The sequence below is a fragment of the Solanum pennellii genome, chromosome 8 (assembly GCF_001406875.1).
Source record: "Solanum pennellii chromosome 8, SPENNV200".
NCBI classification, from domain to species: domain Eukaryota; kingdom Viridiplantae; phylum Streptophyta; class Magnoliopsida; order Solanales; family Solanaceae; genus Solanum; species Solanum pennellii.
This window is the reverse complement of record NC_028644.1, coordinates 64299117-64361814: the sequence shown is the minus strand read 5'-3', so window position 1 is coordinate 64361814 and position 62698 is coordinate 64299117. Positions and strand designations below refer to the sequence as shown.

Sequence of the window (62698 nt, the reverse complement as noted above, 5' to 3'; positions counted from 1 at the left end):
CACCCCCCGCCACACACACACACCAAAAAGGAAAAAAGAGAACCTAAGATAGGTCTATGTTGAAGAGTCTCGTATCGATTCTTTGATGGATGATCTTTTAAATATGACTTGGGCATTCTTCACTTCTGACGTAATTTTTTCAACATGATATCAAAGATAGATTCATTAATTCAATTTTTATAACATGATATAATATATCCTGGGCGTGAGGTGGGGTTGAAGAGTCCCGCGGGCGGTCTCTTTAATATGACTTGGACATTTGTCACCTTTGATATCATTTTTTACATGATATCAAAGCAAAACCCATCCTACTTCTCATTTCCGATGTTGGGCTTTCATATTTTGCACATCAGATGTCATTGGCGTTAGATGGGTTTGAAGAGTTCCCACAATCCTCACCTCTTGAATTAGATTTTAAAATTGAGTTAACTCAAGATCCATTACTTTTTTAACAGTTCACCTCCTATTGATGTCCAATGATCTTTTACTATGTTTCTTTATTCTTTTCTAGTGCATGTATTAATTTTGACAAATTAAACTTTTTGATGTGATTTTTAGTGAAAAAATCTTGTAGTTTCTAGATACTGCATGTTATTTTTGTTACACGAAGAACTTTCTTTTTGATGAAATTAATTACACGATTTTATAAATCAACTCTTGAAAATATCTACATTTTTATTATTAGTGAAAGAAAGATGAATATATATAATTTTAGTCACGCTAGTACTAATAAAAACGTAAGTAGATGTTATAACAATAACAACTATGCAAACACTCTCTTTGTAGTTTCACCAATGAAGAGAGTTTGAAAGATTATTTCACTTAGTTTGGCACAAACATATGATAATTAATACTCTTAGTGGGTGTTTGGTGTGGGATATACGAATAAATAGTCATGAGATTAAATTTTGGTGTCTTGTTTGGTTATTACATTTAGGATAACTTATCTACCATTTATACCATAGTGATAAGATAAGTTATTTCATATATACATGATACGATAATTATCGCAGAATAATTAATCATGAAATAACTTATTCCCAACCAAACAATCATTTTTAACTTCTTAATAATAGAGTTATTTTTCAAGTTAAATCATAATTAAAAGGCATAGCAAGTTGGCAAGACATATATATGTCAGAATTTATTAGGTCCCATTTCCAGAAGGCAAAGAGTTTAATTTGTACAACTATATAATAACAGAGAACTGTGTTTTTAACTTTGCTTTAGGCAAAAATCTGCAAATTGCTATAAGAGGACAGTATAAAAAAAAGAATGTGAAGGTGATAATTGTAGAAAAAGTTTTATCTCTTACTATTCAAAAGTGTTGGATTAATTTTAAACTTAAAAAGAGAAATAAAAAAAGAAGATAAAAAAATATGCCAGTTAACTAATACACCAAATAGGAAAAATGGACACTATGAAGATCACTTTGGCTGATAAAGAATTTGAAGAACAAATTGAAAGGAAGAAACTTTGACTATACCTTTTTTTTTTTTTTATAATTTTATATCTTCTATAACAAGATCTTGTAACGACCCTTTCTCTTTAGAACAATTATTAAAAGCTCATTCTTCCATTCACTGCCACGTGTTAAAATCTCATTTGTAGAAAGAAAACTTGCCAAAAATACACACTCATATATTAATGTGAAATTCAACTTTTTTCCATTTCAAAATTATTGGTCAAAATTTAGTTACTCGCTCAGTTCATTATATTAAAAATAGATTTTATTTAATTATTCATTTTAATATTTCATGGTAATTTGTTATTATTGAATAACTACATAAAATATTAGGTAGGAAGTAAACCTAATTTTTTTCATAGCATATTTGAAAGAAAAGTTAAATTTAGGAAAATAGACAAATATTAAAGGTATATATGAATCGAGTGAGTAAAATTGAGAGAAAGTTATATAACTTGTTGTCTTTGGATAATCTAGTTATACAGTATATACACATTATACAGTATTATATATATATATATATATATATATATTTATACCATATATATAATGTACATACATATGCATAATCATATATTATTATAAGAGAGAACAAAAAAAGTTAAAAGTTGAATTACAATTTTACCCTTACTATAAATTAAATGTTATAAAAACATTTAATTATTTAGTTTAAATGTTAAATTGTATCATTTTAATAAAAATGTAGATGACTTTTGCATTTCCTTAAATCAATTCTTAATTAAAATATAAACAAATAATTAAATGTTTGGAATGTGAAGATATATTTTAATTGTACATGTATATCCTAGAATAATTACTGGCATATGAAAAGATGACTCCTCATTTATCCGATTAGTGCCACTGATTTTATTTATTTGATTTATTATTACTAAGATATTAAAAGTGTGTTATTATATATGAATGAATTAGTAATAAATTATTGAGATGACTTGTAATTGCCTCATTTATTACTAATTACAATAATTTGTGTTTTTCATCTTTTTAGTTATTCATTCAAACTAGACTAAATTTCAAGTTCAAAGCAATTATTATTAGTGGTAATGTTAATTCTCTTATTAAGTCTAACTATGATTTGTATTTTTCATCTTTCCATCTATCTATATATTAAAGACTATTATTTAAAACAAAAAATATAGAATTTAAACAGACATTTTTACTACTATTAAGAACTAGGTGATAACCATTGAAAAATGAAAGAAATTGTCATTCAATTGCTAATCAAAAAAGTGTTCCATCTATGATAGGCAAAAAAGCCATGAAAAAATAGAATACATAAGGTGGGGAGAAGAACTTGAAGACTTCTTTTCAGACATGCCTAAGTCCTCATATCTCTTTCGATATATATTCTCCATCAAGAAGATTATTGTTGTTTCTAATTTCTTTTGCATTTCTAATAAACTCATTGTGGTGTTGTAATCTTTTAGCTATTATTATGAGCTTTTGAAATAGATGTATGTATGAAGTTCAGCGTTTAAATTATATATCTGTCAGTTTTATATTTTAAATGTAATTGCTTTTAAATCTTGTATAATTTTGATAGTACTGTCTTTTAATTTTAGAACCTTACTTAAATAATGTAAATATTTCACTCTATCGTTTCTCATTAAAATAAAATAGGCAATCTTATTAATAAGTGTGCATGTATTTTTAATATCCATTTATGGCTATAAAAGGTTATCACTGATATTTAGATAATAAAAAAGACTTATACAAAGTTAAAGAAGACTATATTATATTAGTTAATATCACATACTTTTTGCTTGATGCCAAATGCGCAATCCTTTTTTATTTATTTATGTTGATACATGAAATATAATTGATAAAATTAATATTGTTGATTTAAACATTTTCTATTTGATAGCACAATTTTAAATTATATAACAATAGTAAAAATTAAACGTGCAACGCACGTTGTCAGAAACTAGTATATATATAAAAGTGCAAACTTCAACCATATAAAAAATTAATAGATCGAAGAGTACATTTATACTTAATTAACATGATAATTTTGGAACCATTTGAGTTATTTTTCTTGTAGTTCAAGTCTAATTAATGGTTGTAAGTTGTAACTACATTATGATCCATTTATAATCTTAGGGTTATGATCTATAAAAAGTTATTATCTCTCTTTTACTTTTCTATCCTTTTCCCAGCATTCACGGATCTAATCCATCATCTAAAAATAATTCAAAAATTATGGGAACGATTTCTGACTAAAAATAGTAAAGTTCATTGGCACATAATGCACGAATGTCTACAACTATGGATTTTTGTCTAGCGGACTTGTTGGTTACAATCAGACATATTCAAGATTTAAAGTTAATATATATTTTTGAGATGATAGCTATTGAATTCACGTGAATAAATATACTGTAAATTCATCTGAAGTTTTGCCTTGGCATAATTGATATAAATTAATTTAACTTGTCCATTTTGACACCTCTGATTTATCATATATGCCAAAAACATCTAAATCTGAAGTGTAGTACTTTTTGGGACCAATGAAGGGTTCGTTCCCTTTCTCATCTAAGGATGTTTCTTGGCTTACTATATAGATGGCAATTCAATAAAACCAATTGTTTATTCTTTCAAAGATTCTTTTTTTCAGTAATACTTATATTTTAGTCTATTATTTAAGTTCGATGAGTTTTGAAATGAGAATTTTCACTAAGAATATTTAAAATATAATGAAGCAAGTGTGGGGCCGAAATAACATCAAGATATAGGTTTTCTTTTGTCGAATCTTCTTGGACAAAAAATTATATCGTTTTATACATAGGTAATATTACTTCTTTTTGTATATATTATAAATATTATGACACATGAGCCTAACTTAACCCGAAAAATTAGCATATGAGAGGAGAAATGTTCAAGTTTACATAAAGAGATCACACAGTCCATTCCCTAACGTATGTGGGACTTTTTACCCACTCTAACAACCCCTCCATGTTCAGGTCCAACTGGAGTGTGGACCGTGAGTCCAAACGGGGATGAACCTGACTCTGATACCACGTAAAGATATGACACCTTAACTCAATCCTAAAAACTAGCTCATGAGGAGAGGATTACCCAAGTTCATATAAAGAAACCACCAGTCTGTTCCCAACCAATGTAGGAGTAGTTTTTACCCACTCTAACATATACAATAGATAAATGTTGAACCTCCTTAACTTTTTTTGTGTATTTACTTTTTCATATTTGAATTTTCTCAATAAAAAGAATCCAAATTACCAATTATATATTACATACAAAATTTTCAAATGAAAGAAATTTAAATGAACCCTCTTACGCCCCTAGCTTCGCCCCGGGAGGGTGTTGTTGCTTGTTAAGGTATGAAAATAGACTGGCATTGAGTTGTCTGGTTATTCATTCATTGCTTAAGCCACACAAATAGGAATAAATAAAGCAGAATTGGGATTTATGATTTCTGCAATAAAATTAGTCTAAAAAAATATTTAAACCTGAAATGCCAAAACAGAAGCAGCAAAATATATAGAAGCAGCATTGCTGACAACCGACAATAGCAGGTTACACGTCTGAATGAAATTTGTATACTCTGCCCAAAATATGGCATTGCAGTGAATGGTCACAGCCGGTAAATTACCTTTTGTTTTATGCTCTAATATGTACGGTACTTTGACTAATCTAACAATATACACGTTAAGTTTTTAGATGAGATAGTAACACATTCCAACATGATATCAGAACAGACTATACGAGTTAGTCTGGATGGGATGGGCTAGCCTATATTGACAGCTCTATTAAGTAAATATGTTCTTGCTTAACTAGGCAAACTTGTCAACACTAAAAAAGTGTTAAATTAAAATTAGAATTTGGGATTGCTTAGTGGTAAGGTAAGACAAAAATATGATGGAATCAAGAATAAGTATGAAGAATCTCTTTGCCTTTTTTTTTCTTCTTTCTTTCTTTAATTTGTTGTTGTAATTGCATGGAACTTGACGAGATGGGAAAGAACTTTGCTATATTCTTCTTATTAGAGGATTTTATAAATGTAAATATGTGTACTTTTTATAACTATTGGGTGTGATAAAGTGTAGCTACTCTCATATTTGTATCTTGATTTGACCTTTCATTTTACACGGGTGCATTTCTTTTTCTCTTTCCTTCCACTTATGCCACCCACCCACCCCAACATTATTTGCTGGGAAAAGGGTCTGATATGCCCCTCAACTTTGTCATTTAGAGCTGATATACCCCTTGTTATGAAAGTGGCTCATATATACCCCTACTTGTAAACAAATGGCTCACATATACCTCTTTCCCCTAAAGAAAATGAAAAAAAAAATAATTTTAATCTAAAATTTTTATTATTTTTTTCTAAAAAATATAATCCCATATGAATAAATTTAATCCTCGTCAAACATATTTTTTTTGACTTTTTTTTGTTTCAATGACTAATTTATCATTATTATTTTGATAATCAAATTTATTAATGTTTCATTAATATTCTTGTAAAACATATTGTAGATGATCAAATTTTTTCTTCGAATACGAAATTAAATTACAATACACACAAAAAAATAGTTTAATTTTTTATTCTTTAAACTAAGGAATGAAAGAAAAAAATAAAATAAGAATAAGAAATTCAAATAATTATAATAAAAGAAGTCAAAAAATAATTTATGTATGAAAAAATTGAAATATACCTTGAACTTTGATAGAAGAATCATATATACCCCTAAATAATTTTTTAAAAAAAATTAGAAGTAATAAATATAAATTTAAAACTAATTTTTTAACTTCCGTTAAATGAAGGGTATATGTGAGCCATTTTGTAACGGCAGTGGTATATGTGAGCCGTTTGTATAACGGTAAGGGCATATATGAGCCACTTTTATAACGAGGGGTATATTAGCTCCAAATGACAAAGTTGAGGGGTATATTAGAGCTTTTTCCCTTATTTGCTTGAATTTTTTTATTTTTATTTTTTTAAAAAAAAATATTCTACTGAGCTAGTGTTTGATTATAAATTAATAATATCGAACCAACATATTTGATAATGTCGAAGCTTCATTGACGATATTCCTTAATATTGAATAATATATATGTAAATGTGAGTCAATTGTAAAATGAAAATATCAAGAACCTAGAAAACTTTCATTATAAGCTTTTAAAGATAAAGAATTTAAAGAAATCACTTCAAAAGATTTGGATAATACTTGTTTTTTTATTTTCCGCAAAGATATTACAGTAACATCTTTGTATGTTGTATAGAAAAATAACCAACAAAATCATAATAATTAGCTAAGTTCTTTTGCACAATTATTTTTAATTACGTGACCGATTTCAGGAAAAGCGATAATTAACAAGGAATCGCTCATTATTTTCAAAGCTAAGAAGTGAATAGAATATTGAACCGGATTTTAGGTTTAGAGTTGACGATAGTACTTTGTAAATCTAGGGTTAACAATATAAATTTTAATCTTTAGCGGGTTAGTTATATACTACTTGATTAAAAAATTGAGTTATCTACTCCCGTATTGGTAAATTCTTTTTTTTAAAGTACTCCTTTTATGTTCACTTTTACTCGTCAAATTTGAATTATATACACCCCTCATAAGAATTATTTTACCATACTATTCTTATTAATTAATATTTAATAAAATTGATAGATTATTTTTGCGATTGAATTTTCGAAATTAATTTTGAACGGAACTTATCTTAGGTGACTGAGAAATCACTTCCAGTTCACTTTTACTTTTTCCTCTATTAAATAAATATGCTCAGAAAAGCAGTAAAATAAGTGGAATCAAGCATGTAATAAAAGTAATTCATTTTTAAAATTAACGTTAAATTAAATCGCAATTAACAACACGAAAATAAATTACTTTTTTTTATGACAAAAATTAAAAAGACACACTGATTTGGTTGTTCTTTGATCCAATAAAATTAATTTCCTAATTCCCCAACCAAAATATTTATTAAAATTTTTCGAGGGTTGACCCACTCTTTAATAATACTTCTAATCAAATCAAATAACGCCACGTGTACAAACCTCGACATATGGGCCCATCATGTCTTCCCCAATCAAGACCACATTTGATCCATTTGTCTAAATGACAAAACCCTTAATAAAGTCCAAACCTTAAAGAACAATGTACAACCAAACATTGCATTGTACCCCCTTTATATCCATTATATAAATACACGGTTTCCGTTATATAACAACGACAAAATTTGACGGCGTCAGTTCCTCCTATAAATACCTCTGCAAATTTTCCAATGTTGTTTTCTCTTACTTTGTCTTCACTCTATTTTTGTGCTTTTTTCATTACATTTACATATATTCTCCATCTTCTTTGTTCTTTCTCCCTTCAATTTTTGTTTGTATTAGAAAATTTATCAAATTAAAAAATTGTCGCCGGAGACTCGCCGTCTCCGGTGAATATTTTTCTGGTGATTTGATTATATATTTCTTCAAGATTTGCAAAAGGGTATCCAAAAATAGCAAAAAGGAAGAATTTTGTTGAAGACATTTTGAATATTTACTGAAGGATTTAGCTCAGTTTCTGCATATTTTGTTGTCCATTTCGAGGTATGAATACACTCACAAAAATTGCGTTTCAATTTGCTTATCTTACTTTTCGTTTTAATTCCTTTTTTAATTTTTTAACAACTTTTTATTTAAAACGTACGTCTTAACAGTGGCGTAACCACATATAATGAAAAATGGAAAAATGGTGAATTAAACACCCTACAACGGAGACTTATATTATATATATATAAAAAAAATTTATACAAAATATATTGGTCACTAATTACTTTTGTTCACACACATATATTAATTCTTGAATGCTTACCGTGAAACACATTTTACAAATCTTTAGAGCTTGTTTGGATTGATTTTTCATTTTAAAATTATAAGTAAAGAAAAAAGCTATAAGTTAAAATTATGATTTTGTCTGATTTTAGTTTAAAAACCAAATGTTTATAAGCATTTTTTACTAACTTACTCAAATGCTCTAACAATGTTTGAATCTATTACCTCGAAAACATATAAAATAAGTCAATATAAACAGGTTTTTATTCAAAAACTATGAGATTCAAAAATATTTTTTAAATCTCATAAATATTATTTCGAGTTAAAATCAGATAAACAAATTAAAATCGACATATGAAACTAATTTTTTTTTTTTGGGGTGGGTCACTATCAAGAGTGTTTTTTTTGTTAAATGTGGTTTGTCTGTATTTAGAATCAGTGGCCGCTTTCAAAACTCGACAATGTCTATTAATTTCTACAGCGATTTATCATTCATACTATACTCCTACTACTACTCCTATTTTTTTCCACTTTTTTTGTTTTTTTACCTTTTTTTTAAAATTTTAAAATATGTTATAATTGATTAATAATGATGAATATCTGTCAGAAAATTCGGCTCTGGTCATTGATAAATTTTTTTTTTTTTGAATTAACCTCTGTTTTTTTTTTCTCTCTCTTTTAATTATGAAGTTTCTTTATTTATCTATACATTAAAGCAATGTTACAGAATGAGTTTTTTTTTCTCTCTTTAATATATAAACAAACACATACTCTTTTCCCTTTTTGTTTTAAGTACTTATTCTGATCCTCAGAGTTTTGTGTCTCTCTTTTCTTTCTTTGTCTATTTTAACTTCTTTTCTTTTTGTCTTTTGGTAGATAAATTACAACATTCATGTATTTATTTTTTCATTAACTTCATTTTTCAAAACAACTTCTTTTATCTATAAGGTAAAAGCTAAGATATACGTATATTTTAGATCATACTTTGTAAGACTACATTTGGTATATGTTAAGAGTTTTCTTCTAATATTTGAGTTATTTTTCATTTAGAAAATGTGATTATGTCAAATGAACAGTGTCTTCAAGTAACTGTTTGAGTGTGTATAAGTGTATATATATAGGTAACACAGACCCTGCTTTTTATTTTTGTTTCAGTCGGAGATCTATCGAAAATAATCTTTTTATGTATCTCTAAAGTGCGGAGAAGATTGATGTATATTCAAAATTTTCTATTTTATGATATCATTCTAAATTCGTTATTGTTGTTGTAGAATTAGTATTAAGATTTTCTGGTTTTTATGTGACTAAAAATTGTCAATATTTTACATTATTTTCCAAGAAGGAAAACAAAAAATGTATACTAAATTGTTTCTCTCACTTTTTATTTTAATTTTGTTTCAAACAAAGTTTGCTTTTTATATTTAGTAATCTTTTTAAAATTCAACATCTCATCTAACATACATAACTTAGATAATAAGATTCAACTTGCAACTTCTGTTAAATTATGCAAAAATTATAATATTCGAAATTCTTTCTCACAAACATAACGAAATATCTATTTTTGTTATAAATATATGTTTAGTGAATTTCTTTTTGGCATAATACATATATTGGACCCTAAATTTGGCTTCAAATTTTAATTTTGACCTTCAACTTTCATGATGCACAAACAGACACTTTAACTATTCAACTTTTAAATAAATAAACACATGAGTCCTACATGACACAATACATGTAGGACAAAGAATTACATGTTGGATAACATGTAGGACATGTGTGTCTATTTGTTCAACTTTATACAAGTTTAAGTGTGTACTTGTGCGCACCCAAAGTTGAAGGGCATAAATGTGATTCGAATCCAAGTTAAATGATACATTTATGTATTATACCTTTCCTTTTTTTACTCATCTCATTTTAATTATTTTTGGTAGGAGAAAAGATATAGTAAGGGAGAGTGTAGGAGAAGGATGTTGACATGTATAACGTGTAAGCAAAAGATAGAAGATGATGGAGGTGAAGAAGGACCTCGTGGCCGTGCTCCTACTCCCCATACTAAAGATTCCATCAAAAGCCTCACAGCACAGGTACTATTTTTCTACTTTTTCAAATTCATTATAATAATCTATTTCGAATATCATATTTCATTATTATTAAGACGTTTGTAATTGAAGACGTGACTTCTAGCTCCACGAGATAGTGATACGATTGATATAAATTCTCTCTTTCTCAGACCCTACTTTTACTGAATATGTTTCTGTTAGTGGTAGTGAAGGCACGAGTGAAACTCTTCAGTATTCAATCAAACCCTTCATTCGAGTTTTGACCCTCATTTGTATGGTTTAGAGAGGCTTATTTATCTTATAATTTCAGATGTTGTTCGATTTAATAATACCGTTGATTATATTGAATTTCATTGTAGTTTAATTTAAATATTTTTTTGTCAAAAATGTTTAAACTTTTTTTTCTTCTTCTTTGTTCAAAGCAAAGCTAACTCTTAGTACGAGACCTGTCTCTTTAGCCCCTATATCTTTAATAGGGCCCCACATTTCATCCTTTTGGGCCCACATTTCCTAGCTGGATTTTGGGCTATATTTGGACATTGGGTTAACAAGAGTAACATGAAATAAACAATTTTGTTGGTCACGCGGGGGTGGGGTGAGGACCATAGAATGTTACTTTTATTTTCTTAATTATCACCGTGGTGTTCAGACTAGCTTTCGCGCATCTCAATTAATTCCTCGAGATACCTGCTACTATCCACCGACGATGTGTATTAGGTAAAATTAGAGTTTTTATCTTCGATGAGTTTTGAATATGAGATTATCAAAACGTGTATATGTAAAATTAGATCACCATTTGTAGTTATCCCATATGAAAATCCATTGAGTCCATTTGTATTTGTGGGCACTATGGTACTTATAATATGACTTTTAAATTATTTGACCCCACTCTTTTATGTTTAGCATGTAGATTGGGTCATGTTCACGTTATTTCTTGGATCATGTGTCTAAGTTCTTGGTCCCATAATGTTTTTCTTTACTTTAGTTTGCTTTCATCTAGTGGTCCTTATTTTAGATCATCTTGCAATTATGATTTTAGTACTTTTCTATCTTACTTCTTCATTTCCATCCCAAAGTTGTTGAAACTAACAATATTTTAAGTTTGTAAGGCTGACCAATTGGACCACTAAGAAAGCTTAGAACAATAATAATAATAAAGTGTAATGTATAGGAAGGCCTATAATGATAAGCTATGTTGTTTGGACGCGTCAAAAGTGTTATTGTACTAGTCAGATCTTTAAGAAATGTGCAACTTGTGGAGGATTCGACAGACACCTTGAACGATGCATAAGCAAAAGACAAATTTCATGACGCGGTTATGTGAGTTCAACTGAAGTGATCTTTGTGATTATGTTTTGGTCAAGTCTACTTAGAAGTTGCAAAACCAATAAAAAGATCTAAAATGTAGACTAGTCTGGGCAAAGACTTGTCTGAATTATCTTTGACATGACCAGCCATTGATATTTCTGTTCATTCACTGTAGTCCAGACTCCAATTTACTCAATCCTTCACAAATTCAACTGTTGAATTCATCACTATCCCCAGAAAGTTAAACTTCTGAAATTAAGTGACTTTCAAACAGTAAGTTTTGCTTTTGGACCTATAAAGAGATCTTCTGCTTTGATGTTCTTTGTTTGATAGTACAAGAAAGATACCATTTCTAGCAGCAGTAATAGGTGGAATCACTTCCTACTGTCTGAAATAGGCAGAACAGTTAATCTGTCATTAATTTGTTAAACTAGTATTGACTTATCGTTAAAGCGCGCTTAAGCCCTGAAGATAAGGGTAAAACATGTTGAGCATTTCACTTCATGAAACATACTTTTCCTTGCCAATGAGAGTAACATTTAATCTGTTAAACTCATATTGTCAAACTCGCGCTTAAGCCCTGAAGCTAGAGGCAGAAACATGTTGAGCATTTCGCTTCATAATCCTAAAGAGTGGATCCTAAACCATTTACTCTTCATTCTATTGTAATTTCTTTGATCATATATTTGTCATTTATGCATATATTCATTAGTATTGAACTACACATATTAACTGTTTTAACTTATGCTAGTACTGTAGTTAATCTTTTAATCAAGAATCCATCTTCTTGATGTTGTACTAAGTTGCTATGAACTTATAATTTTTAAACATTTGCAGATCAAGGATATTGCTTTAAAGGTCTCTGGTGCATATAAATGCAAGTCATCAACACCAACTGGTACTTACAGGAAAGGTCATAGACCTTATCCTGATTTTGATACAATATCAGAGGGAGTTCCATATCCTTTTCAACCAGCAAGTTCAAGCTCTACTCCAGCTTGGGATTTTACTAGTGCTGGTAATCTAAGGACTCCGCGGCCTGATTCAAGATTTGCTAGAGGATTTAGTGGTGGTGGTGGTGTAGAATCTATTTCTCAGTCTGGTGAGGTAGTGGCGGAAGATGATGGACAAAAAGAGTGGACTGCACATGTTGAACCTGGTGTTCAGATCACTTTTGTTTCTCTCCCTAATGGTGGAAATGATCTTAAACGAATCCGATTTAGGTATCTATCAAAAGTCTCTCTTCATTTCTACCGCAAAACTTTATCATAGTATATAATATTGGACTAAGATGAGCTTAAATGGAGTGACATAGACAATAAGGATTCATGTAACTGATCCTAACTTCGGATAGAGTCGTCGTCTAGAATGAAATTATGGGAATTATGATAATGATAACTTCTTGCCTATGAATACAATAAGAAACAGCCTCTTTTGTACTGAAAGCTTCTTTGCCTAATCTTATCCTAGGCCAATGTTTAGTCCCTTTCATTCATTCATGAATTCTTATTGAGTTTCCCCTTTCTTTATTCCCTCAAGAGTCATGTCTACTAAAATATTTCACTTGTTTAGTACTGAGCCTTTAATTATCTTACTTACTACCTGTGCCATTCTTATTACTTAGTTGATGTGTTTTGCATGCCATCTGAAATGATGACCTATTTTATTGAAAGTATCCGTGTTATGTAGCTTTCTAGGTGGCCCGATAAGCTATCAAATTGTCCACTTGCTATCTGTATTATTCCTATCCTTATTGAAAATATCAGTGTTATGTGTATCTTATTGAAACACCCTTTGATGGTCCTGACAATAAATATCCCTGGGTTCTTTTGAAGTCGGGATATGTTCAACAAATGGCAAGCTCAAAGATGGTGGGGTGAGAATTATGACCGAATTATGGAGCTCTACAATGTTCAGAGATTCAACAAACAAGCTCTTAACACACCTGGAAGGTCTGAGGACGGAGTAAGTCAGTTAGATTTGATTTGTCTAAGCACAACAATTTTCTTTCTCCTTTGATTTACATTAACTCAGTTATCTGCTAAATTTACCGAAATACTTAGTATTTAGCTAACAGGTTTCCCCTTCATGAGCTTGTTACCCTGATCAAGTAATTAGCCAGCTCTGCTCATCAAGTCATCTACCAGCAAGAAGTTATACTTCTGTGCCCTAAAAATCAATAACAACACTAAATTTACTTGATTCAAACGACTCTAAACTCATCAAGTTCGATAAAGGATCAATTATAATAGCTTAAAGATCTAAAGGAAATAATAGATGGAGATTGATATACCTGAGATTCTTTTCTGCAGAGAGATTCCAATTATTCGAGGCTTGGATCCGCGATAGAAAGCCCTATGATGACCCCTGCAACAAATAAGGACTGGCCACCAAGCAATTACCATAAACCATCTGGATCAACTGGTTTACCAAAGGGGGATATGTCATATATGGATGCGTCAAGGACAACTACAGACTCTAGGGATGAAGCTTCACTTTCCGTAAGTAATGCCAGTGAAATGGAGTCAGAATGGATAGAACAAGATGAGCCTGGTGTGTATATAACCATCAGACAACTAGTTGATGGCACTAGAGAGCTACGACGTGTAAGATTCAGGTATTTCAAAATCTCAACTGTGTAGATGAACTCAAGACATGATTGAAAAGGCTGAACACTATTTTGCTGAAATTTGTATCCATTTTGGACATTTTCTTACAACTTTCTCTACATTCATACAGTCGGGAGAAGTTTGGGGAGGTGCACGCAAAGCTGTGGTGGGAACAGAACAGAGAGAGAATACAATCTCAATACCTTTAAATCAACAAATTTCTATCCACAGAACAAAAGAATTATTCCATGGAAAAGGGAAAATTTTTGCCTCTTGGATGTGATGAAGCTGAAACAGAGATCATTACAAGATACTTATATTAAAAGTATTTATATTACTTCAGATAGAATGGCTCCATTCTACCGAACAAAATCACTTTGGCCATTAGCAATTTTCATGGCATTTCTTGATCTCTAGTTATACATGATCTTGCAAATTCTCTCATGAATTTCTTTAAAGGTTTCAAGTTGTTTTCCTTGTAACATAATCTTTCTAAAAATTTAGTTGAACCAAATGCTAGATGATGCAAGACATACTGCTTTTTTGCATTACTATTGTCAATATCTATAGCTCACTGGCATTTATCGACTCTCAAATGATAATAATGTGGTCCATTGTCTATCTTTTATGCAATGAATTCCAAACTAGAGAAAGACTAAAGGACAGAATGGAAGTTCAAGGCCCATGTCTCAAGGCTTATCCTTGCCCAGTATTAAGTAGAAAGCCCCGCCTTTTAAAGCACTGGTTTAAACAAGTATCCCAACCTTTTAGTTAAGGGATTTATTATGTTTAAATTGCTCACGAAAGGATCATTGAGGTTTAAGCTTAGTATATTAGAAAGAATTCTTTATGTTTGGTAAGAGCCAAGCAATAGAATAGATCTACTTCATTAGTGAAGGGGGACTTGGTATACTTATCAAACGTTTACGCAATAGGGGCAAAGACCCATCTTAGAGTTGAAATTCCATGTTTTATTGATGAAAAGTAAACTACCAAGACATGATTCTATTCCCCAAGCAAAGGCTTTTTCCTCGAGAGAGTCGAGACTACTACATATGAAAACAGTATAGTAACAATGTAAATGGAAAGTAAAGATAATGAAGGCCAGATATGTACTACCTACTTATCAGAAAGGTACAAATGTTAAATCACACTTAGGAAACCAAATATAATTCAGTCATCAGAAACACATGAAAAGCTTCAAATGTACATTACAAAAGCAAGTAAACACATGGGGGGGGGGGGGTTCTCAACCATGAGAAGTTCAACCAGAGGTAGAACATTATGATCATGAAGAATTAGAAAAAAGAAAACAGGTTACATTTAGAGAAACCTTGCTATTCAAAGGGCCAGTTGGAGTACTCAGAGTAATTATTGTGTTGATGGCTGGTCTCTGAGCTGGTTTCAGCAGCTGGAGTACTTCGGGAACTAGAACGAGATGAGCCAAAGTTCCAGAGGGAAGACCATGGTCTCCGCCTTTCTTGGTTCTGAGAAATGTTCTCCCTAGCACTAACTCGCCTACTGCTGCTTCTGCTTTCACTCCTTGAGTTTCGAGAAGAATGGTCATTGCCAGATTTTTCAGGTATCAGCTCCTTTCTACAAACAGGACATGAATTCTTCTGTTGTAGCCATGGCGTGATACAATCCGAGTGATATAAGTGCTTGCAAGGTAATTTTGTTGCCTTAGTCCCCAGAGCAAATTTCTCCTTACAAACAGGGCAGTGCGAATCCGATCTAACATCCTTTTTTGATATCTTGACTGTTGGTAGGGAATCAATTGAACATCTCGAGACAGGAGGAGGAGCACCACGCTGATTTCTATTTACAATTTCTTCAAAAAATTCCTCCACTCCTGGACCAACAAAATAATCACCACCATTTTCTTGTCGGAATCCAAGTGCCTCATTAAGAAACTCCAAAACTCCACCATCCCCAGGCATACGAACAGGCGTATCACCACTGAAAATCAGCAACGGATTCCACAAATTTCCTCTTTCAGCACCCCCATCAGATCTCCCTCTCTCAGAAGTATTACTTGTAGCTGAGATTTGTCGTCTTAAAAAGTTTGAGACGGATTCCATGAATCTCGGCCTCTGGGTCTGATTATCTACACTACTACTCGTTATGTCTTCAAGCTCTTGAACAAATCCACCACCGCAATTGGGGCAAACATCATTTTGTCTCCTGAGATTCACGGGTTGTCTACAACTATAACACCAGTGGCTGCAACTATCACTTGACATGCTTACTCTTCCTGGCTCTTCTGCCCAACTTTATGCCACTTCTAAACTACAATGCTGACACAAAACTAAACAACATAAACTTGTAGCTCATTAAACTCCTTGAAGAGGCACTTTGGAACAATTAATAGAAGGTATCATCACGCCAAATTTTTACTATTCAATAGGAACCATAAAAACCTTGAACGATGCCATTCCATTTACGACAACCAATATAAGAATCAAATGAAAGTTCATCACAAATCCAAAATTAAATGCTAATAAACTTGACACACAAAAAAAACATAGATATGTAATGCAATAAAGAAAATCTTTAGCTTTTTAAAGCAGATCAGGCAAGTAAAAGAAGATAAATCATACTCCCTCCGTCCCAAATTACGTGTAGCTTTAGCTCATTTCCAGCCTATTAAGAAAAACAATAGACGTACAGCATAATTTACTAAGTTAACCCTATGTATTCGATGTTTCTGGAGAATTGAGCACGGTTATAAAGTAGATTAATTCTTTAACATATGGTATAATTGGAAACAATTTCCTGAATCCCTAAAACACCACTTATTTAGGGATTATTAGCTCCAAAAAAACGAATCACGAGCCGATTCAAGGGTGACGCTCCCGATAGGATTTTCTCCCAACCCACTTCAACCCGAAACATATGGTTAAGGGTGAAGCAGTCCCACCACATTTGGTTAAAGTGGCACTTATGTTGTAATTCAGCTCACAGGTCAAGAACAAAAGGGGAATTAGCTAAAATTTGCAACTAATTAGACGAAAAAGATCCAAATTTTCCAATTTCATTCACTATTTGTCATCCATAAGAAGATATCTATCTAACAATCTAATACCCATATAAAAAAACACCATTTACAAACACCATTTGCTCAAAATCCAATTAAATGAACCACAAACGCACAAAAAACACTAAAACAGAGCAAATCTAGGTACTAAAAACAAGAAATTGAAAATCAAAAGAATGAAGAAAAGGGGTTAAGGGATTACCCTAGATAAAAATGTCGACCGACCCAGATTGAGGAAAACACAGAATGTAACTGCTACATATATAGAGAGAGAAGGGAAATGGAAGATAAAGACCAAAAAGATGAAGTTGAGTAGTGAGTGTTGTAATAATGATGATGAATCATTATTTTATTATTTTTACACTCAATTTTATAAAAACTATAGAATATAATTATATTTGGTGTATAATGGAATGGGAATATACACATTGGCCTGCACGTGCTTGCCTGCATTTATCCACCTCCATTAAATTATTAATTCATTACCTGTAAAATTTTACATCTCGAGTTTCAAAAGTTTTTCTCGTTTTTAAATTACTTATCTAATCAAATATATTTATGGATTGTCTTTCGAAAAGAGTTTTTCTATTTTAGAGAGATAATGATAAAAATGGCCTACACTCCATCTTTTCAAGCCCTCACTATGGATGGTTACGCTTAAAAGTGTTCAAAATTGAATCGAAATTAATAACTCAAATCGAAAACAAGCTATTGATTTACCAATTTTGATAACGTATATTAATTTTTTATTATCGAGTTATTATGTGTATTGATTATTTAATTTGTATGTGACCTTGTTTCAAAGTGTTTTTCAATGATTTTTCTATGTCAAGTATTAATGGTTAAACTAATAATAAAATCGATATCGATCAATGACCAATAAATCAATAATCAAATAAGTTAATATACTAATGACTCTAGGATAATTTTACATGTCTACATATCGATAGATCAAATTAATAAATTTTCAAACAAGCCGAATCAACTGATACACAATCCTAATTTCACTAGATATGTTATTGTTATTGTGCTCGATCAAAAACATTTCAATAAATTAAGACACATTAAGTGTTACTTAATATAACTTTTAGTCAAGAACCAAAACAGTTTTAAGGGAAACAATTGAACAAATTTCTTAGTTGTAAAGTTAATGTTGATAATAAAACTTTATGTATTTCGTTGTGTTTTTTACTTATCTGTAAAATTACATAAACTATGTTATTAATAATTAAACTTTAAATAATATTTATTATTGAAATTATGTAAAATTATTATTTTAAATAGTCAAATAAGCTCACAATTTTCAATATTAAATTTTGCTAAGTTTTTACAGTTAAAATCACTTGTCTTGAGCTTTAAATGGAGGACGTAACCAAAATTACTACTTACCTAATTAATTGGAGGGGCTATTCTAGAACAAATAATACGTATTATTTATTGCTCAATTTTATTTTTTTTATTATTTTACTTCAGTATTTGCCTAAAAATAATTTTACGCTACTAACCTAATTAGGGGGGATTCTTGAACAAATAATACGTATTAAAAATTTAATTGTTTTTTTAAAGACTATGTACCAAGTCCATAGATAGCCAATAACATGAACTCATTAAATTATTATCTATTTTTGAATTGACACACCTATTAAGAAAATAATTATTAACATAGTAAATTTATCATTTTATTTACAACTACTGATTATTAAGTGGGTAAATTAAAAACTTACTATAATATTCTAGAAGTTCTACCTTTGGTAATATTTAGAAGTGAACAAACTTTTAAGTTAAATAATTATTACCAAAAACAGAATTTAGAAATGGTGTTCCCTTACCTTTTCTAATACGGAAAATAGAAAAGATTAAACAGAGTTCCCATTTTGATCATAAATGGGAGAGTCTCACAAATCTATAAAAGGGACTCAATACACAGCCTTTCTTCTTCGTTCCTAAATTTTTACTATTCATATTCTTTTATTGCAATGGAAAATAATGATCGATTTTTCGACGATTTTCTAACGTTATCTCTGTTTCCGCCATTGTCAGAAGACAATGTTATTGATGCTGAACCAATTCGCTATCATCAATCGTCTTCTAGTAGTACTACTCTTCCATCATCGGCGGCAGCGTCAAGTAGTACTACTTATGATTTCTCTTCCATAGATGGCGGCAAAGACGATCCTAATTCACCTTTTTTGACTCTCTTTACCGGAGTTTCTAAAAACTTTGCTGCTTCGAAACCAATTGTAAACACTACTCCTCCGTCATCAACTGATCTCTGTCTTTCTCTATCATCTTCGACTGCCCAATCTTCCATTGATAGTCAACATTCATCAAGTCGGGAGGTCAATGCATTGGGTAACTCTGCTCCTAAAAGATCACTGGGGGAACAGAAATTCATCCCCCGCAAGAAGACCAAGCTGACAAGCGGAGAGGAAGGTCATTGGATAACAAAAAAGCTAACTAGAAGCGATGTGAATGGAGCTTCAAGGCTATTACTATCTCGACAAGACGTGAATAATTACATATTACCCTTTATGAACGAGCAAGAACGGAGCATGATTTGCCAACAATTGTGTGGAGTTGATGTTACCGTATTTGATATGGATACACAGACAAGCCATATTTTGACTCTAAAAAAATGGGCAACTAATAGCTTTCACCTTGTCAAAGCATGGACAAAGGATTTTGTCAAAAGGAGGAATCTCAAAGAAAATGACGAGATCTCGATACGTTGGGAGAAAACCAATTCAAGATTTTGCTTTCGAGTTGTCAACTAGATCTTTAAGATGTTCAATATTTTTTACCTTTTAGTTACTTATGTTTGGCTTTAGCTCAATGATCAATTTTGTGAGTATGGAAACAAAGTTTTGTAGTGTTTGCTTCATTTATATATTCGTTCTTTTTTCTGAATTGGTCTTGCGTCATTCTTTTTATGGTTGTTACTTATTATTTCATAATGTATCGTGTTGTATCGTTTCTTGTGGCTACGCAAAGTCGAACATCAACAATGTGAAAACATAGTTTATTCACTGGCAACAGCAGTAGTAAACATACGTTGCTTGTTCCATGTTTACATCCACTTTTAGCAGCTTATACTTAATGGAGTTGCATGATATCTCCACAAAAAATGAAAGTGAACCTTAGAAAGCAAGTAGCTCTAAAGAGTCAAACAGATCCTGTCTCGAAAAACAGGGGATCAGATTCACTATATCAAAAATGATCTTTAGCGTAGACGTAGTCATAGTTAGACTAAATAATCATTCGATTAAGCAATTGGACATCAAGTTGCGCTTAACTATTTTTCTAACCAATTCTAAATGTGACCATACATCATAGTAATTCATAAGCTTTGGAATGATTACCATTGGTCAAAGAGTTATATGTATAGAAACCTACTTCCAATTCTGACATCTTTCTCATTAATCTCTTGTGATTGTTTATATCCGTACTTTGATCGAAGCATCGTTATAAATAGTAACTTGTCCAATCAACTGAGCTACTAAGATTCCCCTAAAACTTGTTGAGGCTATAGCTCGAACTCAGGAGCTTGCAAAGGAGGACTTGATACTTTACCATTAGACTGCAAGTTCACTTCTAAAATGCAAAGAAATATATTATAAGAGATATACCAAGCTCTGCCATTGCTCCATTTTCATATTTATATATATACCAAGCTCTGCCATTGCTCCATTTTCATATTTATACTTCTTTTTATGTTTCCAAAAAATTGTTTATGTATTGGTTAAACAAGTAGAAATAGAATTACATGAGTTCATGAGCTTCTACCCTCTAGATATGACAGTAGAAGTTTTTATTTTTTGAAGCATAGTTAGAAGATCAAAATGATTTTCACCCTTCCATAAATTAATTTTTATTGAATTTATTTTCTTATACTCACTCCATTTCATATTACTTTTGCCCATATTAAAAAGGGAAATTTTTCAAAATGTCAATATTTTAATATTTAAGAAGGCTTATTAGCAACACTTTTAATATTTAATAAAAATATCAAAATTTTAATTTAATATATATCTTATTTATGTTTTTATTATTTGTTTTTATTTAAAGAATAGAATTATTTAATAACAAAAGGGAGAAAATCAAGGGAGAAAATATTTCAAAAAAAGGTAAAGATCACTTAGTTTTCTCATCAGTTATATTTTCAAATAAAACTCAAACTTTGTTCTTTTTTTTCCCTCCATAATCTTAATCTTTTTTTTATTAGTCATTCCAATAGGTATATCAAATGAATTTATAGTTATTTAAGAAACATATTTGTATTCATATATTTTTTTCATGTGTATTTATTTGTTTCTTCGAAAATTTTGTATTTCGTATTTATTTCAATATTTATTTTATTCGTATTTCTATTTATTCTAGTTTTTATTTAGAATATTGTATAATAATATATAAAATACAAAAAGTAGTATGATGAAAAGTGAGATAATAGTTTTTAGAAAAATTCTCATCATTAACAATTTCAAAAAAAACTCCTTTTTCATTCTATTAGATCAACTTTCCTTTGTTATGTTTTCATTTTAATTGTATACCAATATTTTTACATCTTATGTGCTCACTTTACCATTCAAATTAAAATTAATTTTTTTCTTTCAAACTGCAAATTGTATTCCAGTGATCAAAATTGTATTACTTTATTACCATATATATTTATACACGTATCTCAATATTTATGAATATGATTTATGAAAGGTACAAGCTTTTGGGGGAAAATAGCATACTTGGTGGAAAAAATAAATTTGTTGAGGAATGATATAATATTCTAAAAATATAAATACAAATTGACTATGAAAGAAATAAGAATACAAGATTCTGGAAAACATATAGCATACATAGTAAAATAATATAATCAATATACCATATTCTAAAAAAAATACAAATTAACTGTTGAAAAACAGGATACATATATGTTTAAGAAATATAAATTCATATGAGATAACATACATAGTGAAAATGATATAATCAGAATACAATATTCTAAAAAAAAATATAAACTGACTGTTAAAAAATAGGATACATCTATTCTTAAGAAATACAAATTCATATAAGATACGTATTTAAATGACTACAAATAAAAAAAAATACAATATTCTTAATAAAAGTACAAATGATGAGTAAAAGAAAAATAATTGACAAATAAAAATTAATATGAATATTATTCTGATATGAATACAATTTCGCAACTTTCTTCTTTGACTCTCTCTTTCTTCTTTCTTCTTCGTTTGCTATGTATCTTTTTTTCAATTCTTTTCACCAAATTCAAATCTGAATCTGTGTTTATTTGTGAATTAATAACCTCATAAGCAAAATTCGAAATTATTAGATATGAATATATAAAAAAAAAATCAAACTATATATTATGTATGAATGCTTATATGGCTTACTACAAATTACAATCTACTAAATTTCAAATATGAAAACAAAATCATAAAAATAGTGTTTTAAATACTAAAATTCTGAAATGCATAAATATTTGATGAGTATGTTAACAAACTCATATAAAAATTGAAAAAATGACGAAAAAATTGTAATACATACAATCCAAAATTCAACATAATTTTTATTTCGAAAACAAAATCTTATGAAATCTCGCTGAATAAAATATGATTATGAAAATACCTTTATGTATTAAGAGATTTCTTGAATTAATCGATAGATCTGAACAAATTGATATAAACTTGAATAATTAGTTCTTCTTCAACAATGAGAGACAATAATGGTGAAAATGGTAAAAGAGAAAAAAATTGAAAATCTAAAAGATAGAAATAAATTTAATGGTATTAAAGTCTAAAATAAGTCTAAATGGATAGTGAATACATTTAATGTTGGACTGTTTTGAGAAATAAAAACAAAGAAAAATAATAATATTTACAAATTATTTTTAAAATATTGACATTGACATTTTGACTAAATATTTTAAAGTGCAAATTTTTTACTAATTAAGTTAGGAATTATGACTACTTTACTGATTTTTCCTATTAAAAATAGTTAGAGAAAAGACATAATGTTACCACTAAAGTTGTTCCGAATTTTTAAAAAGACATCTTAACTTTACAATCGTCCTATTACCCCACTGAACAATTTTGAATGGATATAATTACATCATTTTTCGTCCATCTGACATAGAGAGTGGTGTGCACTCTCTCAAAGAGAATAAGCAACTTAAAATAACAAATATAATTTTATCTTTACAAGAATTTTACTATAAAATATATTTTCTTATTTTTCTTATTATTTTAACTATTTTTCCTTTTTATTTTTTCTCTTTCTTTCTTCTTTCTTTTCAAAAATTCATTTGTCATCTCCATTCATTGAAGCAATGTCATCATTTTTATCACAACTTTACCTTCCTTTTTTTTTTATTTATTATTATTAGTTTTACTCTCTTTAGTTTTAATATATTATCTAAATATTTTCTTACATTTCGAACAATTCGATAAACTCATTAGATTTCAAGATAATTAGAAAGTATCATATAGTTTTTTTATTCGATTTTAATTAAGTTTTTTTCATTTTCGAGAAATTAATTAATTCTTTTAAAATTATCATTTCTAATTTTAAATTTATATGAAAATGAATAGTTGATGATACCTTCAAAATTTTAAATTTTCTTAAAAAATAATCAATTTTGTTATCAATAATTCAATAAAAGTTTAAATAATAGTATGAATTTTATAAAAAATTTGACCGGAGAAGAAGAAAAAAAAATGAAAGTGAGTTTCAATTTGACATGGGGGATGAGAGTTGAAGAAAAAAAAATGAAGTGATAAGTGGGAGGTGGAAGATGAAATGAAATTTAAGATAGATCAAAATTAAAATTCAAAAGTAAGAGATAGAGAGTAATAAAGAAAGAAAAAAGATAAAGGAAAAATTTTAAATGAAAAAAATTATATTTTTAATTAAATTAACACGTGTAATGTAATGATTAGGGTGTGAACTCACTTATTTCTTAAAATTTGGGGCTGATCGAAAAATGGTATAATAATATCGGTTCAAAATTGTTTAGTGGGGTAATAGGACAATCGCAAAGTCTTTATGAAAATTCGAGACAACTTCAATAATGACTTTACGTCTTTTCTAAAATAGTTATTTCAATTTACTTGTTTAATTTATGAAATCAAGAGAACTTTAGTATATTTCCTCCTTATATTTTTAGAATTAAATAACAACACATAGTAATAGTCAAAAATTTTAGAGCATCAACCATCATTAATAAGATTAAATTGATAAAATACATGTTTAATCAAAATTTTCTTAAAGAGTCTTTCAAGTCGATAGGTATCCAATAATATGAAATGGATAACAAATAACTTAATTGGGGTACAACATGAAACTAACAGAGTACCCTCTCCGTCTCATATTCATTGATCACTTTTTTTTATTCGTATTGTAAAAGATTATGAATAAAAATATAACTTTACTAGATCACTCATTAAAACACTTTTTGAGAATTTTCCTAGTAATCATGAACACTTTTAAAAAGAAGTTAACATAGGAAAATTTTAATTAACACATTCTTGATTTAGTAAAGTAATTAACTAATATGGACAATTATTTTTAATAAAATGATTAACAAATATGAGATGGAGAAATTTAAATAACTTAACAGCAAAATTATTTAGCATCTGAACAAAATTTAATCTCTTTAACCCAAATAATTATACCAAAAATAGAAGTAGAAACTGCATTTTTTTTCCTTTTCTTGTACGGAATAAAAAATAGTAAGCTCATTCCAGTTTGATCATATACGGGAGAAGATAATATTATACATACAAAACTATAAAAAGGGGAAGTTGTAAATAACTAATTACTTGATTTTAAACAGTAATATAGAACATTCTAGATTTATATATTTTAGATCAATATTGGAATAATTAAATTGTGAAATATTTCCTTTTTTAACACAGAAATCAGAATCCGATTATGAAATGGATCCAAAATGGGTAAACTATACAAATCTATAAAAGGATCGTTCCAAAATATTACTACTATTCTCGTTCCTTTATTTCTCTTAGTTACAGCTATGGAAAATAGTGATCAAGTTTTCGACGATTTTCTAACGTCATTGCCATTTTCGGAAGACAGTGTTATTGATGCCGAACCAATTAGCTATTCTCTTCGTCGTCACGATTCGTCTTCTGATACTACTTTGTCTCTGTTTCCCCAAATTTCTGAAACTCTTGGTGCTTCGAAACCGATTACTACTACCGTTAATTTCTCTTCCATAGATGGCGGCAAGGACGATCCTAGTTCACCTTTTTTGACTCTCTTAACACCTGTTTATGAAAACACAAAACCAACTGCAAACAATACTCCTCTGCCATCCCTACCCAACACCTCTTCGACAGCCCAATCTTCCATTGATAGTCAACATTCTTCTAGGTCATTGGGGGAACAGAAATTCATCCCCCGCAAGCTGACAAACGGAGAGGAAGGTCATTGGATAACAAAAAAGCTAACTAGAAGCGATGTGAATGGAGCTTCAAGGCTATTACTATCTCGACAAGATATGAATAATTACGTATTACCTTTTATGAAGAGAGTATAATTGTGTGGAGTTGATGTTACTGTATTTGATATGGATACACAAACAAGTCATGTTTTGACCCTCAAGAAATGGTCTACTAATAGCTTTCACCTTGTCAAAAGGAGGAATCTCAAAGAAAATGACCTAATCTCGATACGTTGGGAGAAAACCAATTCAAGATTTTGTTTTCGAGTTCTAATGAGTGATCAAGTACAACTTTAAGATCTTTATTTTTTTTGTTTCCATATTTTCTTAGTTAGTTATATTGAGCTTTCGCTCACAAAACTCTTTAGTGTTGCTTCATTCATATAATCATTCTTTGTTCTGAATTTGATCTTTATATCTTGTTTTGATGGTTGTTATTCCATAATATACTGTATCGTTACATTATGTCAAACGTCTAACAATGTGAAAAACTTATTTTTGTTCAGAGCAACTTAACTTATGTACAAAAGATGCAATGCATACATATCATATTCAAAACTCTAAACGATGCTATCAGTGAGAGTTTAGAAAAACCATTTATTCAAGGAAATACATTATTCAAAACATTGTTGATGCAAAAGTATCACCAGAAACTAAACGAAAATATTGAAAGCACAAAGACTGCTGGCTTCACCATCAAATTTAGCCATGCACATAAAGACTACTATCGCGAATAGAACACTAGAACAAAGTCGGGGCACTCTCAGCTTTGACATTTATTCATCCAGCAACTTTCCTCGAAAAGCTTCTTCCCGGAAGAAACTCTTTAGACCGTCCATGGAACAAGTCGTGCTGTCCATGCCATCCTCCTGCCTTCATTGGCTTAAGTACTGGCTGCATTGTAGGAACTCTGCCAGAGCCAATATTCATGTTCCCCAGCTTGTCAGCTGCATCAGAAACGGCAAAATTCTGCACTCTGGAACCAACCACTGCCAAGATCAAAAGAATAACTAGCTTTAGGGGCACAACAATACAAGTGTTCCAATAGGGGGTAAAAGTTTGAATGACTCACTTGGATCGCTCGGAATGTTCCTTCCAGGAGGTCGATATTTTGGTTGTTGGTTGACAGAGCCTTGCAGGAATTTATCATTCCTCGTCGGATCCTGAGCAATTGTTTGCAGAAATCAGATTCAGGTTAGAATGGACGCCTAGCCGCAACATTTGTCTTGTCTATCAGATGGGAAAAATAAGAAAAGGTTGTTTCCAAGGAAAACATACCTGATAATTCATATCCAGCTTCCTTTGTACACCTGTTACACAGTTTCAGTGGGAAACAATTGAATAAGAATCAGAACAAAGAAGCTAAAATCCTTTAAATTCTTATAGTCACCTGCGTTAAACGGCAGCTGTGACTTGACAGTTGAGAAGTTGCTGCTAGGTTTGGGATTGTGCGACAACCCAGATGACCACTTGTACTTCTGCTCCACTGCACCCCGCACAACAGCTACGATTAAGAAGTCCTTTTAAGTTCATTGTAACAACATAAAACCCAGGTTTCCTTACTAGTAATATAGAAGACAGTACAAACCAGAAGGAGGGGTCTTAGCAACAGCAGCCTTGGTGCGTAGTGATGGAGGTACGTAAAAGCAACTCTGCCACATCACAAATGATATCATCTAATCTAATAGAGAGACAGACACTGACTTATGTACATTAAGTTAAAAGGGGAAGAAGTTGTCCACCTGGAAAAAAGGATGCTGAAGAGCATCGATTGCCGTTGGCCTCTTACGAGGATCCCATGAACAAAGAGACTGCAGCAAGTTACAGAAAAAGACGAAATGACAGGCTATCAGATATTCCATTCCCTTTTAGAAGGGTATTCAGAAAGGTTGCATATATGTCAATGTTGCGAACAATTAAGAAAGTGATACGAATGTATTTAGCCACTTCTTACTGTGATTAGACTAATGGCATTTTCACTGGCAGACGGAACTAGCAAAGAGAGATCTACACCAGCAACCTGCCAAAAAAACCAGGGAAGGTGTCAACCCACATTCAAAAGAAATCACTTTGCTAGTTAATATCATTTTTTCCCGTTAGGGTAACTAATAGGACCTCCTTTTCAATAGTTGAAAGGCTAAGAACTGAACAAAAGCAAAAAAGAAGGAAGTCGGGGGGGAGGTAATCTGAAAATCCTTTAAGAATAGCAATTCAATTAAAGAATTCCGAAACAACTGATAGCTTCATATCAAGGAAGAGTTATGTTACCTGCGGAAATTGGTAGTTGATAGCACTAGCAAGTTCAAGTCCCTGAGCCCAGTCCCTCTTCGTTGGGGTCCCTATAACACTGCATATTTTGTAGATCTCATCTGCTTCACTGCACCCAAACAAGAGAAGCATACAGCCGACTGTCATCAGAATGTAAAGGGATTGCAAATGACATTTCAATCCACCATCCCTCCCTCTCCTCTTCTATATACATTTCAATGCAGGTCGGAGAGAAATCAATATTATAACCAAATATGCATACCTTGAACCCGGAAACAGAGGACGAAGACTAAACAACTCAGCCATTATAGCACCCATTGCCCACATATCTGCAGAGTATTGAAAGATAATCAATATACATCCAGAAAGAAATAGCTGAAAAAGATAGTGTATCTTTTACATACCGACAGCAGGACCATAAATGGGTGACTGGAGAAGAATTTCAGGAGCACGATACCTGCAGTGGCACATAACTGATATCAGGAAAAATACACTAACCATTTAGACGAATGAACATATAGAAGAGCAAGCACACTAACCAACGTGTTGATACATATTCCGTATATGGAGGCTGAGAATTGATCTCCCGAGCAAGACCAAAATCAGCAACTTTAATTATATCTTTCGAAACCAACAAGTTCTCTGCACAACCATCATATCACATGTTAAAATGGGTCAGATCACGAAGGAATGAACTATGATGTCATAAACATAAGCGACAAATTCAACTGCTATAACATGCAGATCGTCAAGACAAAATGCATATTTACACAACAAACACAAATAAAATATATCAGCTCTTCTAGATTTTCTTGGTGCCTTGTAGACTGTAGTATGTCTCGTAAATCCTGAATGCATATTTATCTCAGTGAACCTAACTCAAAAAGCAGTAAACAAAGAAAACTAAAATGACAGCTGCAAGTAAGAGCCAGACTAAATAAAGAGTTTGAGCTTAAGCTGTTGGAGGGAAGGGAGCAGGGATGCTGGTAACCATAAATATATTAGTCTTCAAGACTAAGGATTCCCCCAGGAAAACAAGGATAGTATAGTACATATCGTACAATAAGATAGTCATGTTAAGTCCAACTCTCCATCATCATCCACAGCATTTATAAACAAAAAATGAGGAAAGGTCAAAACACCTGGCTTAAGGTCACGATGAAAATATCCTTGTCGATGCATGTAAGCAAGACCTTGAAATACTTGGAAGCACCAATTTCTCACTTCGGATTCTGAGAAAAGCTTTGCTCTGTCCTTCATAAGTTGGTATAGATTGCACTCCTGCAAAAGATCGTTCAAACTTAGACATTCAGTCAACTGACTGGTCGCAAATATACATTACAGATGTAAACCATGAAATACCATGTATTCAAACACGAAGTACAAAATGTCGTTCTCCCTGACCACTTCCTTGAGCTTCACGATATTTGAATGGTTCATTTTTCTCAGAGACTGAAAAAGATTCACGGTTATTGGATTCTCAGCAGAGAAAAAAACAAATATGGCCAAAGGGAAGGAAATCATCTAACCTTGACCTCTCTCAAGTTTATGCATTCTTCCCACAAATAATAATTCTTCTTCATCTTTTTAATCGCAACCTGTGTTAGACAAATGAATATTATTAGAGGACTTCGAAAATTCAGCAATATCAGTAGGTTCTAAGTTGTTCCTAACACATATGCACCTACCACTTCACCAGTCTGCTTATTAAGTGCACGCCAAACATTTCCAAATGTACCATTACCAACTTCTCTAATTATCTGGTACCTGCACCATTAAGAAAGATCAGATAAGCATACAGGAGTCGGGACAATAAAAACAAAAAATAATGAGCAAAATGAGACCAGAACCTTTCCATTTCAGCAGCTTCAATAGCACGTAGGACTCTTATTAAATGGAGTATAGGGACGACACACACATAAACAAAGTGGATTTCTGTCTCGGGATGACTGTAAAAGAAAAAAAAAATACTAAAAGGAACTATGGCCTGGCTGATTCAGCAAAATCCCCCTTAATTTCCTTCTGCAAAACTGATGAGGGCAGAATCAGCAATGATAGGACGGATGGGCTTCACAGCCTTATTTGTAAGATATATGGCAGAAGAAAGACCAAAACTATAACAGGGGAGAGAAAGCAAGCAAAGGCAAGTGCTGCAGTGCATCATGATACCACTTCAAAGCTAACTGAGATCCAAATAGCTCAATTCACATATCAAATTATATGTCCAAGTCACAGAATCTTTCTTCTCAAAAACACATTAGCTCCTTGCCTCCAAATAACACTTCTGTCTGATACCAAGTCTTCAGTCAAACGAATTGCGAAGAAGAGGTCTCTAGAAACTACCAAATCCGAAGCAAGTGTGAAAAGAGCTAACTAATTCTCAACAATGCATAAAAACGTCATACATATGTCTTCTGAATTTAGCCCTGTAATGAATAGAAACAGAGGAGATAATGTAAGACTGCTAAATTATATAAGCACTATAACAAGGTGAAGTACAACCCACAGCAATACCTCAGAGGATGGTTTCCAAAGGGTCCTGAATGGGTGTCTTATCGGCGATGCGCTAGAAATAAAAAACTTGCATGAGGTAGTTAACAGTACAGTCACAATTGACATCATAAGGTGAGCTGCTTACTAGTTGAACTGCACTAAACATCCAACACTTAGCTTATGTGGAAATGGCATATGGTCTCCTGTACTGATCACTCAAGAGCAGATGTTCACTATGTGCAATTGACAAAGGAAACAACAAGGAAATCTCCACAGATGAGGAACCGCCAATCGAGGACTTCCTGAAATGAGAAAGCTTGATACCCAAAGCTATCTGAGAAAAGGCAGACTTGATCCATGTCCTAAACAATATTATTCTTTTGGAATTGAAGTCTACTTCACCCTGAAAAAATAATAACCAAGAGAAAAAGGTCAGTATGTCCAAGGTCAGTACTGAATAAAAGGAGAACACCCATAGAAACCAACTAAGAAAAATCAAGCTTGAGAAAGACAACGACAGCAACATCTTGACAAGTTCAGTGATGCATTATGCTAAAATGCAAACAAACTAATCAAGGATCCCAATCAACATCCTTGCCTAGATAAGCACAACAAAAACCAGCTTGTTCATGGTTGTCCAAGACTTCATGTTTATCATTAGGACATTTAGCAGGTAACAATAACCTTTACTACGAATCTGTATGTATGCCTGTCTTCCAAATCATATTGTGACTATCTCATATTCCATCTAGCAATCCAAGAGTAGGAACAAGCACTAAATAGTTGGATTAAGAATTAACAACAAACCAATGTCAAATTCATTGCTCAACGCTCATACGGTCATACAATCCTTTCATTACATAGTGGTACAAGATTATATAAGTAAAAAGGTACACTATTAATTACAATTACAAGACTACTCATTTAAAATACTCTTAAATTCAAAGAACTTCAGAACAATCAATGTTCTTCAAGACAGAATACTCATTTTTTCCAAGCCTCAACAGAACCATTAAACTTCAACATACAGTTATGCTCAAACCATAACTTAACCTCATCCTAAATCCTAAGCCACCACCATGGTTCCCAGAAATTCATCACAAAATAGCCACACAAAAATCCAATTATATAACCTAAACCAATCTCCCACCTTCCATTACAAAATTACCATCAATAACCAAACCCTTATTACCAATAGTCTTAGCACTAGTTCCAATTAACAAAAAGATTCCCAAACAGCATATACACACAACAAACACTCGAATAAATCAAAAAAATTGGTTTCCAACTCATACCCAAAACAACAATATGCCAAGATTCAAACCCCCAAACAATAAAGAATCAATCTTTAGCCTCAGACTCAAACCCAAATCAATAAAGAATCAAACTTTAGCCTCAGATTCAAACCCAAAACAATAAAGAATCAAACTTTACAGCCTAAATATTCATATCTAATCATAAACAGTAAAAAAAAAAACAATCATTTTATCAGATCTAATCAAAAACTCAATACCCCACCTCAACATATCAAGAATATCCACACCCAAATACCAAAATCACATAAAAATAAAGAAAAAGGGGTAGATATATCACCTGAAATTGAAACGGCATAAACAAGAAAAAGCCACAAGAAGAAAGGAAAAGGAAATGTAATACCAAACCCTATAAAAAAAATAGTATATTTATTATTCTTCTGACTTTTCCTCTTTCACAAAAAGAGCCACCCTATAATAATGATGAAGGTATCATAACTATTATGATAATGATAATAATGATGTGAAATCTTGGCTTTATTTGTGAAAAAAAAAAAGCAAAAAAAATCTACTACATAATTATATTATTTATTCCTTTCAACAATTTTTGATTTAATTTCCATGTTTTGTTCTTCTGTAACCAAAAAAAAAAAAAGATAAAAAAGGTAGGAGAAGAAACTAAAGATTGATACTTTCTTTGGTAGTGATTTGGTGCCACGCATGACTCACGTGGTCGTTAGGATTTTCTCAATATTCCAACAAGAATTAAAGATATTTTTTATAAAATAAAAATTAGATTTTGAAAAATTAATTAAGATTTTTGTGGCCACAAAATAATAAGAAGGTTCTTTTTTTTTTGACAATTTTTATATAGCACCCAACTGGTACTAAATTACATGGTGCAGATAAAATAATCGTGACCCTTCTAATATAATTTTCTTTGATATTATTGTTGGAATATAAATATTAATAATATAATCAATTTAAAATAAAAAACAATTGAATTATTAAATAAAAAAATTGAAAATAATTGAAATTTCTTTTATCCCTGAATCACATCTTTTGATCAATATTTCTCAAATTTTATTAAGAGAAAGTAATTTAAAGTGTTATCTTTCAAATGAAAAGAAAAAAGAAATAAGAGAACTATTTATGGGATAAAATGTTCTTTTAACATATGAGTGTTAATCAAATAACACTTATTAATAGGTTTATAAATTTTATAAGATAAACGTATTTCTCAAACGAATCTAAAATGTATTAACTAAATGAAGTGAAACTTATAAATTCATATTATGTAATCAGAACTATTATCAATTGTATTATTCCAACATGTAGTTCATGAGTAAAAACTATCTAAATTTAGGAGAATAATAGTGAGTTTAACATGTTTAATTGAGTAATTTTGATTGGTCAAATACATAAATAAATTTTTAAACTTGTTCAGTTTTTTCCTTTAGGTACCTCAACTATGTTATTTTCCTGTTAAATCATTGAACCACTCATAATTTGTTCTTTTTAAACACCGTTGGTTGATGTAGAACCAAATTTTGTGAGGAGTATTGATAGAGAATCGATATATTGTTCCAGAACTCATTAGTCCGATTGATAGTGAAAACATTCGAGAATAATTGTGTTTTTACTTCAAGTCATTTGAACATATATAGAAAACAAATGAGACTATTTGTCTTCATTCCTTCAATCAAAGTCATTATAATACGAACACAATTGAAGACATTTGCAATGAAAAAAAACTATCAAAATAAGTCGACGGTGTTTAAAAGGAACAGATTGTGGGTGGTTCAATGATTCAACTAAAAAATGATTTAGTTGAGGTACATAAAGAGAAAAACCCAACAAGTTTAGAATTTTGTTTATGAATTCGGTATTTTGATTTAGATATTATATTTATCCTTTTAAAAAATATTTAATAATTATAAATTATTAATTTATAACTCTATATTTAATACGATTAAAATTTTAAATTCATAAGCTTTGAATTTTAATTTACCTCTAAAACATAATTAAAACTAAAAATTGCTCCAATGTGCATGATAAACAATGTCACATCCAAAACAAATTAGGTATCATACCTAATTTAATTTGTAAGAGATTTTTTCAATGCTATAATAGCGAACCAATGAGTCTACCTATAAGTTTATGGCTGACACTAATTTTTTTTTTTTGAGAATTATATCGATAAAGCTTTTGATAGAAAATATTTTCTTTTAAATAAATAATATATTTCGTAAATTATATAATTAGAGAGAGTTACTAAAATTATTATTATTTTTAAAAAAGTAGTGGTCCTAGGACAAGCTACCACCATTGACCAAATTTTTCATCACCATAGTAGGGTGAATCTTAAATAATCATAATTATCAAGTGGTACATGTCCACACAATTTAGTAATGCTAAAATAGAAATCTGGTCAAATGTTTATGTCTATTAGTATAATATAATATATATATATAAAAAAGTTTGTGGCTTAAAATATCAAAAGAATATACCTATAAAATTGAATTAATTACGGGAATCTCATTTTTTAGTTTATTTTATAACTATTATTTTTTACATGTTTTATAAATTTTCAAAATTCCTTATTTTCGCGTATTACATTAATATATCTCGCGCATCACATTAGTGTATCTCTCACATCAAATTAGTGTATCATGTATAAAATATATATCAGATTAATGTATCATGTATAAATATAATCTATCTTACTGAACGATTAATGTATCTCGCATATTAAATTAATGTATTAACGCTTATATAGTTGTATCCATTTTAAGAAATTTTTGAAATTATAAACTTTTAAGAAATAATTTATAATTTTACCTTTAAAATATGTGATTTCTGTAATTTAACCTATAAAAATTAAGAAAATCATATATATAAAAAATGTTAAAACTAATTTTTCACTAAAGAGGTTTGGGTGTATCTCATCCGCCTACTTGACTAGATATAGGGTGGATGTGGGTTGGCACTTGGCAAGAAAATAAGAAAAGGCTTTCTAAGTACTTCACTAACGTATATTACTCTATTATTTATCGTCTTAAAATATTATATATTTTATTATTAATTAAGATTTTCTTTATTTTATATTTAAGAAGATGCATGTATTTTTAGCTAGATGATGCACTAAAATAAGAAAAATAGTGAGGAAGATAGGAAGGGAGGTGAACGAGATTCGTTATGTATTTTGAATACATGTGAATTACTATATATATATATGGTGTGATTTATGTGTATTTATTATGTATTTCAAATACATGTGAATCCATTTGTTACGATGTATCTAGAAGAAATTACACTTAATTGTGACCTATGTATCTTGACGTATCTGAACGCATTATAAAATAATAAGATATATAATATTACAAATTAAAGTATATTTAAGTAATTAGATCTTAAACTAATGAAATTTATATAAGTCTTCGAAAAAGATTTAGTGATATTATTATTTTCATCCACTTTTTTTCTAATATTTAAAAATCAAGTGACTTGAATTAAATTATTTATAGCTTCATGCTTTCGTTGTATATACAATTCATTTAAATTTGTTTCAGAAACTATACAATTACCAAACTATAACTTAGTCAATTACTGATAATGTATTTATTTTTATTTTAGCCAAACCAAGACTAATTAATGCAAACAAAAACAATATTAAGAAATAATATCCACAAACTATCCAACGTAATTATAAAAATTTCAAATCAACCGGCCATTACATATATATTTTCATTATAATTTTGAGGTTTTTGAGAGTTTTGTTCGTCTTAAAAATTTCTAATCAACCATTACATTATTATTATTATTATTATTATTATTATTAAGACATATGTATCTTGACGTATCGTTATCAGGTTAGTCATGAAAAGTCGGCGGGAAAACAGAATATGCCAAATCTAATCTAATTATTCTGTTTTTTTTTTTCCTTTTTTATTGCACTAATATAATAAATAATATAATAGTATCAAATAAGTTAGCCAATTGCAAAAGTCAAATATTGGTGGGTGGATAGTGAGGTGTATGAGTTTGGTCTTGAATCTATAGGTGTTAGTAAGTCCACGATTACTGGGGAGCTTTTGTGATAAAAGAATCGAATTTTAACGTGGATATTGAATATTAGATGAAAAATTAAAATAGAAAATTTATGATTATTAATTTTGTGTTGCATATTTATATTGAGACTTCGATTAGTTTAAATGAGCTTATTTGCACAAATATACTTATTTTAGAGTGGTATTTAATCTTTGTTCTTCAAATTTAATGATTTTCATCTTTTGTCTTCTAACATAAGTAAAAAATAAGTGATTGAAAATCCTCCTAACATTGAAATAATAAACATGTAGTAACACAAATAGATATTTTTATATCATAATATATCAAAAATTATGTCGCTTAATTACTATAAATTTTTTGTCGCATAAGGCATAACTTAGTTCCTATAAAATTTATATCGATAGAGATAAAATGTTTCTAAACTTATACCTGGTGAAATTAGGTCATCAAAATAGTATGTGACCTTACTCAATTACTACAATATTCATGTCGAACAAGATAAATTGTTCTCTAAATTTATGTGTTGTAAAATTAGGTTATAGATAAGTATACTTTGATATATTTCATTATTAAAGAGCAATAGAGACAAAAATTAATAATTATCAAGTGTAAGGACAAAAATTAAAAATCACTTCAAATATGATCCCATCAATTCAAAAACTTCATCCAAGTTCGAATTGCATAAAATTTATTAAAAAAAAACACTCCTTATAATTTATTATTCTTATATTCAAGTGTTAGAACCTAAAAATTCTAATATAATATTAACACTAATTTTTGGTGATTAACTAGTAGTTTTTGTTTCTTTTTAATCATCTATACAATGAAAATATGGAGGAAGAAAAGTAGTGACATTATTAATTAATTCTCTTATTCTAATAAATTATAAATAATGACCCCACTAATAAAGTCCTTTTCATGATATGCTTTCATTTTTTTTCCCCACTTATATGCTTAGGACATGTCTCATAGGAGTATTAAAGTTACAAAAATATTTTCCATCATTAAAATCACTTTTTTGTTAACTACAATTATGTTTGCTCTCTTGATTCAATAAAATAGTCTCACAGTTTTTATGAAACGTTTTTCTCATATAATTTTTTTTTAAAAAAAAAAACATTATGTTATGACATTATGTAACATGATTAAAAAAAAATCGTATTCGATTAAAGATAATTTGGACATACTTATGAGTTATGACTCCGTATTAAACTATGAAAAATTTCACATTGAAAAACTTGTCTCATTCAGAATGGGTATATTTGTTGGGCCTGGAGTCCTTTTTATGGGCTTTTCAAATCTTTGATCCAATTCCAAAATTGGACTCCAACGTGACTAGTCCTTTATGAACTTTCCATTTTTGAAAGGAGAAAGTACATAATTAGATATACTTGGCTCCCAAGTATACTATTATTATTATTATTTATACTTTTAAAATATTACATATTTTATCACGAATTAAGAGTTTTTCTATCACATATTGAAGAAGATACACTTAGATACATATATCTTTATCATCAGATACACTAAAATAAAGAGTGAGGGGAGTGAGGTTTGTTATGTATACGTAGGAGAGTGATCAATGAGGTGGGAGAGAGGCGAGAGAGACAAGCGATATTTGTTATGCTCTCAGATACATTCGAATTCACTTCGCATGGATGGTTCACCTCTCTTGTGCAATTCATGAGGTATTACACTAAACTCTAAAGTGAGTTTAACCATATTATACAGACTCGATGAATAACGACATAGTTTCTTTGTCATAAAAAGGTAAATATAATAATAATATTTTTGGTGATCGATAATGTCAGATGAAATATCCCCTATTTAATATCTAGCACTGAAAAAAAAATCGTCATTATGTGACAACTAAAAGACTCATTTTGTGTTATCGCGTCGTTATCTTAATATTTTTCTTTTCATTTTAACTTTATTTATTATTTAATATTTATTTTATCATTTTCCTACCTTTTATAGTAGCTCTATTCCGTACCCTAGTTTTCTTGTAAGTTAATCATTCAACCTATGAATACATGACATTATGTACTGACCGAGAATGATATACAATCTGTCCAAATATTATATTCGTTAAAACAATACAATACAATATAATATAACAGAATAGGATATATTATAAAATAATACGTAATAACCATAGCCAAAGAAAGTGTAAGTGAATTGAGAATTGATTCCCTTAGTTTGTTATTGGTGTTTGTTCATAGGTTTTATTCGTGTTTTCATGTTTTTGAGCATAAAAAAGGGATAAACATGACTAACTCTCCACTTAAGAATCTTATCTTGTCTTTGAAATACAAAGCAAAAAATGGGAGAATATATTACAATATTCATTCAATCAAGTATTTAATATTCCTACTACTGCAAAATCCTAAAACACTGCTAACACACGGCAAAAGCATATATACATTCTTCAATAATTAAAAAAAAATATCATATTGGCCCTATCCAGAGATTCTTTTGCCCCAATATTCGCTTTTCGATCCGATTAATATTTTCGATTCGATTATTGAAATGCATAACTTATTTTATTATATTTTTTAAGAAATTACCATTTTAAAATAATTATAAAAAAAATTCCTACTTTACGCGATGTATTGATTGAATTCATCATTTTACGATGTATCGGAGCGTACACAATGTATTAGAACGTTATTTCACGCGATGTATCAGTTTGATACATCACTTACGTGATGTGTCACTTTACGAGGTGTACCGGTCGAATACATATATTATGTGATGTATCGGAACCGTAATGTATAGGGACGTTGAATGATATATCTGAAATCGAGATGCGATGTATCAAGACGTTGTGGAATGTATCCAAATCGAAACACGATTTATCAGAATGTTTTGAGATTTATTTGGATTCCACCAAATTTAAGGAATTTTTGTAATTTAAAAAAGAATAGAAATAAAATAATATAATTAGCTCAGTAACTTTATGAAATTTGCATAAAATTTACAAAAATAGATAAAATTTGTCACCTCAAATTTAAAGATCATTAAAATATTCGTCTAAAAGATGCATGCAATAGGTTAATTAGAAATACTATGATGCTTTGCAGAAAATGGGCATACAAATGTGGTCGAATCTTTATAAAATCTGTACTATGATTTTTCAAAATCAGGTTACTCTTTTAAAATTACTTAAAAAAATAAAATTAACGATTGATAAATTTTGTGGCTAAATAAAACAATTCTTTTACTAATCTTATTTAGCAATAATTATCTATTTTTTAAAATTAATTACGAGCAATTTAGAAACAAATTAAGTTTGTAGCTAAATATAATTATTTATTTATAGTAAAACTTATTCACCTGATCTACAACGTGGAGAAAGTTAATTAATTCCTTAGCCTAATGGTAGAAACTAGAAATATTAGGTCCTTCCATAGTGATACTTCAAAACATGTTTGATGATGGAAATAATGTATGTATATATTTGGTTAGGGCGGAGTTAGAAAATTGCACTATATATATAAAGTTAAAAAAAAATTATAAAGGAAAAATGTACGAGTACACCCTAGACTATATATGATCGAAATCTTTGAGACAAATTTTAACTAAATTAAGTTTTTACTACCTAACTCTTTTTTTTTGGTAATCTTGTGCACCTTTTTAGCTCACGTGGTATTTAAATATCTCTTACGCGCCTTAATTGCGTGGAGTCACAGTGTGTGCCACGTAAAATAAAAGATGTACAAAATAACAAAAAAATAAGTTCAGATGGATAATAGGAACCTTATATAGTTAAGATATGTCTCTGAAACTTCAATCATAGTCTATAAGATACTTGTACCTTATCACTTTCATAAATACATAATAAATATTAAATTATCTTTTCATATTTTTAACTTCTGAGTGAAAATCATAATTTTCGTACCGAGTTTTATTAAAAGAAGATGGTGACAGAGAGTTCCTTTCTCCACCCCCTAAGAAAGGAGATATTTAGAGAATATTTGGTTATGCTTTGCATCAAAACATGTCAATTTGTGTTTGTTTAAGCCCATCCATCTCCTTATATTCCTTCATCTAGGCTTAATCCACTTTTCGGTTTTCATCCACCTCAATTAATCATATTTCATCAAAATATATATAGTCTGACATTTTTCCAATAACATCGTTTGTTTTAATAATGTTTTAATTACTGTAGCAAAATATTATTATAAATAACATATAATATAACTATAACACGAAAGATCGTTTCCAGAAAAACATGAATGTTATAATGAAATACTGTTATAAAGAAATCTGAGTGTAGTCTAATCGATAGTATTATTCCTTCCTAATGGAATTTATACTTTTACTATTTTATTTTTATTCTTTTTCTAAAAGGAAAAAAAAACAGATAATGTATTTATAATCTATGCATGAATGAGAAAGTGGAGGCAATTAAATTAAGTAATTATATTTGAAAGATTATTGTATTACAAACTAGGAGTTTAATTTGTTGGTTTACTAGAATCTATTTGCCATGAGATTGGAACTTAAGAGAAAAAAAATATGCCTTGCTGTGTTGGAGGAATATTTTTATATTATAAATGGTGATATACCAAGCTTCCTAATAACTATATTTTCTTCATCTCCCTTCTCCTTATAAGTTTGTATAATTTTGCTACCTAGATATTATATATATATTCAATCTATATACATACATATACATATTCATAAATGGCTAACTTACTAGAGAAATTATTTGGCTCTTTTTTCTCAGCCATAACTAGTTTTTGTGTTTTTCAATATCATCATCCTCATCATCAACAAGGCACCAACAAACACAAAATGACTAAGGCTAGACCACTTTCTTTACAGGTTTTAAATCAATTTTTTTAAGAAAAAAATTTAGCTTTAATTTCTTATAAATCATAATATATAGATGTTTTACTTATGTATCCTTGATTTTTGTTAATTTTGTTATGTACAGACTGTGGAACTCAAAGTAAGGATGTGTTGTAGTGGGTGTGAGAGAGTTATTAAAGATGCTGTCTACAAGCTTAGAGGTACAATTAAAATAAAATGATCATCGATGGATAGATGGATGTAGTTCATGATAACTAAATCTCGCTCCGTTTCAATTTGATTGTTTGATTTTGATTGAATATGAAGTTTAAGAAAGCAAAGAAAACGTACGTTGAAGTTTATGGCCTTAAACTTAAGACATGTAGTATATACCAAATGTCCTTCAAGTTAGGAGTCTTACACATATGTCAAATGAAGAAAAAATTAAAATTAAAGAATTGTCAAATAAGGAAAGGGACATCTTTTTAAAGGGACAAAAAAGGTACGATAAACGGTTGAGACGGAAAGGGTAATTAGTTATAGCGAAACATTTCTATAATCCTCTTTCTGGTCACATTTATATGATGACATAATAAAGTTTAAGAAATAAACAAAATAGTTTTGAATTTATGGTCTAAAACAAATTTAGATATTTGTTTAATTCATTCCATTAAGAATAAAATAGAAATTTTAAAGTTACGTTATTTTCAATTAGAAAGGTGTGACATTCTTTTTGACATCGACTAAAAAGCTAAGTGCATCATATAAATTGAGACAAAGAAAATAACATGGTGTATCTCGATATTCTTTTTAACAACTCCAACAAAATATAATTGTAGAGACCAGAGAATAATATAGAATGACATAAAAGATTCCGCGATTTCACAAAAAAAAATGATTGTTATGGCTAGAAAATGACTGTTACATAGAGATTTGACTACATATACATACATACAGGAGTAGAATCGGTATCGGTTGAGCTAGAGATGGAAAAAGTAACGATAGTGGGATATGTGGATCGAAATAGGGTGCTAAAAGCAGTGAGGAGGCACGGGAAGCGGGCGGAGTTTTGGCCATACCCAAATCCCCCATTATATTTCACATCATCAAATAACTATTTCAAAGACATGACAAGTGAGTATAGAGATAGTTATAATTATTGGCGCCATGGTTATAATGTTGCGGACAAACATGGTAATCTTCATGTTACTCATCGAGGGGATGACAAAGTTAGTAACCTCTTTAACGATGATAATGTCAATGCATGTTGTCTCATGTAATCGATCGATCGATTTAATGAAGTATAATATATGATGTGTATTGTGTAACGTAAGAGAATATGTATGTATACCTACTATATATGTAAGGCAACTAGCTGTTAATTTATGTGATATATTTCTCCTTTTAGTTAGTTTTAAAGAGAATGATATTTTTTTTTTGGGCAAAGGATAGAAATCACTTACTTTTGAGATAAAATTATCATTCGTTCCTTATAAGTACAAAAATCCCTTAAACTGATAAAATAATATAAGCGCTGATACATTAATCTAATGCTTGAGTACATTAATCGTTAAGTAAGATACATTACATTTTATACATGATACAGTAATCTGATCTGATGTACATTTTATACATGATACATTAATCTGATGCGCGAGATACATTAATTTAATACGTTGATACATTAATCTGATGTGCGAAAATGAGGAAGATTTGTAGAATTAATAAGAGATAATGGTAATAAAAGAACTTAAAAGTGTACTTTCTATCAGTCATTTTTCCTTTTTTTATTTGATATATATATAATGATACATCAATATCTTTAACTTCATGTTCATATTATAAATTAAAATGGAGGGAGTATAGTTTATTCACGTGCTTTCCCTTTCAACCTTTCACTTGATAAGCTGACGCAAAAATCAACAATGACTGGACATTATTTCAATAAGAGCATCTTGTCTTCGATTTGATTTTTAATAAATGTTTAACTTAATTTTTTGGTTTTTTTAAAAATATATGTGTCAAAGATCAAACTAAATTAGTTTTTTAGTTCAAACATTTTCAACTTCAATTCGATATATTCAGAACAATTTTTTTTAATAAGAATCAAAGTATAAAAAAAAATCTTTTATTTTAAGACCAAACTATTTATTTATTAGTTTTTTTTTTTTGTTAAAAAAAAGTGAACAATTTCCTTGAAAACATACATTTTTATAGACCAAACTTACATTAATTAGATAATGGTTCACTAAACATACATTAATGATCACATGCAGCCATTTTCATATCAAATGCAATTTCGTTTTCTCATTAAAAATTATGAATTAATTTATGGCAACTAAAGAGTAAAGAGAGTAACAAAAGTGGACCTAAAAGTTCAAGGCCAAAGTTAAAAATATTTAGATTTTGAAAAAATTAAAAAATTATATTAGTAAAAAAATATATACAAAAATCTGTTTTTTGTTTCACCGAAGAACCGTGAACCTTTGATGAGATATAAGTGCGAGGTAGTTGAAAGTTAGTTCAGTCACAAAATAATCAAGGGTAGTATAGGCCTTTTGTATTGTTTGTCGTAACTAATTTCTTTCAAGTTAGTTAGATTGTTAGAAGCAAGATTCTATAAATGATATTTTGCAGCATTGTAATAGTTAGTCTTTAAGCTCAAACAATGAGAGATTCTCTCCTTCTTTCTTAGCTTCTTGTTAATGGAGTTTTGGGTTAATTTCATCTATTGATTTTTTGTTCAACCTTACTCTAAACACCGAATCAAAAAGTTGAAAGTCGGAAAAAAATGCCAAAATCAAATTGAAGAATCGAATAAGTTCGATGCGATCCATGTCCACCCTTACCTGTTAGCCTACAACTGCCTTCTTTGAGTGGGCTAGCCCAATAAACAAAGAGCTAACCCAAAACTAGGGGTGTCTCACAAATATGTAGTCTTTAATTTTGTTCTACATAATTTAAAACAATAAATAAATTATCAAAAATATTACTAACATTAAATAATAAATAATTTTTCATAAGGTATAAGTTTATTTTTTGTGTCATAATATTCACAAGTTATATTATAAAAGGAATAACAAGTTATATTACTTGGGGGTCTCAAGTCTCATCCAACTAAGGTGATTTGCAAAACATGAATACAATTGAATTAGGAGTACAATTTAATATTGTTCTTTAGATTTAGTATTTGTACAAAAATAGTTTTTTAAAAATGTAATAAGAAATTCCAAAATAATAATTTTTAAGCTGCGAGATAGAGTAGTAGAGCGACATTGGGCACTATTACATGCAAGTCATGACAGATCGATATGATTTTCAATTTTCAATAAAGTTAGTCATGACAGATCGATATGACTTTCAATTTTCAATAAAGTTATCTTGTTAAATTATTCACAAATCATACTGGATGGTCGTAATTTGGAAGTTGCGAATAAAATGAAAAAAAAAATACACTATGTTACAAAATATTAACATGCAAGTCATGACAAATCTATCGTTTGATAAATCATAAACTTTTATTATATTGTCATGATATCAATATTTCATCCATAGTAACTCATCCTATCTTTATACCTTTTTTTTTTCCTTTAATTTATCAGTCATTTATTTATTTATGAAAATCTATGATACCTTACTTACATGATTTCAAAGCTACATAAGAATAGTACATCATAGAACGATGATACGCAAATCATAATAAATCGATTGAACTTCCCGTCATATATGGATTCATCTCATGTAATCATTTACTCTAAAAGCTTAAGCTGCTAGAGAGTGCACACTTTAAATAGGTATTAATGATCTCAACACACTCGTCACATACAGGCCTGATTCTTTTTCAAGATTCAAGCACGTGCAATTTTTTTTTAAAAGAATAAAGATAAAAATTGAGTGACGATGAGATTCAATCCCAGACCTCTGTCTGCTCTGATACCATGTTAAAATGCGTGACCATCTCATCTGTCCACACTTTAGTTACAAATGTTTGAATATTAACCATTTCATTCATGAGAAATTGACAATCAATTAGATACATAAAAAAAGGAGGCTGTAATGTTTGTTACTTTTTCAACAACTCTAAGAAGATACATGAAAGAAAATTACAAAGAATATTATAGCATGAAATGGAACTAAGAGACTACTAGCACAAGACATGGTTGTTATTTTTTTTTGGACTAAATTTCTTCAAAATCAAAATCTCAATTTCTCATAATCTATAGAAACAAATAAAAATACTCTTTGAGCTCTGGAGTTTTTCTCCTATGGTTTTGGTGGTACTATAAATATATGGACTCCTCTTATCCAAAGAGATATAATCACAACTTTGTATATAGTTTCACCATGTTTATAGTGAAGTCTCCTTTGAATACCAAAGCTTCTTTTGGCAAATCAGTATCTTTTCGTTCTGTCCGCTATATTCTGTGTCTTCTTCGTGACAGCTCCATCTCATTCCCTTAGCCATAGGGGCAACGACATCTATGAAGTAACTAGATTCCCGGATAATTGCATATCCATTGGGTCGCAAAATACGATCCATTTCTAGCATAACATACTTCATTTCACATCTGTAAGATGCACATAACTAATGTCAGGATATAGTCCGTTTTGATCGTTTAGAAATGAGAACGTTATGTACTATATGATGGGGTAGGGTAAAGCTTTTAAAGGCGCAAATGTTCTTACCTATGACTTTCAGCAGTGAAGAGATTGTCAACATGAAGGAGATCATACGTTCGAGGATAGGTCGAAAAAGCCTCACACCTATAGAACCACAAACAAAGAGGTTAACTAAAAAGTGGATATCAGACAACTTAGAAATGAATCAACTCTGCAGTTTATGCATCAATCTTGCAAGTAAATCTATATTACCAGTCATGAAACGTTCCGATAAGACCTCTGTCGAAGACCACGGGGAGTGTATTGGCAGCATAAGAGGAGACCACATTCATGACCCAAAGTGGATCCTCAACCAGAGCAGCAGCGAAACCTCCGTACAAGGTGTTCATGTCCATCACATTCCTGACCTTGTCACTTCCAATAGCAGGGAGCAACTTCTTGTAGTGCTTTGCTCGCACCTTCCACTTACTATCGTCATNGGAATTGTCCCTAATGCATAAAAAAATTGAAATACGAGAGTGGTAGGTGAAGCAAACCTGGGGCGCAAAGTGCCGATGATCAGCAAGCTGGTGGGTTCGGTTCCCCGGAACCCACTACCTCTGTAATCTGGACACCCTCAGTAGTGTCCTCATCAGCAACAACACTATCAGCAGTGCCTCCCGCTATCGCCACATCTCTGGAACTAGATGCCCCAACAGCTAACTCTCCTGCTTTCATCTGACGCGCCTCCTCCTCAGCAAGCGAGGCTCTCCTCGCAGCCTCCATCTCACGGCGCTCCTTCTTCCGTGCTCGAGCTTCATCCTCCTCTCGACCCCTACGCCTCTTGGCATGCTCTCGAGGGGGAGGTGGTGGAATCTCTGAAGTGGCGAATAGGGACGCCATCATTGTGTCTTCAGTAGGCTCTGCAGAAGGGGCCTCAGACCCAGGCACCCGAGCCTCTAAGATTTCCAATAGCAGGGAGCAACTTCTTGTAGTGCTTTGCTCGCACCTTCCACTTACTATCGTCATGCTTGAAGGCACCCTCGCTACCTCCACGAATATCAGAAACACGTTCTGGGGCGACATGCAACCTTTCTGGCCATTTGGCTAGGGCGTTCAACTTAACTTTCCTAGTAGCTGGAGGCACAACTACACAAGGTCGAAGAGGAGTGTACCACACAGAATCAGGTTCAGTACCATCATCACATAACAATACCATGAAACCACGATATATCACTCCTTCACCACTACCCTCTATCACCTTATCATTATCTTTTATCACCTTTTTCTTCATAGACGACATATGAGGGTCAATGGTCTACTTACCACCCCGAGTAGTGATTGCCATACAGTGTCAGTAATTTTTCAGATTTTGGACAATGTTGCTAGGAAGAGTGCCCGGTTGCCGTGTCTTCACAGGCGCAGATAGTTGGGCCATTTGTAACTCAAACTGCTTAATTAATATTGCATGTGTATCGACTTTCTGCCCAATACCCGCTAAATCACTCCTTAACTCTTTAATGTGATCATCATTAGCACCAAACTTCCTCATCATTTTGTGCAACATATCCTCAACTCGCGCCATACTATCTCCACCATCCCTANCATTCAACTTAACTTTCCTAGTAGCTGGAGGCACAACTACACAAGGTCGAAGAGGAGTGTACCACGCAGAATCAGGTTCAGTACCATCATCACATTTTGGTGGGTAGCTATCAGAGTTATCAAGTTTCTTATAGCAGCTATTGTCTGTCAACTTCTGCCACACGGCAATGTCATCCTTCTTGTTATATAATTTGAAGCACATTGAAGTTAGCAAATCTTGCAACTTCTCGTAATCTGATCTCTGCTCCTCAATGGTGGTGTTCCATCCTCTCCAACGGTTCTCGTAGTTCACTGGTGGGCCAGAAAGGACCCAGAAACCTCCAGGACGCAGTATACGATGTACTTCAAGAAGGTAAACTCCACCTGCCAACAGTGAGGACTGATTAGAAAGCAGCCTAATAAAGCATTTCCATTTTCTAGTCTTATTGCAGAATTGGGGATCACACTCCGCATAAAATCTAGACAAGCATAATAACCTTTTCCCTAACAATGTTGCTTACCAAATTCAGTCCATGGAATTAGGCATCTCGAGCAATGAGCCATGTCAAAAGAGTTTGAAGGGAAAGGAAGACGCTGTGTCGAAATAATTCCCAGAACTGCAGGAATTCCACGTTCCAGAGCAAACTGAACTTGAGCTTCATGATTATCTCTTGGAGCAAGAGAGACTGTCAGAATTCCACGATCTAGTAGATCGCCTCCCCAGCTTGCCACCTAGATTAAGAAGAAAAAACATAAATTAAGTAGAATTTCTAGTTTATATAACAATCAACCAATCATGCGGTGCCTCAAGCATACAGATTCCAGATTATATATCTCAAAAATTACACATGAGAAACATTAGATATATAAAGTTTTGTAAATAAGCACTTTGACGAAAAGATGTGATATTACAAACAATAATGATCAGCTCGTGGCTGTGCAGGATTTAGCAAAATATATAATTAGCATAGTGGTTATGACCTTATGCTCAAAGATAGCTGAACATGAAGATATAAATCAAGTGAATAAGTTATAACAAAAGCATAATGGAAAGCAAACATGGCTATGGATGTGGAATCCTCCCTCATTTTATCCGATTGAGTATTAGTTGTTGCTCATATATCCATAAGGAATGCAGTTTAGATATCTAAGCATTGATAACACTTTAGATTGAGTAACGATGCACTCACCCCACAACCAGTATCAATGGCAGTTCGGACGGTGCCATCTTTCATTTCTGGAATCAAATCTTCCATCAGATCAACATATTTCCCAACACCATTTGGGAACATAGTACCACCACCAGGAAAGATAAACTTCTCCCCTTCTTTTACGAGCCAATGCTGATTGGATTTCTGTTTGTTAATCCAATCATATGGAACATTTCTGAAGCCAGATTAGAACAGAAAAAATTAGCAAAAAAACAATGCTAGGAACAAATCCAACGACAAAACAATAGACAAACAAAGATACAGAACACAAGTATTACCTGTACCAACATTCATTTTTGCTCTTTGGCCATCTTATTGGCACCTTGTAGCCATCTGGTGGGGGAACCAAGCATTCCTTCCTTTCAAAATTAGGAGGGCAATGTCGTTCCATGAAAGTAAGGCGATGAAGACCGTACTTCTTCCATCTCTGCAACATCAACAACATATCATTGACATAGTCGATTACAGTTAACAAGAACTAGATTAGTCAAGAGAATATAGTCAAATACCCTCGGATCTGTGCATGGGGTATAGTCCTGATAGTCAGCACTGCATTCAGTAAAGGAATTGCCTCTGGTTTGTAGAGAGCCAGCAGAATTCCCTATGGAAGTTTCATCCTCCCTGTTAACCTCCTTAGTTGCATATGTATCCTTTTCAGAACAAAAAATTCCTCCAAGATAGAAGGAAAACCCACAGAGCACCACAACTATTAGTGTCACTTGAATTTTCTTTGAATTTTTATTTGGTGGATATGGTTTTCCATCTTTGTGCTTCATGTTGTATCCTTTTTTATAGATTACTTACCTGCATAGGAAACAAACAACCTCGTAAATCATTTCCACCTCTTATAATCAATCATAGCTCCTTTCAATAGATCGTCAAGAAGAACACGAAAGACTCAAGCATATGAAAAAGCAAAATATGATATTTACAAATAACAACTAACAATACAGTACCTTTACAACTGGAAAACTCACAAGCCAAATCAAGAATAATGCATCAACCAACACAAGTATAGGGTCTTTTCTAAAAGGGCCAATAATCTCAGTTCTTGTTCAAGCATAGGACAATTACAGATCTTATTGTCAGAATCAGGCAATTATAACTAAAAATGGAACACTTTAGACTTTACAAGTCATATCATCTTTATACTTCCCCACATGACACAGGGCCCCCATAATGAGGGCCCTCTCCAGTGCCTCTAAAAATCAGCAATATAGCAAGAACTATGAAACCAAACTAATGCATGTGGATCCAACTTGAAAGGAAGGCAACAAGAAAATCCAGCAACAAGAATAATACCAACAAAACTTCAATGTGGACCAATCAGTTGATATTCCTCATATAAAAAATCATAGGGTTGAAACTTGAAACCACATTGGTTTAAAAAACTTAATGACATTAAGATTATAGTATGTTATTAATTTCCATTATAAACTTGCTGATAAAGCATATAAACAGAAGAACAATATACACATTAAATACAACCACCCCTGCAGTAGAGCTCAAAATGATAAAAAAGATTCAATCTTTATAACCATTTCACTCTTCTAAAACCAAATCTTGCATAATATCATTCATTTTGATTCATGAAAACAAAAAAAAACATCATTTCTGACAAAATTACAGAAACCCCATTAGTGAAAAACATACATTTAGCATCTATAAATCAAGATTATAAACATGAAACAAGACACAATACCAGGATCTGAAAGAAAAGATCTGAGCACCCAAAATTACCTCTAATATTATATATATCAAACAAATCAAATTTCAATTTTTTTCCTCCAAGAAAGATTATTGGGTCCAGAAATATGGACCTATAGACAGAGGAGGAGAAAAATAGAGTGAGATATATATCTAAAAACTTCACATATATGTATAACAAAAATAAAAGGAAGGAACACAAAAAAAAACATTAATTTTTTTTATAAAAAAAATAAAAATAGTATGAATATGTTGGTTCTTGGCTCTTTCTTTCTGGTTATTCTTCGCTAGCTGTATTTTTTTTTTTTTAGAAAAAAAAAATATTGCAATTTATTAAAATTTTACCTCTTCATCATGATGGTTCTTTCTGTATATAATATATAATATCTCTCTGTTCCTTTTTGTCTCTGTATATTATGAAGAAAACAAAAAAGAATTTACTGTTTTCTCTTCTTTCTTTTTTTTAATTCTTTTTTTCTGGCTGAATTCTTGATGCAGTAAAAAGAAAAAATGAACTGTATTTTCTACCACTGAAATGATTCTCAAGCACTATTATAGCGGTGATTTCTCTTCTTTTTCTTCGATAGAAAAGAAATTTTGTTATTTCTCCGTCTTAATTTATTATGCATGTGTTGACTAAGTACGAAATTTAAGAATTAAAAAATATTTATATAATTATAGATATTAAATTAAAATATATTAAAATTTAATTGAATGGACAAAGAAATGTGTTCTGCAAACCAACCATATTGACGCCAAACGATTCACCGAAATTCATTTATCGATGAATTATATTATGAATACAAGGTTTATATATATATATACACGTATGTGATAAGATTGTAATTTCAACTTGTTAAGGACATGACTTTAAATATGAGGTTGTGAAGAGCACAAATTTAAATAGGAGATTATTAGATAGTAGTGTATTCGTTCATTTTAATAGTTATAATATAATTTTGTAGTTTCATATCCTTCAATTTTTATTACTCTACGTACTTTTTTAAAAAAATATATATATTTTATGCTTTCGCCTCAATTGATTTTTCATGAACATACGTAAATTAAAGAATATCCAAATATATTAATCTTTATGATATAAATAAGATCAGTATACATTCTAATTTTTTCTAATCCGATTTTGTGAACTACACGAAATATATTTTAGTTCCTATTAGATAGACATTTTACAATACACTGTCCATATAATTTAGTTAATCATGAAGAAGTAAGAGTCCCACCATATTAATTAGTCTTGTGGTCTGTGACTAATTAATCTAAATTCTAATTTTGATGAAATTTAGATGGCCTTTGTGTAATGCATATATCTAAAAAAAATCTATTTATATGTATTTTTGATTTATTCATGTGTTTGATAAATATGTATAATCAAAGAAAGAATAAAAATCAATTTTTTATTATTATTTTGTATTTAATTTCCTTTATTGTAAAAACAGGTTCACGTGAATTTTGATTTTTAAGTTATGACATTTTAGGTCAAAGGCGGCGGTTAGTTTATTGATTATAAGTTTGTAACTTCCCTAGTCGGTCGCCGCAAAGTTTTTTTTTTTCATATATATTTCTCACATAAAAGTAAATGCCAATAAATAAATATGTTATCATAAAATTAGTTTCAACAAATTATAATTTTGATTAAAGATAATGAATATACCTAATGAAGGTAGTACGTTTTATGTGATTAACATATTTATAAATAAATATTTAAGATGATGTACAATTTTTTTTTTAAAAAAATAGGAAAAAAAATGTGTAACATGTATATATTTGTTACCCATTTAGATATTTAATTGAAACAAACTGAATAGAGATAATTAATGTATTAAGCCATGGCCAATATATTATTAAATCATTAATGAAGGTCATTTAATGAAATTAACATTAGAAATTACTAATGGGAGATGTGCATTGACCATGAAATCCGTACACCCCTTTTGGAGTAAGAATCACACAATGAAAATATTTTATTTTGTTTTATCAGAATAAATTATTCAATTAATATTTTATTTTTTATTATTTTATAAGTTTTTAATTGTTATATTACATTTTACAAAAGTCAATTTAATAATTTTTAAAGTTAACTTAGATTATATTAATTCAATATTTTGAACAAAATTTTTAGATATTCAATAACTATAGAAAACGTACTATTAATCACAATATTTTGCAGCATGATAAAAAAATACACTAAAATGTTACTCAAAATTATTCTAATTTTATTTGAAATTTATCTAGTAAATAACCTATTTAGGTCATATACAGCTCCAATTAATATTTGAGTTAAAGTTTTATTTTAAAAAGTTATTAATTTCATCAAATCGTATACAAATAATGTCTTTGTAATTCAAAAAGATCAAACTATTGTAATTCTATATATAGCTTTAATCCTAAAGAATAAAAAAGAATAATGAAGTTAATTATATTTTTTTTATATATAAAAAAAAGTATATGCACAAATGATTGGAATAAAATTCAATTTAGTAAAAAAACTTTTTGGGGGTCAGTGTTGGCTTTTGTTTAGAAATAATTACTTTTACTAATAATCGATATAATTTTTATGTCAATATAGTAATTAATAACATGCTTCTTCACAAGTAACATGCCATTAAAAAAAATTAAATGGAAAAGCAGGAAAGTGAAGCCATAATTAATGAACGTGGTCCATCTCACATATTCTTTCAATCTTAATTAAATTTTTTATTTAGATAATTTTTTGTTTAACATCAATTTAAGAAGCGTATAGTATTGAGGAGCTAAATAAAGCGAAAGGATTCGTTCGGATCATCTTCGATAAAAAATTTTATGATATAAATAAAATTTAACTCATTATTTTTATATATATAATAAATATTAAATTTTTATATATATAAAAATTCTGATTTGGCTTGATCGCGATGAACTTATAATTGTACGGATGGTGGGAAAATGGGGAAAGACAGGTCACCCACGAAGTCGTTTTATTGTTATATAAATTTTTTTTTTGATCGGTGACAAATTAAATAATTTTTTATTATAAATAAACATAGAAATTTCCAAATAAATAAATAATAACAACCAACCACCGACACATATCTTTTTGTGTTTTCTTTTACTTTATTTATTTATTCTTTGCTTTTTCTTTTTCTCATCATTCTTAAAATCAGAAAATAAATTGTCTCTTTGGATGCCTAAGGCCCTAAGCCCTTGCCTCTAATAAAGATTTACCAATAATATAACAAAAAAATATACTAACACTAGTAACACATATACCATCGAGAATTAATTCTCGTAAAATATAAGAGATAAATTTGATATAAATTAGCAATTTCATTGACAGATATACTTAATTATTTGAAATTAAATACATTTTTTATCCGTCATTTAGGTGAGATATATTTCTAAATTTTCGTCGAATTTATACTTTACTTCTTCTTACAAGTATTATGCTACGATAAGAATTTAAAATAATCTGTTATATATATCATGCGACAGATCAAAAAGTATATTTAAATTAAGTTAATAAAATAGAATTTTTTTAAAAAACTGAATAATAATTTATTAACGAAACTGATAATTTAAAAATATTTTCGATGTTTTTATCGAAATACAATGAAAAAGGTGAGCAAGCAAAGTACACACTAAATAAATGCAAAAAAGGGGGGGAAATGCATATAATTTTTATGTTTTGCAATCCCGACAAATGTAACAGTCTGAATTTAAGTGAGCATGTTGATGTGCACGCATATTGTGACCCTCCACCGGCCACCAGAAAGAGAGATTCGAACATTCAAATTTTATAAGACTCTATGAAATATGTTAATTTTAAATTAAAATTTTATAAAAAATATTTAATTTTAATTAAAATTTTATATAAATAATTATTTAATCATAAATCCATATAAACAATAGTAATATATATTCACTTGTAAAGAAGTCCAAAAGTTTACACTCCAAGAAGCCATAGTGCATTTGTGCACATCAAAAATTTATGAAACTAATTTTATAAGACGTGTTTAATTTAAATTGAAACTCGTACGAGTTTGATTTATCTATTGCATGGCAAGTACGTAAACGATAAATGGTTTAAATGGATCTCACTTGATCGACCATGTTAATATACTGCAAATAATTCTGTCTTCTCCTTTTCTTCTTTCTTTTTTTTAAAATAATAATTATTTGTTTTTTGTTTTTTGATTTTTGTCTTTTAGCCTCTTTTGGTTGATTGGGGTTACGTCTTATTCAAGAGTTATGATATGCTTTTTTCTGTCGGTAACGAGTTCTATACGTACATAAATTCACCAACTTACTATTAGTGAGATAGAATCAAGATTTACAATTAAAAAAATTTAAAAAATAAAAACAGAAAAAATTAATACTTAATATTTATACGAAGAAATTAATTATGAATATGTTTGTGATTTTTTTTAAAAAAAATTAAAAGGTAAATTAATAGAACTATCTTTTCTTATTTATAATTTATTAGAAGTGTTTCAAAACAAAAAATCAACAATTATCATGGAACGAACGAAGTAGTAACATGACTCAGTGATGGATCCACCTTACAGTTAAAGGAGTTTCTTCAAATCTCCTTCGATAGAAAATTATATTATTTATTTATAATCAAAATAATTCTTCAAATATATATAGTAAATATCAAATTTTTTTTTAAAATTTTCTTTAACTTCCCTTATTAAAAATTCTGATCATTGATCGAATATATGACTTTACAGCAATTTTAATGGGAACTTTGGATATTTATATACCTTATTAAATACCTTTTACATTTACATATAATATATGAATGAGATCACATGATAAGGTGGCCCCTCCAAATGGTGAGAACATGAGCTTCTACATGGGAATGCCGGTGCTAACAATAACCTTCTTTTTTCTTACTTTTCAACGCGTTATTGTAGTTATGTTTGATAACGAACGAGTATTTTTTTTATTTTTAATTAGATATTTTAAATTTATTATTAAAAAAGTTTAACGCTTAATTGAGTTTGAATTTTGAGAACGGAAAATGTTTTTGATATATATGAAGTGTTTTACTTGCTTTTCAATGACATAATAGGGAAGTATTGCAATTTAATAAGTGTTAATAAGCGGTTCGATTTCATATATCGTAATCTATTTTTTTTCAACATCAAATTTTTTTTTTTCATGACAGGATAAAAACTTTTCATAAACTTCAAACTTTCAATTTTTTTTTAAAAAAATAAATATGATTTTGCATGAAAAGGAAATTAAGCCAAGGACATTACTATGTCACGTTATATGATGTAGCTATTTTTTGGAGAACAAAAATGTAGTTGTTCTTCAAGTCCCATGTGACCCTGCCTCTTCTCCTTCTTTCCGATTATCGATTAAATATACAAATTAATTGTATTTTTTTCGTTTCGCACCTATTTTTATATATCACTTATTTCTATTATTCCTCTTACAATTTCGCTTATATCTCTCCTCTGAAGCTATGAATCGTAATCTAGCAAATTATAGCTAAAGAATCTAAGTTTTTAAATTTTCCTCTAATTAAACAAGAGAGGTATACTAAACTTTTAAATTTATACATAATGAATATATAGTACTATTTAATGTAATATTAAACCAAAAAAAAAAACAGAATCAAGCTTAATATGATAGAGTAGAAAGGCTAACTTGTAAATTGGTAATATTTGTTTTTACAAAAATGCTGAAAAAAATAGATAATTTATAAGATGACGGGGGAGATTTTGTCCCTTATTATCTTTCATTTTGCCAACTTATAACTATTTTTAAGTATCCTTTCAATATGAAAATCATAATCATTTAGTTAATTGATTGCGTAAATAATTACCTTTTCGAGGCAAAGAGAATTTGATTTTGAAAAAATTACATAAATTGATATATTTTAATATATTAATTTTAGTAATATTTTTTATTTATTATCATTTATAGCAATACTATGTTAAATCTGTCATATGTTTTAAAAGTAAATTATGTATGCAATGTATATGAAATATAATTGTTTTTAAAATATATTATGTTTGTTTGATAAAAATTTGACACATTATATCATAAGTGAATTAAAATATGTGATAAATAAATTATTTATCATTAAAATTTATATTATATATGAATGAAAAATTGTTCTTTGTAATATGAATTAAGTTTGTATTATAAATAAATTAAAAGTGATCAAGTAAAAAAGAAATTATTATTATAAATAGAAAGTATTTTATTATTATAATATATTTATATAAGTTTTTCTTTGAATTTTTTACGTTATAATTCTCCTTTTCTATCCTCTGCACGCGCACACACCCCAAAAAAACAAGGGAAAAGGGTCTGATATATCCCTCAACTTTGTCATTTAGAGCTGATATACCCCTTGTTATGAAAGTGGCTCATATATACCCCTACTTGTAAACAAATGGCTCACATATACCCTTTTCCTCTAACGGAAATGAAAAAAATAATAATTTTAATCTAAATTTTTATTATTTTTTTCTAAAAAATATAATCCCATATGAGTAAATTTAATCCTCGTCAAACATATTTTTTTTGACTTTTTTTTGTTTCAATGACTAATTTATAATTATTATTTTGATAATCAAATTTATTTATGTTTCACTAATATTCTTGTAAAACTTATTGTAGATGATCAAATTTTTTCTTCGAATACGAAATTAAAATTACAATACACACAAAAAAATAGTTTAATTTTTTATTCTTTAAACTAAGGAATGAAAGAAAACAACAAAATAAGAATAAGAAATTCAAATAATTATAATAAAAGAAGTCAAAAAATAATTTATGTATGAAAAAAAATTAAAATATACCTTAAACTTTGATAGATAAATCATATATACCCCTAAATAATTTTTTTTAAAAAAATTAGAAGTAATAAATATAAATTTAAAACTAATTTTTTAACTTCCGTTAAATGAAGGGTATATGTAAGCCATTTTGTAACGGCAGGGGTATATGTGAGCCGTTTGTATAACGGTAAGGGCATATATGAGCCACTTTTATAACGAGGGGTATATCAGCTCCAAATGACAAAGTTTAGGGGTATATCAGACCCTTTTCCCTCTAAACAAAACCCATTTCCATTTGGCTATAAATTATATTTCAAATTAATATTTATTTGAAATATTTCATGTAAAGTAATAATTTTGACTCATAAATTCAAGTATTATATTTTTTATTCAACTACTTATTAAGAAAAATAATATCTTGCCATCTCTATTTATTCCTCAATCAGCGCAAACCTCTAGATGGTCCATTCTTGTCCACACTGTGCCGACACAATTTTCAAATCCTCCACTAATCTAAGTTGAATTTTTTTTATTTTTTATTAATTTGATATTCGAGTTTAATTATTTCAAATTTACATTGTATATATAGATTTTATGATTTTATTCAGGAGAAAATATTTTTGTATATTTTTTTCGTATTTAAGTCTTAAATTTAAATTTTTTAATTAAGAATAAAATTATTTTATCTGCGCTACGTCAATAAACCAACTAAAATGAAATCAAAGGAGTATATTCTTTGATTTTATTTTATTTCTAGTACTTTTGTTTACAATTAGTCAATTGATTGACAAATTACAGCTTAGTAGTTAGTTGCATGTCCATATGGAGACATGTGATGCACTATTGTAAGGGGTCAATACATGAAGTATATATAATAAAAAAAAATTATGAACAAAAAATGTAAATATTTTTTAAGAAAATAATTATTGAGTGATAAGTCATGATCTCACTTTGAAACCCCTTAAATCAACCTCATTTGTTTTGTTAATTATCGTTTTCAAATATCAGACTAATCTTGATACTAAGTATAATCAATTGGATTATATGAACTTACCAAAAGTATTGTCAATTTCACCAAATTAACGAACAAAAAATTACTTTGATGGACTATGCAATAATTTCAAGCTTATTTTTTTTCCCGATAATATATTATAGATTTGACTATTTTAGATTCACATTGTGTAGGATTTATGTAGAGGAAAAGCGCCATTCAAAAGCAGTTATCTTCATTTCAGAGCTCGAATTTAAAACTAATTTCTAATTAAGAATAAAGTAATGTTATTCACCTCATCGCATCTTTTAATTCTTTTTTTTCACTTCATGTCCTCGTTATGCTTTTTTAAAGGGAAAATGTAACTATAATGACACACTTTAATTAAACTAAGGTTCTATTACTCCCTAAACTCATTTTTTTTGGTAATTTTGCGCACCTTTTTGGCTTACATGACATTCAAATATTTCACACGCGCCTCAATTGTGTGAAGATACAAAATATGCAACGTAAGACAAAAGGCGTACGAAATTATTAAAGAGAGTGAGCAAAAGTAGAGTACTAGTACAATAATTAGACAACAACATAATTTGTATTAGTACAAGTACAAATTATTAGACATAATTATGTTGCCATCTAAATTATGTTGTGCCAAAGGGAGAGAACAAAGTAGAGTATACTAGTAAAATAATTAGACAGCAACATAATCTGTATTAGTACAAGCACATAATTTAAATACAAATTTAATACAATAATTGGAGAGCAACATAATTTGAAAAATGGAATGTGAATAATTAAATTAAATAATACCACATGTTATGCTCCTAATTATTAATTAGGCTTGCTTTTGGAATTAAAAGTGCAAACTGTGTGGATCTTTGAATCAAATCCTTTTTTATACTCATGAAGTCCTAAGATTATATTCATCATAAGCACAGATTTTTCTAGTTGGCTTAATCATTAGTGGAGTTTTTATTTTGCAGGCTTTTTAATAATGAATAAAATTTTTCATAAATAATCATATTTTAAAACGTAGCGCAATTATCTATCAAAAATAAATTGTGTTAGTGAAAGTGCAAAGAATTATATCAACCCATAGGTATAGACTAGAGTTTATTTGCTACAAAGCCAAAAATATAGTTGCATTATTGATTGTCCAAAAATTTATCATTTTAGAAAATCAAAAGTTAATAAAATTATTTTATATTTCCCTTGCTCGAAAAAGCAAACTAGTCACAATTCTAAACATAATTATTAAATATATTGTTAAAAATATCAATAATTTAAAAAATAAATTTAATTGATTTCGTACCTTTTATTTTTCAAACCAGATCATTATTTAGTCCACTATTCGATCAAGTAAAAAGAAAACTCATTATCCAGTTACCTTCTTTTAAGTTTTACTTTTATCTCAAATCACTCCTTTCTCACCATTTTCTTTTCACCATTGTTATCTCATTTCTTTATTCAAGAAAATCAAATCTTCAAATTTTCTACACTTTGTTTAAGAAAATTTCACAATTAATTCAAAAGATTTCTTCACTCATTGATAAAGTAAATTTGAAGTCAATAAGTATTTTGTGAAGTTTCTTGTGATTTTGTTTTCATATATGTTCACTAAGTATTTTATATTTCGAATTTTCCGTCTCTTAATCAATATTGTTTGATTTTTTTTGTGAGTTTGTTTTCATATTCACCAAGTATTTTATGAGATTTTCCTCTTTTATGTATTTCAATTTTTTTCGTCTTTAAGCACTATTTGTTCGAATTTTTTATAATTTTATTTTCATATTTAAGATTTAATAGATTGTAAATCTAAATGACATTCATACATCATATATTATTTGATTTTTTTATTCATTCATATTTAATAATTACAAATTTTACTTATAGGGTTACTTATCCACAAGTGAATACAAAATTTAGGATTTGATTTTGGTGAACAAAATATTTAAAAACAACATAGCAGACCAAGAAGAAGAAAGAGAGAGTCATAGAAAAATGTTGTAAAAATTGTATTTATATAATTTTGTTTGTCAATTATTTTTCTTTTACTCTACATTTGTATTTGTATTAAAAATATTGAATTTCTTATTTAGTTTGTAGTCATTCTAATATTTATGCCAAATGAATTTGTATTTCTTAAGTATAGATGTATCCTATTTTTTTCATAGTTCATTTTTCTTTAAAAAAATATTGTATTCTTCTTCAACAGATTGTATTATTTTCATTATGTATGCAATTTTTATCTTCAGAATCTTGTATCCCTGTCTTTTTCATAGTTAATTTGTAAATTTTTTTGAAATATTGTATAATTCTCAACAGATTGTATTATTTTCACCATGTATGCTATTTTCTTCGAAATCTCATATATCACTTTATAAATCATATTTGTATGTAATAATTGGATTATATTGAAATACAATCAGTAATATTTTTATAAAAAAACAAATAAAATAAAATTTTATTTGACAGTCATGTAGTATAATTTCATTGGAATAAAGTTTTAATTTTTATTATGAAAGTGTTATACCAATTTTAATTTGAGTGATAAAGTGAACACATAAAATGTAAAAATTATTGATATACATTTATGAAGAAAACATAATAAAATTTTTCTCTTTTATGTTATTACGAAGAAAACATAATAAAATTTTCTCTTTTTTGTTATTAGATAATTGTTTCTTTTAAATCAAACAAATAAAAAATATGTCAATCAAATAAATAACAAACTAAAATATTAACATTTTAAATAAATATTGAAAATGTGACTAATGAATCGTACTAAATGTCAAAATGTTGAGGAATTGGCACAGACATACAACTATTATATATAATTGGCAATATATAGCCCAATATTAATTAGCAATTAATAGCCTAAAATAAAATTAGCACGTATTGGCCTGAAAGAAGTAAAACCAACTTTTTATAATTTTTTTCTTTTAATCATGTGCACTTAACTCGCATTAATTAAGTAATGTGTAATTATTTTTCTTCCTTGTTTTTAACTCCTATAATAAATGAAGTTAGTTTTCTATTTCTTTAAATTTTTAAACTCAAATTTATTTGACCGCCTATTTTTTAAAAAAAAATAGTAACTCAATTTACAGAAACATAACGATATATTTAATTGTAATTTTATGAATTATTACTTTTTACCTATCAACAATAGTTAGTTTATTAGTAACTGATTGCCTACTTTTAAGTAGTGCAATACATATATTTATTAATTAACCCATTAAAAATAAGTTATACCAACTTTTAAGGAATGAATTTTTTAAAATTCTTTAAATAATTTATTAAAAGATTGTGACTACTTTTAAGCTAAGAAGATGTATTATTAATGCTATAACGTATATTAATTATCACATCATCGACAATAATTAATCAAATAATATTAAATAACATTTTATTATAAACTATAATAATACATATGCATAAATTATACAATAATTGAAGTTGTGATTACATAGTATACACATAAAAAAAAATAGAAATTTTTTCAAAATGTCAATATTATAACATTTAATAGGATCCCTTAGTCACACTTTCAATATTTATTAAAAATGTCAATATTTTTGTTTGTTATGCATTTAATTCACATTGTTTTTATTTTGTTGTTAATTGAAAGAATACAATTATTTAATAATAGAAAGGAGAAATTTAGGGATAGAATATTTTTCTAAAGGAGTATATCACTTAAAATACTCATCAGTTACAAATTCAATATTTTATAAAAGGAACATAGCATTTAATATCTCTCAAAGAGAATCTAAAAAAATCCCAAAAAATCAAATCCTTTGTCTTCTTCATCATTCTCGCATGAATTTTGGTGCCGGCAACAATGGAGAATCCAAAGGTTAAGCTAATGAGTAGCTATGGTGGAAAAATTCAAATTCGTCCTCACGATCATCAACTATCCAATGTTTGCGGCGATACTAAAATCCTCTTTGTTGAAGTGAGTTCGATTAAATTTTATTTTTTTTGACGAGAAGACTTTGGAAACGAGTATAATTTCATTGACAAACAACTTTAGAGAAGGAATTTTCAACTGGATTTTCGATATAATCCGTTAAATACAAACGATCAAGTATTCGTTAATTGTTGAATCATTAATTTGTATGCGAGTTTTGACATGAACATTTTTTTGGGGGGGTAATTATTTTTTTGGGATGACGAGACAGAGTTTTACTAATGCACAAGTTAATACAGATTTGTATTTGAGTTTGGAGAATAAAACACAGTATACGAAGAAGAAAGAGAGAGTCAAAGAAAGAAAATTGCAAAAATTGATATTCATATTAATTTTTGTTTGTCAATTGTTTTTCTTTTGCTCAACATTTGTATTTTTATTAAAAATATTATATTTCTTTTATAGTTTGTAGTCATCTCAATAGGTATGTCAAATCAATTTGTATTTCTTAAGTATAAAAAATATCATATTTCTTTTTAGTGTTAATTTGTATTTTTTAAAAAACAATATTGCATTCTTCCTCAACTGATTGTATTATTTTCACTTTGTATGCTATTTTTATTAGAATTGTGTATCCTTTCTCAAATCATATTCATAAGTAATAATTGGATTATATTGAGATACAATGAATAATGTTATTACAATACAAATAATAGAAAATATATATTTGATAGACATTTAATACAATTTTAATTATTGAGATACAATTTTTAGTTTTTACTATGAAGTAAATATCAATTTTAATTTGAATGGTAAAGTGAACACATAAAAAAATACAGACTTGTCATTGAAATTGTTGTTGAAATACAAAAATGAACACAATAAATACTAACTTTAATTGAAATACAAAAGTGACTTTGTTAGTATATCATTATAAACACAAAAATAAAAAGAAATACAAACTTGTCTGTATACAATATGAGAGTTAAATATAAATTAATCACAGTAAAATATTCACCTCAATATGATATTCGATTTTAATTTGAATTATAAAATGAACACATAAAATACAAAAGATGCATACCTTCATCAAAAGGGATTGTTACGAATATCTTTAGAAATATATTTTTCAACTTATTGGCGAGATGATAATCTTTGAAATATTCATTATATTCTCTTAAAGTAAATATAGACTATAACACATGTCATGTAGCAGTAGTTGAAAAAAAAATAACAAGAGGGAGAGTGATGTGGAGTTTAAAAATA

At 29.3% G+C, this 62698-nt stretch overlaps 6 protein-coding genes and 1 pseudogene across 13 annotated transcripts; 4 read left to right on the top strand and 3 right to left on the bottom strand.

The window, feature by feature from the left end:
- Positions 1 to 7763: 7763 nt before the first annotated feature.
- On the top strand, positions 7764 to 14805 carry LOC107027007 (protein BREVIS RADIX-like). Its single transcript, XM_015228162.2, has 6 exons — positions 7764 to 8042; positions 10199 to 10351; positions 12473 to 12858; positions 13471 to 13600; positions 13948 to 14252; positions 14375 to 14805. Exons 2-6 carry the CDS (start codon positions 10235 to 10237, stop codon positions 14451 to 14453), a joined length of 1017 nt encoding a protein of 338 aa, XP_015083648.1. The 5' UTR covers positions 7764 to 8042; positions 10199 to 10234; the 3' UTR covers positions 14454 to 14805.
- Positions 14806 to 15367: 562 nt separating this feature from the next.
- On the bottom strand, positions 15368 to 17640 carry LOC107026960 (probable E3 ubiquitin-protein ligase RHC1A). Of its 2 annotated transcripts, none has more exons than XM_015228105.2 (2): positions 17484 to 17640; positions 15368 to 16552 (listed from the first exon to the last, which is right to left on the bottom strand). In XM_015228105.2, exon 2 carries the CDS (start codon positions 16485 to 16487, stop codon positions 15582 to 15584), a length of 906 nt encoding a protein of 301 aa, XP_015083591.1. In that variant the 5' UTR covers positions 16488 to 16552; positions 17484 to 17640; the 3' UTR covers positions 15368 to 15581. The 2 variants fall into 2 exon arrangements, with proteins under 2 accessions (XP_015083591.1, XP_015083590.1); XM_015228104.2 differs by having other exon boundaries at positions 15368 to 16541; positions 17484 to 17636.
- A 1604-nt stretch (positions 17641 to 19244) lies between these two features.
- On the top strand, positions 19245 to 20055 carry LOC107027838 (B3 domain-containing protein At2g33720-like). Its single transcript, XM_015228894.2, has one exon. The coding sequence runs from the start codon at positions 19258 to 19260 to the stop codon at positions 20053 to 20055; it is 798 nt and encodes a 265-aa protein (XP_015084380.1). The 5' UTR covers positions 19245 to 19257.
- A 5181-nt stretch (positions 20056 to 25236) lies between these two features.
- On the top strand, positions 25237 to 26165 carry LOC114078327 (annotated as a pseudogene).
- Positions 26166 to 26294: 129 nt separating this feature from the next.
- Positions 26295 to 32424, bottom strand: LOC107028518 (cyclin-dependent kinase F-4-like). Of its 3 annotated transcripts, XM_015229606.2 has the most exons (19): positions 32103 to 32361; positions 30655 to 30912; positions 30531 to 30582; positions 29867 to 30442; positions 29705 to 29783; positions 29546 to 29614; positions 29379 to 29468; positions 29159 to 29297; positions 28556 to 28658; positions 28421 to 28473; positions 28279 to 28345; positions 28017 to 28125; positions 27703 to 27768; positions 27491 to 27559; positions 27337 to 27400; positions 27139 to 27252; positions 27027 to 27058; positions 26821 to 26911; positions 26300 to 26737 (listed from the first exon to the last, which is right to left on the bottom strand). In XM_015229606.2, the coding sequence occupies exons 4-19, from the start codon at positions 29872 to 29874 to the stop codon at positions 26529 to 26531; spliced, it is 1362 nt and encodes a 453-aa protein (XP_015085092.1). In that variant the 5' UTR covers positions 29875 to 30442; positions 30531 to 30582; positions 30655 to 30912; positions 32103 to 32361; the 3' UTR covers positions 26300 to 26528. The 3 variants fall into 3 exon arrangements, with proteins under 3 accessions (XP_027774748.1, XP_015085092.1, XP_015085093.1); XM_027918947.1 differs by having other exon boundaries at positions 26295 to 26737; positions 30531 to 30912; positions 32103 to 32424; XM_015229607.2 differs by lacking the exons at positions 30531 to 30582; positions 30655 to 30912; positions 32103 to 32361 and having other exon boundaries at positions 26326 to 26737; positions 27139 to 27234; positions 29867 to 30027.
- A 7993-nt stretch (positions 32425 to 40417) lies between these two features.
- LOC107028039 (heavy metal-associated isoprenylated plant protein 30-like) lies at positions 40418 to 42037 on the top strand. Its single transcript, XM_015229092.2, has 3 exons — positions 40418 to 40663; positions 40776 to 40851; positions 41588 to 42037. The coding sequence occupies exons 1-3, from the start codon at positions 40523 to 40525 to the stop codon at positions 41908 to 41910; spliced, it is 540 nt and encodes a 179-aa protein (XP_015084578.1). The 5' UTR covers positions 40418 to 40522; the 3' UTR covers positions 41911 to 42037.
- A 2611-nt stretch (positions 42038 to 44648) lies between these two features.
- Positions 44649 to 50219, bottom strand: LOC107028867 (probable methyltransferase PMT21). Of its 5 annotated transcripts, none has more exons than XM_027919134.1 (10): positions 50077 to 50219; positions 48534 to 48828; positions 48303 to 48451; positions 48004 to 48199; positions 47335 to 47545; positions 46836 to 47197; positions 46239 to 46343; positions 45503 to 45708; positions 45317 to 45394; positions 44649 to 45198 (listed from the first exon to the last, which is right to left on the bottom strand). In XM_027919134.1, the coding sequence occupies exons 2-10, from the start codon at positions 48798 to 48800 to the stop codon at positions 44979 to 44981; spliced, it is 1794 nt and encodes a 597-aa protein (XP_027774935.1). In that variant the 5' UTR covers positions 48801 to 48828; positions 50077 to 50219; the 3' UTR covers positions 44649 to 44978. The 5 variants fall into 5 exon arrangements, with proteins under 5 accessions (XP_027774935.1, XP_027774933.1, XP_027774934.1 ...); XM_027919132.1 differs by lacking the exon at positions 50077 to 50219 and adding an exon at positions 49765 to 49915; XM_027919133.1 differs by lacking the exon at positions 50077 to 50219 and adding an exon at positions 49765 to 49915 and having other exon boundaries at positions 46239 to 46404; positions 46897 to 47197.
- Positions 50220 to 62698: the final 12479 nt, after the last annotated feature.

Coding starts and splice junctions, on each gene's coding strand:
- LOC107028518 (XM_027918947.1), bottom strand. Junction 28,659..29,158: donor TCATCGTGACCTTAAGCCAG/GTGTTTTGACCT, acceptor ATGGTTGTGCAG/AGAACTTGTTGGTTTCGAAA. Junction 28,474..28,555: donor GAATATGTATCAACACGTTG/GTTAGTGTGCTT, acceptor GTGCCACTGCAG/GTATCGTGCTCCTGAAATTC.
- LOC107027838 (XM_015228894.2), top strand. CDS start 19,258: ATGGAAAATAATGATCGATTTTTCGACGATTTTCTAACGTTATCTCTG.
- LOC107028039 (XM_015229092.2), top strand. CDS start 40,523: ATGGCTAACTTACTAGAGAAATTATTTGGCTCTTTTTTCTCAGCCATA. Junction 40,664..40,775: donor CTAGACCACTTTCTTTACAG/GTTTTAAATCAA, acceptor TGTTATGTACAG/ACTGTGGAACTCAAAGTAAG. Junction 40,852..41,587: donor TGCTGTCTACAAGCTTAGAG/GTACAATTAAAA, acceptor ACATACATACAG/GAGTAGAATCGGTATCGGTT.
- LOC107027007 (XM_015228162.2), top strand. CDS start 10,235: ATGTTGACATGTATAACGTGTAAGCAAAAGATAGAAGATGATGGAGGT. Junction 13,601..13,947: donor CTGGAAGGTCTGAGGACGGA/GTAAGTCAGTTA, acceptor TCTTTTCTGCAG/AGAGATTCCAATTATTCGAG. Junction 14,253..14,374: donor CTACGACGTGTAAGATTCAG/GTATTTCAAAAT, acceptor ACATTCATACAG/TCGGGAGAAGTTTGGGGAGG.
- LOC107028867 (XM_027919134.1), bottom strand. CDS start 48,800: ATGAAGCACAAAGATGGAAAACCATATCCACCAAATAAAAATTCAAAG. Junction 48,200..48,302: donor AAAAATGAATGTTGGTACAG/GTAATACTTGTG, acceptor ATCTGGCTTCAG/AAATGTTCCATATGATTGGA. Junction 45,395..45,502: donor ATCGGAACGTTTCATGACTG/GTAATATAGATT, acceptor GTGGTTCTATAG/GTGTGAGGCTTTTTCGACCT.
- LOC107026960 (XM_015228105.2), bottom strand. CDS start 16,487: ATGTCAAGTGATAGTTGCAGCCACTGGTGTTATAGTTGTAGACAACCC.